The sequence below is a fragment of the Dipteris shenzhenensis genome, chromosome 29, assembly GCF_047967505.1.
Source record: "Dipteris shenzhenensis isolate YYH24624 ecotype China chromosome 29, Dip_SZ_1.0, whole genome shotgun sequence".
NCBI lineage: Eukaryota > Viridiplantae > Streptophyta > Polypodiopsida > Gleicheniales > Dipteridaceae > Dipteris > Dipteris shenzhenensis.
This window is the reverse complement of record NC_141624.1, coordinates 16,981,231-17,053,319: the sequence shown is the minus strand read 5'-3', so window position 1 is coordinate 17,053,319 and position 72,089 is coordinate 16,981,231. Positions and strand designations below refer to the sequence as shown.

Here is a 72,089-nt window from a genome sequence, read left to right as displayed (position 1 = left end):
GAAGAAAGTAGGCTAAGAGGACAGCCCCTTTTTTGCTGCTTTATTGATTTTACAAAAGCATTTGACACTGTTTCCGGGAACCATTTATGGGAAAGATTGGTGCATTTAGAAGTGCTGATCATCTAAGAATGGCAATCTTCAGAATGTATGAGAAAGTAGCATGCCAACTAAAAGGGAATAATGGGCTGTCAGCCACATTTTATAGTAACATGGGAGTCAAACAAGGCTGCCCATTATCCCCAACATTGTTTGGTCTATGCATAGACAAGCTGGAAGAGTTAATTCATATGATGCTACAAGGAGAGCAGCCAACGAGTCCCCAAATATGTGGATATACCATTCTACTATTGCTTTATGCAGATGATGTGGTCTTCTTCTCTTACACAGTAGAGAATATGCAACGGATGATGCACACCCTCCATAAATTTTGCATGGAGAGTGGTCTAACAGTTAATGTCAATAAGACCAAAATGATGGTAATAAAGACAATACAGCCAGCCAACATCCCAAGCACTATGTATGATAAGAAGGAAATCGAGAGGGTGCAAACTTTTAAATACTTGGGGATAGATGTACCATCTAACCATAGATCTAACCATAGATGGGGAGATTGTGTTCAGAGGAGGATTGATGTAGGATGGGGTAAGTACTACCGCTTTGAAAATGACTGCAAAAACAATGACACCATGAGATGGGATATTAAGCATGTGCTATTTGATGCGTATGTCATTCAAACAGTGCTTTACGGTGTGGAGGTATGGGGAGGCAGCATTTCAGCATCAAAATGGAATGACATTGAGAAATTGCAGAAGTCATTTCTCAAAAGGCATTTAGGAATTAAGACCACCACACCATACTCAATCATGCTTCTTGAAACTGGTTGCTGAAGTGCTCTCAACGGAAGCAAGAACGGAAGAGGGAGAGAGAGAAACAAAGAGCCACACAAGTTTTGGTGGGTGTTATTCCTCTCACTTCTCTCACCTTCTATCTATCTCTCCTCTCCTCCCCTTCTCCTACCCTCCCCTCACTTTCTCTCTCTCTCTCCTCCCCTCATTCCTGTCACTTCTCTCACCTATGGAGGCCGCGGCTGCCAAGGCTCCTCCTTCTCTCTCCTCTCTATCCTCTCTCTTCCCTCAATTCCTCTCTCTCCTCTCCCTCCCCTCACTCCTGTGTCTCTGTCTCCTCTCATATCTCTCTCTCCTCCCCTCCCCTTTCCCTCACTCCCCTCCCTCCACTCACTTTCTCTCTCTATCCTCTCCTCCCTCCACTCATTCCTCTCACCCCTGGGGGTCGCGACCGCCAGAGCTCCTCCTTCTCTCTCCTCTGTCTCCTCACTCCCCTCTCTTCCCTCATTTTCTCTCTCTACTCTCCCTCTCCTCACTCCTCTTTCTCTCTCCCTCCCCTCATTCTCTCTCTCTCCTCTCCCTTTCCTCACTCTCTCACCTTGGGGGCCGCGACTGCTAGGACCTCTCTTTCTCTCTCCTCTAGCTCCTCTCTCTCTCTCTCTCTCTCTCTCTCTCTCTCTCTCTCTCTCTCTCTCTCTCCCCCCCTCCCCTCCCTCCCCTCACTCCTCTCTCTCTCCTCTCTCTCCTCACTCCTCTCTCTTCCCTTACTTTCTCTCTCTACTCTCCCTCATCATTCTCTCTCTATTCTCACTCCTCTTTCTCTCTATCTCTCCTCTCCCTCCCCTCACTCCTCTCACCTTGGCGACCGCGGCCACCATTAATTCTCTCCTCCAGTCCACTCACTCCCCTACCCACCTCACTCCACTCACCTACCGTCTCCCCTCCCTCAATATGCCACCCTTCCTCTCTTAGCCCCGCTCAGCCCCTACTGCTCAGCCCCTCCTGCTAGCCCCTCTGCCTTAGCCACCCCTCACCTACTCCTCTCTGCCTCTCTCCTGCTAGCCCTGCTCAGCCCCTCCTGCTAGCCCCGCTCAACCCCTCCTGCTAGCCCCTACCACTCAGCCCCTCCTGCTAGCCCCTCCACCTCAGCCACCCCTCACCCGCTCCTCTCCGCCTCTCTCCGCCTTGCCTATCCTCCCCTCCCCTACTGTCTCCCCTCCCTCTCTACACCGACCTCCCTCTCTCAGCCCCTCCCGCTAGCCCCTCCACCTCAGCCACCCCTCACCCGCTCCTCTCCACCTCTCCTGCTAGCCCTGCTCATCCCCTCCCGCTAGCCCTCGATAGCCCCCTCTTAATCCCTCCTGCTAGCCCCTACCGTTCAACCCCTCCACCTCAGCCACCCCTCACCCACTCCTCTCCGCCTCTCTCTGCCTCACCTCAGCCACCCCTCACCCGCTCCTCTCCACCTCTCTCTGCCTCACCTCAGCCACCCCTCACCTCCTTCTCACTCTCCGCCTCTGCCACGCCTGAGCACGCCTGAGCCTCAGCCACCCCTCCACCTCACCTTGCCTCGCCTCAGCCTCACCTCACTCTCTACCTCATCTCAGCCACCCTTCACCTCCTTCTCTACTCCCCCCCTCTGCCGCCGCCTCCCCCTCCCGCCCCAGCAGCTTCCTTCCCTCCATCGCCCCACCTCGCGCTCGAACCTCTCTCTCTCTCATACCCCTCTCTCTCTCTCCTCCCTCCCTCCTTTCCTCTCTCTCTCTCTCCCCCCTCCACCTCTCCATCCCCCCACCTCGCTCTCGAACCTCTCTCTCTCATACCCCCCTCTCTCTCTCCTCCCTCCCTCCTTTCGTCCCTCTCTCTCCCCCCTCCACTTCCCTCTTCCTCCTGGAGGCTGTGGCCCCCAAGGCTCCTCTCCTTCTCTTTATCTCTCTCTCTAGTTCCTCTCTCTCTTTCTTTCTTTCTCTCTCTTTAAATTTAAAAAAAACAAATCTACAAAACTTAGATAAAGAATTAATCAACAAAATTTACAAGTACCTGGAAAAAGTTTGTAATTTTGCACTTCCTTGCTTTCTTGCTCTTCCTTCCTTGCTTTCTTGCTCGTCCTTGCTTTCTTGCTTCAATGAATGAAATGAGGGGAGAATGAATGAAGAAGGAAGACTATATATAAGAAAAACTAGGTTTTCCTCCTCCTCTCCTATTGGCTTTCTATTCCTACCCTCTCTCCTATTGGCTTTCCATTCCTCCCCTCTCCCATTGGCTCCCATTACTCCCCCTCTCCCATTGGACCCCCATCCCTCATCCCAATCTTCCATTGGCCCTCCCCCCATCCATTTCTTCTTCCTCCGCCATTGCCACCACTCCCATCCCACATTTCCACCATGTCCCATACTCCTCCCATTTCCCCATCCCACCCTTCCATTTCCCAAAATCCAATAATTCCCCATCCCACCCTCCTCTTTTTCATCCCCTATTAACTCCCCTCACTCATTTCACTCCCTTATTATTTTACTCCCCCTCTCCTATTCCATTCCTCCCTCCCCATTCTCACTTCCACTTCCCATTACTCACTTGCCATTTGCAAACTATTAATATATTATTATACTATTTTTTATACTTATTATCATACACCCCTATTACCTCCCCTCTCCCATTCCACTCCTCCCTCCTCACTCCCACTTCCACTTCCCATTACTCACTTGCTATACACATTTGCACACTATTAACATATTATTATACAATTTTTTATACTATTTGCAAACTTACATGTGGGCAAAATCACAGGTGTCAAAGCGATCCTATCGTGGTCATACAACAACTGTGCTTTTATTCAAGGGCGTATTTATCCTCATCAACAAGTTTATTTCAGCTTTTATTTTGACACAATACTCAAGGTATGAAGTGCATAATTTGTGCACGAGGTGTTTACTTTGTTGTATCAAAATTGTTTGCCACACACACACAAATATACACATACCGAGAATTTGCTAATATTATCGCATCTACATTTCTTCGATGGGCACAAAACTTTGTACACACCTCAACCTAGATTGTATTGACTTGCATACAAAGTGGTGTACCCATCCCATAAGTACTTGTTCGGATAACACACCTACAAATGTATTTTATGACGATTGTGCATAACACTAGGAACAAAATGGTGTATAATGTGTGATCGACTATGCAAAGCATATCCAATGGACACAAGACTTTGCACATTCCTCAACCTAGGTAGTATTTACTTGTGTGCAAAGTGGCATCATCCAATAAGTACTTGTTTGAAAAACACACCTAGGATCGTGTTTTTTGACGGTTCTGCATACACTGAGGCAAAAACGGTATTTAATACTCAGTCTACCATGCAAAGCATATTCGATGGGCACAATACTTTGCACATGCCTCAAAAATGGTGGTATGGTATTCCATGCAAAGTGGAATGCCCATTCAATAAGTTCTTGGTATGATAATACACCTAAGAGCGTGTTCTTTGACGAATGTGCATAACACTAGGGGGAAAACGGTGTATAATGTGTGATCCCCCAAGCAAAGCATAAGTGATAGACACAATACTTTGCACGCACATCAACCTAGTTAAAATTGACTTTCTTGCAAAGTGGTTCCCCCATCCAACAAGTAATTTTTTGAATATCATGCCTAGGACCATGTTTTTTAATGGTTGTCCATGACACTAAGGCAAAAACGGTGTTTTATGCTTGATCGACAATGCAATGCATATCCGATGGTCACAATACTTTACACACATCTCAACCTATGTGTTATTGACTTACATGCAAAGTGGCATGTTCATCCCATAAGTACTTAGTCGAATAACACATCTAGGACCGCATTTTTTGACGGTTGTGCATGACACTAAGGCCAAAACAGTGTTTAATGCTTGATCAACAATGCAAAGCATATCCGATGGGCACAATACTTTGCATGAGCCTCAACAATTGTGGTATTGCATTGCATGCAAAGTGGCACACCCATCCGATCAGCAGTTGGTCGGATAACACTCCTAAAACCATGTTTTTTAATGGTTGCGCATGACATTGAGGCGGCACAAACAAAGTTTAATACTTGATATACCATACAAGTACATCCGATGGGCACAATACTTTGCACCCACCTTAATCTAGGTGTTATTGAGTTGCATGAAAAGTGGCATGTTTGTCAGATAAGTACTTGATCCGAGAACACACCTAGGACCGTGTTTTTTTACAAATGTGCTTGACACTAAGGCAAAAACGGTATTTAATGCTCAATCGACCATGCAATGCATATCCGATTGGCACAATACTTTACTTGCACCTCAACCTAGGTGGTATTGACTGGTTTGAAAAAAGGCACACCCATCAGATAAGTACTTGGTTGGATAACACACCTAAGGGCATGTTTTTTTACGAATGTGCATATCACTAGGGGGAAAACGATGTATAATGCATGATCGACCATGCAAAGCACATCCAATGGTCACAATACTTTTCATGCACCTCAATGTAGTTTAACTTGACTTGGGTGCAAAGTGGAGCCCCCATCCGATAAGTACTTGTTTGAATAATACACCTAGGACCGTGTTTTTTTATGGTTGTGCATTACACTAAGGCAAAAACGGTGTATTATGCTTGATCGACAATGCAAAGCATATCCGATGCACATAATACTTTGCACAAACCATAAACTAGGTGAAATTGACTTACATGCAAAGTGAAGCACCCATCCCATAAGTACTTGATCAAATAACATACCTAGCAGCATGTTTTTTTACGGATGTGCATGACACTAGAGCAAAAATAATATTTAATGCTCGATCGACCATGCAAAGCATATCCGATGGGCACTTTTCCTATGCCTCAACCTAGGTGGTATTGACTTGTTTTTAACGAGGCACACCCATCCAATAAGTACTTGGTCAGATAACACACCTAAGGGCGTGTTTTTTTACAAATGTGCATATCACCAGGGGAAAAACGGTGTATAATGTGTGATCGACCATGCAAAGCATCTCCAATGGTCACAATACTTTGCATGCACCTCAACCTAGTTGAAATGGACTTGTGTGCAAAGTGGAGCCCCCATCTGAGAAGTACTAATTTGAATAACACACCTAGGACCGTGTTTTTTCATGGTTGTGCATGACACTAAGGGAAAAATAGTATTTTATGCTTGATTGACAATGCAAAGCATATCCGATTGGCAAAATAATTTGCACACACCTTAAACTAGGTGGAATTGACTTACATAGAAAGTAGCGCACCCATCCCATAAGTACTTGATCGGATAACATACCTAGCAGCGTGTTTTTTTACGGATGTGCATGACACTAGAGCAAAAATGGTATTTAATGCTCGATCGACCATGCAAAGGATATCCGATGGATACAATAATTTTCCTACACCTCACCTAGGTGGTATTGACATGTTCTCAAAGAGGCACACCCATCCGATAAGCACTTGGTCAGATAACATACCTAAGGGTGTGTTTTTTTACGGATGTGCATATCACTACGGGAAAAACGGTGGATAATGCATGATTGACCATGCAAAGCATATCCGATGGTCACAATACTTTGCACGCACCTCAACCTAGTTGGAACGGACTTGTGTACAAAGTGGAGCCCCCATCTAAGAAGTACTTGTTTGAATAACACACCTAGGACCGTGTTTTCTTATGGTTGTGCATGACACTAAAGCAAAAATAGTGTTTTATGCTTGATCGACAATGCAAAGCATATCTGATGGGCACAATACTTTGCACACACCTTAAAATAGGTGGAATTTACTTACATACAAAGTGGCGCGCCCATCCCATAAGAAGTTGATCGGATAACATACCTAGTAGCGTGTTTTTTTACGGATGTGCATGACACTAGAGCAAAAATGGTATTTAATGCTCGATCGACCATGCAAAGGATATTTGATGGGCACAATACTTTTCCTATGCCTAAATCTAGGTGGTATATTGACATGTTCTCAAAGAATCACACCTATCCAATAAGTACTTGGTCAGATAACACACCTAAGGGCGTGCCTTTTATGAATGTGCATATCACTAGGGGAAAAATGGTGTATAATGTGTGATCGACCATGCAAAGTATATCCGATGGTCACAATACTTTGCATGCACCTCAACCTAGTTGAAACATATTGCATGCAAAATGGAGCCCCCATCTGAGAAGTACTTAATTGAATACCATACCTAGGACCGTGTTTTTTTATGGTTGTGCATAACACTAAGGCAAAAACGGTGTTTTATGCTTGATCGACAATACAAAGCATATCTGATGGGAACAATACTTTGCACACACCTTAAACTAGAAGGAATTGACTGACATGCAAAGTGGTGCACCCATCCCATAAGTACTTGATCTGATAACATACCTAGCAATGTGTTTTTTTACGGATGTGCATGACACCAAGGAAAAAATGGTATTTAATGCTCGATCGACCATGCAAAGCATATCCAATGGGCACAATACTTTTCATACGCCTTAACCTAGGTTGAATTGACATGTTTTCAAAGAGGTACACCCACCCGATAAGTACTTGGTCAGATAACACACCTAAGGGCGTGTTCTTTTGCAGATGTGCATATCACTACAGAAAAACGGTATATAATGCGTGATCGACCATGCAAAGCATATCCGATGGTCACAATACTTTGCATGCACCTCAAACTAGTTGAAACAGACTTGCGTGCAAAGTGGATCCCCCATCCGATAAGTACTTGTTTGAATAACACACCTAGGACCGTGTTTTTTTATGGTTGTGCATTACACTAAGGCAAAAACCATGTTTTATGCTTGATCGACAATGCAAAGCATATTCGATGGGCATAATACTAGAGCACACACCTTAAACTAGGTGGAATTGACTTACATGAAAAGTGGCATGCCCATCCCATAAGTGCTTAATCAGATAACATAGCAGCGTGTTTTTTTATAGATGTACATGACGCTAAGGCAAAAGTGGTATTTAATGCTCGATCGGCCACGCAAAGGATATCTGATGGGCACAATACTTTTCCTACACCTCAACCTAGGTGGTATTGACATATTTTCAAAGAGGCACACCCATCCGATAAGTACTTGGTTAGATAACACATCTAAGGGCGTGCTTTTTTACGGATGTGCATATCACTAGGGAAAATCGGTGTATAATGCATTATCGACCATGCAAAGCATGTTCGATGGTCACAATACTTTGCATGCACCTCAACCTAGTTGAATTGGACTTGTGTGCAAAGTGGATCCCCCATCTGAGAAGTACTTGTTTGAATAACACACCTAGGACCGTGCTTTTTTATGGTTGTGCAGGACACTAAGGCAAAAATGGTGTTTTATGCTTGATCGACAATGCAAAGCATGTCCGATGGACACAATACTTTGCATATACCTGAAACTAGGTGGAATTGACTTACATGCAAAGTGGCACACCCATCCCATAACTACTTGATCGGATAACATACCTAGCAACATGTTTTTTTATGAATGTGCATGACACTAAGGCAAAAATGGTATTTAATGCTTGGTTGACCATGCAAAGGATATCTGATGGGAACAATACTTTTTCTATGCCTCAACCTAGGTGTTATTGACTTGTTTTCAAAGAGGCACACCCATCCAATAGTACTTGGTTGTATAACACACCTAAGGGCGTGTTTTTTTATGGATGTGCGTATCACTAGGGGGAAAACGGTGTATAATGTGTGATTGACCATGCAAAGCATATCCGATGGTCACAATACTTTGCACGCACCTCAACTAGTTGAAATGGACTTGAGTGAAAAGTGGAGCTTCCATCTGGGAAGTACTTGTTTGAATAACATACCTAGAACCGTGTTTTTTTATGGTTGTGCATGACACTAAGTTAAAAACGGTATCTTATGCTTGATCCACAATGCAAAGCATATCCGATGGGCACAATACTTTGCACACACCTTAAACTAGAAGGAATTGACTTACATGCAAAGTGGTGTGGCCATCCCATAAGTACTTGATCAGATAACATACCTAGCAGCGTGTTTTTTTACGGATGTGCATGACACTAAGGCAAAAATGGTATTTAATGCTCGATCAACCATGCAAAGAATATCCGATGGGCACAATACTTTTCCTATGCCTCAACCTAGGTGGTATTGACTTTTTTTCAAAGAGGCACACCCATCCGATAAGTACTTGGTTAGATAACACACCTAAGGGCATGGTTTTTTACGGATGTGCATATCATTAGGGAAAAAACGGTGTATAATGTGTGATCGACCATGCAAATCATATCTGATGGTCACAATACTTTGCATGCCCTCAACCTAGTTGAAACGGACTTGCGTGCAAAGTGGAGCCCCCATCTAAGAAGTACTTGTTTGAATAACACACCTAGGACTGTGTTTTTGGTTGTGCATGACACTAAGGCAAAACGGTGTTTTATGCTTGATCGATAATGCAAAGCATATCCGATGGGCATAATACTTTGCACACACCTTAAACTAGGTGGAATTGACTTACATGCAAAGTGGCGCACCCATCCCATAAGTACTTGTTTAAATAACACATATAGGACCTTGTTTTTTATAGTTGTGCATGACACTAAGGCAAAAATGGTGTATAATGTGTGATTGCCTATGCAAAGCATATGTGATGAAAAAAATAGTTTGCATATGCCTCAACCTATGTGGTGTTGATTTTCATGCAAAGTGATGCTCCTATACCATAAGTACTTTTTCCGATAACACACCTAGGAGCGTGTTTTTTGACGATAGTGCATATCACAAGGACGAAAATGTTGTATAATCGGTGATTGAAAATGCAAATCATATTCTACAGGCATAATACTTTGTGCACACCTCAACCTAGGTAGTATTGATTTGAGTGCAAAGAGATGCCCCAATCTGATAAGCACTTGTTCAAATAACTCTTCTAGGACTGTGTTTTTTTACGGTTGTGCATGACACTAAGGCAAAAATGGTATTTAATTCTCCCTCGACCATGCAAAGCATATCCGATGGGCACAATACTTTGCATGAGCCTCAAAAGAGGTGGTATTGAGTTACATGCAAAGTACTACACCATCCGATAAGCACTTGGTTGGATAACACACCTAAAAGCGTATTTTTTTATGGTTGTGCATGACATTGAGGCACAAACGGTGTTTAATGCGTGATATACAAAGCAAAGCATATCTGATGGGCACAATACTTTGCATGCACCTCAACCTCGGTGTTATTGAGTTTATGCAAAGTGGTGTGCCCATCCGTTTAGTACTTGATCGGATAACACACCTAGGAGTGTATTCTTTAACGAATGTGCTTGAACTAAGGCAAAAACGGTATTTAAAGCTCAATTGACCATGCAATGCATATCCGATGGGAAAAATACTTTACCTGCCTCAACCTAGCTGGTATTAACTTGTTTGCAAAGAGGCACACCCATATGATAAGTACGTGGTTTTATAACACACCTAAGGGCGTGTTTTTTTATAGATGTGCATATCACTAGGGGGAAAATGGTGTATAATGCGTGATCAACCATACAATGCATATTCGATGGTCACAATACTTCGCACACACCTCAACCTAGTTGAACTTGACTTGCGTGCAAAGTGGAGCCCCCATCCGATAAGTACTTGTTTGAATAACACGCCTAGGACCGTGTTTTTTATGGTTGTGCATTACACTAAGGTAAAAACGGTGTTTTATGCTTGATTAACAATGCGAAGCATATCCGATGGGCACAATACTTTGCACACACCTTAAACTATCTTGAATTGACTTACATGTGAAGTGGCATGCCCATCCCATAAGTACTTGATCAGATAACATACCTAGCAGCGTTTTTTTTGGATGTGCATGACACTAAGGCAAAAATGGCATTTAATGCTTGATCGAACATGCAAAGGATATCCAATGGGCACAATACTTTTTTTGTGCCTCAACCTAGGTGGTATTGACTTGTTTTCAAACAAGCACACCCATCCGATAAGTACTTGGTCAGATAACACACTTAGGACCGTGTTTTTTTATGGTTGTGCATTACACTAAGGCAAAAATGGTGTTTTATGCTTGATCAATAGTTCAAAGCATATCTGATGGGCACAATACTTTGCACACACCTTAAACTATCTAGAATTGACTTACATGCAAAGTGGTGCACCCATCCTATAAGTACTTGATCGACCATGCAAAGCATATCCGATAGTCACAATACTTTGCATGCACCTCAACCTAGGTGAAACATACTTGCGTGCAAAGTGGAGCCCCCATCTAAGAAGTACTTGCTTGAATAACACACCTAGGACTGTGTTTTTTTATGGTTGTGCATGACACACACAAAAATGGTATTTTATGCTTGATCGACAATGCAAAGCATATCCGATCGGCACAATACTTTGCACACACCTTAAACTAGGTGGAATTGACTTACATGCAAAGTGGCATGCCCATCCCATAAGTACTTCATTGGATAACATACCTAGCATCATGTTTTTTTACAGATGTGCATGACACTAGAGCAAAAATGGTATGTGCTTGACACTAAGGCAAAAACGGTATTTAATGCTCGATCGACCATGCAAAGCATATCCAATAGTCACAATACTTTGCATGCACCTTAACCTAGTTGAAATTGACTTGTGTACAAAGTGGAGCCCCCATCTGATAAGTACTTGTTTGAATAACACACCTAGGACCGTGTTTTTTTATGGTTGTGCATTACACAGGCAAAAATGGTGTTTTATGCTTGATCGATAATTCAAAGCATATCCGATGGGAACAATACTTTGCACACACCTTAAACTATCTGGAATTGACTTACATGCAAAGTGGCACACCTATCCCATAAGTACTTGATGGGATAACATACCTAGCAGCATGTTTTTTTACAAATGTGCATGACATTAAGGCAAAAATGCTATTTAATGCTTGATCGACCATGCAAAGCATATTTGATGCACACAATACTTCTCCTATGCCTCAACCTAGGTGGTATTGACTTGTTTTCAAAGAGGCACACCCATCCAATAAGTTCTTGTCAGATAACACACCTAAGGGCCTGTTTTTTTACAGATGTGCATATCACTAGGGAAAACACGGTGTATAATGCATGATTGCCCATGCAAAGCATATCCGATGGTCACAATACTTTGCATTCACCTCAACCTAGTTGAAACGGACTTGCATGCAAAGTGGAGCCCCCATCTGAGAAGTACTTGTTTGAATAAGACACCTAGGACCGTGTTTTTTTACGGTTGTGCTACACTAAGGCAAAAATGGTGTTTTATGCTTGATTGACAATGCAAAGCATATCTGATGGGCACAATACTTTGCACACACCTTCAAATCAATGGAATTGACTTACATGCAAAGTGGCGCTCTCATCCCATAACCACTTGTTTGAATAACACACCTAGGACCATGTTTTTTGACGGTTGTGCATGACACTAAGGCAAAAACGGTATTTAATGCTCCCTCGATCATGCAAAGCAAATTCGATGGGCACAATACTTTGCATGATCCTCAACCACGGTGGTATTGCATTGCATGCAAAGTGGTACATCCATCCGATAAGCACTTGGTCGGATAATTCACCTATAACTTAGTGTGTTTTTTTATGGTTGTGCATGACATTGAGGTATAAACGGTATTTAATGCATGATATACTATGCAAAGCATATTTGATGGGCACAATACATTGCACGCACCTCAACCTAGGTGTTATTGAGTTTCATGCAGAGTGGCGTGTCCGTCCAATAAGTACTTGATCGGATAATACACCTTGGAGCGTGTTTTTTTATGAATGTGCTTGACACTAAGGCAAGAACGGAATTTAAAGCTAAATTGGCTATGCAACGCATATCCGATGGGCACAATACTTTACCTACACCTCACCCTAGTGGTATTGACTTGTTTTAAAAGAGGCACACCCATCCGATAGGTACTTGGATGGATAACACACCTAAGGGTGTGTTTTTTTATGGATGTGCATATCACTAGGGGAAAGATGGTGTATAATGCATGATCGACCATGCAAAGCATATTCGATGGTCACAATACTTTGCACAGACCTCAATCTAGTTGAACTTGACTTGTGTGCAAAGTGGAGCCCCCATTCGATAAGTACTTGTTTGAATAACACAGTTAAGACCGTGTTTTTTTATGGTTGTGCATCACACTAAGGCAAAAACGGTGTTTTATGTTTGATCGACAATGCAAAGCATATCCGATGGGCACAATAATTTACATGCACCTTAAACTAGGTGTAATTGATGTACATGCAAAGTGGCTCTCCCATCCCATAAGTACTTTATTGGATAACATACCTAGCAGTGTGTTTTTTAATGGATGTACATGACACTAAGGCAAAAATGGTATTTAATGCTCGATCGACAATGCAAAGGATATTTGATGGACACAATACTTTTCCCATGCCTCAACCTAGGTGGTATTGACTTGTTTGCAAAGAGGCACACCCATCCGATAAGTACTTGGTCGGATAACACACCTAAGGGCGTGTTTTTTTACAGATGTGCATATCACTAGGGGAAAAATGTTGTATAATGAGTGATTGACCATACAAAGCATATCTGATGGTCACAATACTTTTCATGCACCTTAACCTAGTTGAAATTGACTTGCGTGAAAAGTGGAGCCCCCATCCGATAAGTACTTGTTGGAATAACACCCCTAGGATCGTGTTTTTTAATGGTTGTTCATGACACCAAGGCAAAAACGGTGTTTTATGCTTGATCGACAATGCAAAGCATATCGGATGGGCAAAATAATTTGCACGCACCTTTAAATCAGTGAAATTGACTTACATGCAAAGTGGCACTCACATCCCATAACCACTTGTTCGAATAACACACCTAGGACCGTGTTTTTTTACGGTTGTGCATGACACTAAGGCGAAAACAGTATTTAATGCTCCCTCAACCATGAGAAGCATATCCGATGGGCAGAATACTTTTCATGCTCCTCTAAAGTGGTGGTATTTAGTTGTATGCAAAGTGGTACACCCATACGATAAGCACTTGGTCAGATAACACACCTAAAAGTGTGTTTTTTAATGGTTGTGTATGACACTGAGGCACAAACGGTGTTTAATGCATGATATACCATGCAAAGCATAGCCGATGGGCACAATACTTTGCATGCACCTCAATGTAGGTGTTATTAAGTTGCATGCAAAGTGGCGTGTCCATCTGATGAGTACTTGATCAAATAACTTCTCCCACCAATAAATTAAGTACTATTTAAAAATTATAATAAATGAGTAGATTATTAAAAAGAGACTAATATTTATGTAATTTTTACTGTTGCAGCTTGCTTGCAAAGGACTCTCACAAAGGAGATGGCTATAGATTTTGTTCCAGGGATGATGTGATTTTATGTAGCAAAAGAGAAGTAGCTGCATTTGCTACAATCCATGATAGTGATCCCAATTCAGTTTGCCACTTTCGAAGACTTGGTGAAGATAAGGTGGCAATTACTATATCAAAGATTATTAGCGCACATGTTGATCTAAAGTATAAATGTGGAGATATGGAAACACTTGGAGATGTTATGCCCTACAATACATCCAACAAATCATTTATAGCATGGGACAAAGACGAGACTTATGCAACAGACATTATCAAGAATACAAAGTGCACCACCTTGGATTTTACTATAAGGGACATTTTACAAATGAGATCATTTGCAAATAAGGCTGTAGCAGAAGGTGAAGTATTGGGATTTGAACAAGTGGGGCAATGGTCATTTGCACATATGAGGATTCTAAAAGTCACTGATGATGGTATGGTTGATAACATAACATCCTTATGTGATCCCTACTATGAGGTAGGCAAGAATATGAGATGGAGCATGCAATTTTTAAACATGAGAAAGAGGCACGTGGTTTTCAATGATAAAGACAAGGATACTACAATATCAAAGGACCTAAAAAGCATGCCCATGTGCCAAGCTCTATCCCTTCAAATGTGGATGATTTCAATATACTCAATTATAGAAGTAACATCTTATCTGGAGTGGATGAGTTCATTGGTTCTGAGAAAAAAAATGATTTTAGAAGAAGCCTTATCTAGGGTGGATGAATTCTTGCACAATGAGAAGGGCAAAGGTTTCAAGAGCGATGTCTTGTCAAGTGTGGATGAGTTCATGCATATTAACAAACCTGGTGTCAATCAAGCTTGTGAATTTGTGAAAGCCATGCAAGATTTCACAATGAGCAATGTTCTCTCAGAAGTGGAAGAGTTTCAAGGTTCTCAATACTCTCGTAGAATATTGAATTCATTGAATAGTCCTACGAGTATGTTAAAAACGAGGATGAGATCAATAGAGGATTATTTAGTATTTGACTTTGATTGTCATATGGCCAAGGATGCAACGACCAATAATGGATGCTTGGTTACCAACAAATGTGAGGAGAAGAAGTACATAAATACAGATAACAACATGCATGAGGAACAAAAATGATCATACATATGCATGAAGAGAAAGCGAATCCAAGCAGATCCACAAAAGCAACCAAAGAGGAAGAGAGTAATGAAGAGGAGGAGAACATGTTCAATGCATTGGGATATCTATGTTGCAAGTGAAGATGTATGCACTTCATTGATCTTGTAGACATCAGGGAATGTAGAGGACACGTGTGGCAAAGAAGAGGAAGCGAAAGAAATGAATACCTTCTCACAAGTCTCTCTAGCTTTCTTCAGAATGGCAATAAAAGGCTAAGTTCAAGACAACAGGTAAAACCTCTCGTAAATGGAAAAAAGATTTGCAATAAGGCATATCACAATATTACTGGATTATCCCATGGTACATATTGGGATTTAGTCACCAAGGCAAAGGGCGGCAACAAATTTAGCATTCATGGTAATAGAGAAAGGTCCAAATCAAGAATCTCAACTGTCAGGGCAGTAGCAATTTTGCAAGACCTTATACATGAAAATGCTTTACCTCAACCCCATATATCTACCAAACTCCCTAAAGGTGACGCGATCACTGAAATGCATCTTCCAATGGGCTTGACAAAGCTCGAAATATTTGACTCTATTGCAGAAAAGCAAAGGCAAAGAGGGGATGCCGTGGCTTCTTCTCATACTTTGTATACTCTTTGGAAGAAGAACTTTGGATATGTTAAAGTCCCAAAGAGGCAGAGAATGTCAAAGTGCAATGTCTGTGATGATTTAAAGCGAGCGATTGAGAGTGCAACATGTCCAAATCAAATGGAATTATACAAAAAAAATAAAAAATCTCATCATGACCTTATTCGACATTCCAGAAAAAAATATGCATTTTGAAAGGAGCAAGCTATTTCGCATCGTGATGACTACATGTGCCTTATTGTAGATGGCATGGATCAGAATACAACAACATTGCCTCGTTTTGTTTCCACTCCACCTAAATTACAAGGAATGCACTTTCTAAAGACACATCTATGGTGGAGTGTTAGTGCATGGAATTAAGTTTTTTGCATATATATGGATTGATTCCTTGCATCTACATGATAGCAATCAAGTTGTAACATCTATTATGAAGGCAATTTGCAATGTACATTCAGAAAAAGGTCACCTACCACCGACTTTGAGAATACAAGCTGATAATTGCTGGTGAGAAAATAAGAATGTGCTCATGTTTGCATTCTGCTCCATGCTAGTTGCTCATCGAATCTTCAATGAGGTTGAATGTGGATTTTTGTATGTTGGGCATACACATGAGGATATCGATCAGGTTTTTAGCACAATCTCAGGAGAGCTTAAATGCAAGGATGTGGAGACAATAGATGACTTGGTAAGAAGATGTGGCAGGCAAGTTGGTGGTCATAAGGAAAGTACAGTATGTGAGAGGCTCAAAAGAGTGTATGATTGGAAGAGCTTCATTCTACCTTCCATACAAATGGGTGGTGATGCATTGATAGGTCATACCAATCCACACTACTTTCATTTTTTTTTTAAAGATGAAAAAAGCTCGTAATGCAATGGCAACAGTATTCTCATGATACAAAATGGGAACCTAAAGAACCTTACAGTCTCTTAACTTCAATTCCCAGCAAGGAAAGGTATCCAACATGGGCTCCTATACAAGAATTCAATGAGAGGTCTAACTATGAAATAGAAGGATTAAAAGCATTTATTACATACAAAGAGGAAATGCTTTGGAGATATCCTGATTCGAAGCCTACTTGGAGAGAACACACTACCACTACAATTAACAAGACACGAAAATTAATAAAGGACCTTGAGAGAATGCGAGGCTCAAAGATGTCAAGGAAGAATGCCAGGTGCATGTGGGGTGCCCTTGGCTAGGGACACCTAAGCTGAACTGAAGTTCTGGAATTTTCTATTAATTCCTTAGCTCCCCTAGAGGTATAGCACTGGTCGGCATGGTAACACTACAACACCAGTTGGTGGGGTACAAGTATAGCAAAACGGGTGGTGTAGTACGGTTTTGGCAACAAGTGGCGGCATAACCTTTTAGCGAGATGATCAGTGGGATAAGGAAATGGCATCGATCGGTGTGATGGATGTATTGTGACGATTAGTGGGGAAATAGTTGCCACATGGTCGGCACGATTGGAAGTATAGAATATCCCCATGGATATAGGGATATGGTATGACACCATTCGGTGGGAAAATGACTCGACGGGATAGTATAGCGATGATGGCGTAGTACACGGACAACACCGGATGACGAGATTTTACAGCAATGGGCAATGCGATGTAGTAACATGATAGTGAGGGGGAACGATTATGACTACAGTCGCAGGGGTAGTTTCATCGCGTTGACAGTGAGATAGTAAAATAGCAACGGTCGGCAGGGACCCACTACAGCACCGATCAACGACCTGTCAGATCGATGCGGAAGTAACTCTGACAAGCATTAACTCCAGGTGGCAAGGTGAACTGTGGTCAGGGGTTAGGTCGGGCAAGGAAGTGTTACAGTGCCAAGTCAATGACATTTGACTGGTGGGATCTGGCTAACGCATCGATCAGTGGTGGGAAACTGGTCGGTGCAGTACGCTACCCCACCAACTTGGAACTACTTCAAGACTTGGAAAAAATCCTTAGTTTTGTTATTTCTTGAGATGATTAGACTACACACACACCTTAGCAATCAAGCCTACTACATTCCTATCAACTTGAAACACCAAAGGCAACCAAAACAAGCTTCCCAAGCTCAAAAATGGCATTCCTACATGAAAAATAGATTTCCGTCCTCTCTCTCTCTCTCTCTCCACCTCTCTTCTCTCCTACAACTCCACTAACAAGCTCCAAGTTAAGCTTGAAAACTTGTGCAATGGGTACCTAGGCTCAGGTGATTTGGGCTCAAACTCCCTGAACGCCCTCACACCTTCACCTCTTTGGTGTTCGAACCTCATGAACGGGGCTCAAAACCTGGAGTAACAAGGCTAGGCTTCTGTGAGACACTTAAAGGTAATCCTAAATGTTGCTGAGAAGCCTTTTCTTTGGAATATTTGGGGAACAAACTCCCTGAGTTTGAGCTGTACTCCTTTCATGGCTATTTTTATTGGTGTCACTATTTCCTGTGGATGTGGAGTTGAACAGTGCAAGGCACATGCACTCTTTGTGGCTCAGAAGTGTGCATCCCCTGTGCATCTCCTTGTTCCAACACCTCCTTGTTTCGGGCAAGGGCAGCTGGAACATACAACCTGTGCACGTTGCCTGGAATCTTTGGACTTTTGGGTAGGCTTAGGGTATGTGGGGGTCAAACTCCCCGAGCTTTGAGCTATACTCCTTCCATGTGCACATTGCTTGTAATCATTGACCTTGGTGTATTTGGGTATCAAACTCCATTGAGCTTGTCTTGTTGAAGTAGATCATTCGGCTTGGTCACATTTACTCATTGATTACCCTGCATTTGGTGGTTGTACTCTGTGGATGTTAACAGCATTGCTTCAAATGATTGTAGTGCCTCTTTTCTTCTGCTCTCAGAGTGAAGTTTCCATGCAAATCCAATATATAGGAAGATTAGTTTCTCAATGATCCTACATAATGCATGCAACGTACGAATGTGAACATTACATAATGGGATGTCAAGAACTGCTTTGAAATTTTTATCTACTTTATCTATGTTGGGTACTCTTTTCCACCATTTAGAATCTAAGACATGCATTGGTTCATTACAATACAAGCAAGGAGATTTTGAGTTACCCCCTTTGCTTATATTTAACATACACTTCAATGTCTTCAAGTCACCTGCCATATGCCATTCAATTTGAAAATCCCCCTTCCCTGGAACATGAAGATGGCATCCTTGGACTTGACTCTTTATAATTGATGGTATATCTATTTGATGAAATACCCAATAAAGTACTACATGGTCCTCACTCTTCACCTATAATTTAAAACCATAGGCTTGCAAGACATATGATATAAAATTTATAACATTTCGAGCAAAGAATAACTTGGAAGGCGATAGTATACATGCCTCAAATGAGCCCAACCACCATACATGCTTTTCCGACTGGACACTGAAGTACTTTGAGCTGGACTTTGTGATCGATTGATCAAGTGCTCGATTCATCAAAGTGATAGAAACTCTCTCTATCTTTTTTTCCTTGACAATTTCACACTCATTAAGCTTCACAACAAACTTCAAAACTCCTTTACATTCTTTAAATGTGATACTATAGAACTCAACCATTAGTCTCTGCAATTGTTCAAGATCTACAAAAATATTATTCCAAGCATTATATGTAGTGCTTCCCTTTTCACTTTCATATACACTTTCGATATGAAAGTAATGTCTAATGAACTTATCAATTTCTTGGTTGAGATGACCTCATTTCTTCCACACTTGTGTTGGTGTCGGTAACAACACACATTTTATCTGTTGATCTTTTAATGTTGATGACGCAACTCTAAATATTGAAGCATATCCCTTTCTCCTCACTCCGCTCACATCAAGAGCCTCTTGAATTTTCGTGGCATCAGCATTACTTTCCGATACAGAGTCTTCAAGAACTTCATGTTTTACCTTTTTAAACTTCTTTTCCTCCATAATGTTCTTTGCAACAATAGTGGAGACTAAACCCTTCATTTGTTTGATGGGAATTAAATTAGGATCAATGTTTTCTTTTTGAGGTCTCAAAATTTCCCTGCAGCCAAGTACACTTTGCAATATCACAGATTTTCTTGCAAGACAGACACACATATACAAATACAATGGCTAAACAAGATGTACTCTTACCTTGCTTTCTGTACTCTGCGTTTACATCCTCTAGTGCCAGCTTCTAACTCCGCAATGTTTCGAATTCTCTTGCTTTGTTGTCTCTCCAAGAACCGGTCTCTTCATTCTTGCTCTTCATAGCTCATTCTTTGTGTTTGAGTGCTCTTTGATTTCCCTTTGCAGCTGCTCTTTCAAGTCTGAATTTATCGATATTTCTTGCACCTTCTCCATTCTTTCTCAGACATACAATGTCTTGTACATTTCCGTAGTTGAATGTTGAGTCGAAATGTATCCATACATTCCATTTTTCCCGTCACCCACAAACCTCAATAGCATTGTTGGATTAGAAAATGGAGGGCTCGAATTTCTCAATGGACCTTTTAAATAAATCTATCCATCACACCATAAGTCGATATGTTGCGAGCCTGCTCTTCTCATGTTTTCCTTTTGCTCAGCATTTACGAGCGGAACCTTTCCTCTTTTCTGTAGCGGTGCATATTGTTCTTCTAAATCAATCAAATGGTTGCATGCAACCATTTCATGAGGGTTGGTTCTTCATCTTGTCTGATTTATATAAAACTCATCTAATCATTCACGGTAACCATTCAAATAATTTTTTTAAAATAGATTAGTGATGGCGTGATGGGTTCTTTATGAGAGGCCGCCATCGAAAGAGATGCAGAATCTATATGGAGAGTTTAATACAACGTCTTCTCAATTATTTGAAAGGACTTTTTTATTTCTCCTTGGACTAACACACCTGTAGTCCTGAACTGACAGATATCGGTATTTTATTGCTTTCTCCACATTTTAGAAGAGAGAGAAAAGAGAAAATAGTGAATTTCTTACAGGGCCCCAAAATGAGCTCCCTTGTTTCCAAATGTTTCTTTCTTCTCTTTCTTGCACTATGCATCACAAGAGTAGATCCCATGTAAATTGACTTGGAGCATGTTTCAATATTCATGTCACGCGCTAAAGTTGAGATAATTTGAGGTGTGCATTTGAATGTGTACATGGCTACCTCTGTGTGTGTGTGTGTGTGTGTGTGTGTGTGTGTGTGTGTGTGTGTGTGTGTGTGTGTGTGTGTGTGAGTGAGAGAGAGAGAGAGAGAGAGAGCTAATGCACCATTTGAGCTTTAAAACCTAACACACCATTTGAGCTTTAAAAAATAACACACCGATTGAGTTTAAAAAACTAATGGATTTAGTCTTTAAACCTTAGATGGTGCATGAGTTTTTAAAACTCAAATGGTGCATTAGCTCTCTCTCTCTCTCTCTCTCTCTCTCTCTCTCTCTCTCTCTCCAATGCAGCCTTCTCCCCCCCCTCCCAATGCAACCTTGAATTTTCAAGATTCTGAAAGTGTGGGTGCTTGTCCTCATTCTCTCTCTCTCTCTCTCCAATGCAGCCTTCTCCCCCCCCCCCCCCCCCCCCCAAATGCAGCCTTGAATATTCAAGATTCTGAAAGTGTGGGTGCTTGTCCTCATTCTCCTGCTTGATAATGCTTTGAGAGAAGAGAATACCTACATTTCCCTCCCAAACTTGCATGCTTTTCAATTGTGTTCTTTGATTTTCTATTTTTTTAATTTGGGTGCTTTGATAACTTTTTGATTTGTCCTCTTTAGTAAAAGGGTTTTTGCAAAATCTTTGAGCTCTTGCGCTCTCGAGTTAGTGTCGCTAGGATTTCTTGACTGGCTATCTGAGTCTTTATAGTCTCTTGATACTTATTTTTAATTCTAGACTTGTGTCTTTGTATTATCAAGCAACAAGCCTGGTAGGTATGTGCCTCTCTCGCTTCCTAATATAAGATAGTTTTTTTATTATCAATACTTGTAGCAATCTTTTCAATATTTTTGTATTTTGAGAGAGACAGAGAGAGACAAAGAGATTTTATATCTTCTATAATATCCAACAACGGTATCAAAGCAGTTGTAGAGGCCTTAAGAGTCTATGACAATCGAGGTCTTGATAGACTATTGAGTTCAATGATTTATTTTGTTGAAGAGGATGGATACTTTGTTGAAAGTTGATAAGCCTTTGTAGTCAAGTCCTCTATCACTGAGTTCAACAGGAAGAATTTCCCCTCATGGTAGTTGCTTGGTTGGTTGTTTATCATGGAGAAAGGGCTTTGAGAAGATCCAAGAATCAGAGTTAAAGAACGAGGAATGCTTGAAAGAGCATTGGGTGTTGATTTATTTCACCATGTGGATGTATCCAAGACAGCGGCATAGAACTAGAGAATGATCAGAATGTTGTTTGAGGCAAAGGTAAAAAACCAAAAGGTTGTGTTGAAGCAATAGCTTCGTGGTTTGCATATGGGAGAAGTAGGTATCTGGGGCTCACATCTTAATGACATGCAAGAAATCATGAAGTAATTGCGTGCTTTGGGGTCCAGAATTGGTGACGACGATGCTAAATTCATTCTACTTTCAAGTCCGCCGCCTCCAAGGTGACAATAATAAGAGTGAGTTTGGAAATTTGAATCTTCAAGAGGTTCCAATGTTGTTGAGCAAATAGAAGCAACAATACCAAGAGATTTACAAATGCTGTAAAGAATAAAAATCAGCAAGAAGGAAAGAAGATGAAGACCAACTATAGCAATTGAAGCAAATAAAAACTAGTGTGCGAGTATTGTGGCAAAGAAGGGCATGTGGCAAAGTTTTTCTATAGAAAGGATTTTGATACTTAGTGTAAAGAGAGAAAGCATGCTTGGTGGAAGAATCAACTCTAACTAAAGAATTTGAAGGCTTGGCAATACCAGACAAAGGTTTAAGTGTTGAAGACGACTAGGCATTTTGAAATTGATTGCAATTTTTCTTTTTTGGTCTTTCCCTATGTGGGTGACCAAACTTTTCCGCCTTGCCCTATGTGGGTGATCAAGATTTTATTTTTGTCTAGCCCTATGTGGATGGGTTTCTTTAAGCATACCGTTCAGCCCCATGTGGGTAGGTGCTTCTTTGAGTTCAAGTGTCTTCTACAACATGTTTTGGTTTCCCTCATTAGATTAAGGGGGGTATGTTGGGGTAATCCTCATAGGGGTTCTTTGGGTTAAGGTTCAATGGGGGTGGCCATCATGTAGTGTCATGGCACCTTCCATGCATAGAAACAATGTGGCAAACCAATGGATCAGAAAAGGTTTCATGAATTTTGAGATCTATAAGAATAAGGTGGTGACGCTCATCTATTTCATTGATTGTGTCTGTGCGGTTGTCAGTAGTATCCAAGCTCAATGAAAGTCATCATGGACAATTGCTCTTCTCTAGGTCATTGTAGTGTTGCCATGCTTCCTCCCTTGGTTGTCTACTCTGTATAGTCCTTTGATGCTTAGTTTTAAGTTTGGTCTTGTGTCTTTGTATCAGGCAACAAGCCTAGTAGGGATGTGCCTCTCGTTTCTTAATATAAGATAGTTCTTTTGTAATGAATACTTGCTTGAATAATCTTTTCAATCCTGTTGTGTGGAGAGAGAGAGAGAGAGAGAGAGAGAGAGAGAGAGAGAGAGAGAGAGAGAGAGAGAGAGTTTATTAAAGTCTTCGGAAGAATGCTAGGTTTATGAGACGGTGAAAAACTTGATACAAAACCAATTGTGAGGGTGGAGCTACTAAACGAGCATCCACACCAATGCGGAATGCAAAAATGCAAAAGGATAGTAGTAAGTACAACATAGTCATGTCAGTGGGTGGTCAACTACATATCAATCTCATCATCACATCATCATCATCATCATCACCACCACCACCACCATCATCATCATCATCATCATCATCATCAAGACATCAGGGTGGATGGGCGACAATAGAGTGCTACCAGCTACTCACGAGTATGGCACTGTGATGTCTCCTAGTCATAGCTCTACGTCTAACAAGGGCCTTTCACCCGGCAAAGCACTCTCTTAAAATATAACTACATATGGGATCACATTTGAACAAGTTCATTAGTCCCATCTCTAAAATCCAAATGTTGTCTTGGGTCCTTTGCAAGTCCTAACTTTGTCTTGTGTAAACCTATTAGAAAAATTCTTTATGATAAAACACTCTTTATCATTTTTAGAGAACATCTTTTTTAAATCTCAAAAGCAAAACACCCATTTAGTTCCAACTTTATAATGCACCTCATACGATTGTCAAGACAATAAAAATAATATTTCCACAACCCCCACTCTAAGGATTAGTACCGATTATTCTCTTGTAGCTAGAGAATCATGAAGCATTAGATCCATAAGTTGTGTGTAATACATAAATCTTTGATATGATAGTTTCATCTTTCATCTTGTTCCAAAACTATGATCACAACTTGTACACTATAACCTCCAATGTGTAACACAAGAAAAAATAATCGAGAACAATATCTTTGTAGATGATGGCTTAAGTCAACTTGTCGCAAATCACACATTGATAGCTACCATTCCCCACTCAAAAAATGTGTAATCGCAAACTTGCAAAAGTGATCAATAGTGGATCTCCATGAAGGGATTGCTCATGTAACAAATGATTAGATGTGCCGCAAAGGTAATACAATCAAATTTATGGATCAAGCTTGCTTTAGATAGTCTAAAATTGAATGCAAAATGAAACACAATTGTTAGTACTCTCAACCACAAGGACACACGTTGACATTACAACCACATGCATATCATTTCTACTTGGTAAGAAGGCACACACTGCAATGACTTTAAGCTAAGTGAGCACTTTTAAAAATGTTAGATTTCATTTTCATGACTCTTTATTACTCCGTGAAGCTCGTGAGTATCCAAAAGTAATAATATATTCCATAACCTAGGGTACTGCGTCAAAATGGCACACTCTTTGGTTTTTATAATACACTGAAAGAAGGGGTAATATATCCCTAAGTGTTTAATAGACCTAAAGGTCCTTAGAAATACAAGGAACATTTTTTTATATACATGTAAGTATTTATATTGAATCAAAACATCTTATAGCAAAGAAACCAAACGAGATAATCTAACTTCTCATGTACAACATAGAATAGTAGGTTTAAATTTCATGTTAAAATAAAAGGAGAGTTTTACAATTACACTAAGGTGACTATTTTTATGACTCCTCTATACAATAAATTTTAGAGAATAAGAATCAGACTACCCACCGTATGAATCTTGGCCATACAATTACAAAATGAGAACTATGTATTCTTCATTCTATCCAAATTTTACTCTGACATCATTACCACACCTTTGCAATTTTTTGGATGATGTGCACTTTCTTAATGCTTTCTTCTTCTCCTTCTTCCTGCCAAACTCAAGATGTCGCATAAAAGCAGGATGGATCATGAGAACGAATGATATAATGCAATCAAAACACAACTAGTACCTTAATCAAAACAAACCTAGTACCTTTTTTTTTTTTAACTTAAGACTGTGGAACGATATAATGCAATCAAAAGGTGACTAGTACCTTCATCCTTATTTTGTTTAGGACTAACCAAGTTATGAAAATGTGGATTATTTTTTAAAAATATAAAATGCTATAACGGTAATTCATAAAAAAGCAAAAACCTTTTTAGTCACGATTTTGTAAAATAAAAATATTTGAAATAAACTTTAAAATTAAAAATTTTGCTTTATTTATTATTAAGCTATAGTGTTGCTTCATGCAGCATCATCATTACAAGCACATAATATATATGCATTCTACAGAATCTCTCAATATTTTAAAGCTCATGAGCATATTTTGATGGAACACATGTCAAGAGTAGCCAAAATTGACATGAATGGTGACATACGAGCTTATGTGATTGATGGGAAAAGAAATCTACAGGTAGCAATTATAAATGGGTAAAAGAGGGTGACAAAATCTCTACAAAAGGAGTCCTCTTCCTTATTCAAAGTCTCTTCCACCATTAAGCCTCATGTTGTTGTAGCTCTAGTCTCCTCAAGCCTCTTCCATGAGCCTTCTCTCTCCCTCTTGTAAATATCCTCTTATGTAGGCTCTTGAGTCCATATCTCTCTAGTTCATCCTCTTTCTATGAGTAGCCTTAAAGCTCCCACTCCCTCTTGTATGTATGAAACCTCTTCTTCTTTCTTCTGTCTGTAGTATTTTGAGCTTCTTTTGAGTAAAATCTCACTCTATTGGTAATGGTCACTTCATGTTCTCTCTTGAGCGTCTCCCTTTTTTCCATTGCTTTGTTCTTCCAAAGTCTTCACAGGTGCTTTCTATTTAGCCGCTCATTATGCATACAAGATTTACCCATTTCCTGAACCATAAAGGAAGCTCTTCCTCCCCTCCTAGGCAATCTTTATGGGACTTAGATCATTGATAAAGTTTGAGCACACCAAGTCGGCCACAGTAGAAGAAGTAGGTGTTTTTCATGACTATTTGACCTGCTGTCAATGTTTTGCTCATAACTTTTTACTCAATGATCCGATTTTAACAAAACGTATATCAACACGAAGATCTCTTCAAGACACATCATCACCTATATTTAGTTTTTCTTCCAAATGTCAAACCAAAAAGCTATAAGTCTCTTTGTATAACTATTTATTTTTAAGAGAATTTTTACTCCCTTCCAGTAAAATATCCATAACTTTTGAACCGCTTCTTTGTCTTTTACAAAACTTATATGAGCACAAAGCCCATTTCAAGGTGCATCACTCTATATACTTGAATTTTTTATATCATGTCTTTGGTAAAATTTATAGGCCTTTGTGTTTGATGGCAATGTGAACAATGTTTTTGAGCTATTTCCTAGTGGCTTGGTGAGATTATGGCCTCCGCTAATCCTTTCCTTCTCTCTATGCTAGACTACAACATCACTTGGGATGTAACTATCTTCATTCTAATGTAAGGGAAGAAAGGGGAGAATGTGTGGTGTGGTCACTTATCATTAAAGTTTCTATTTTATTTCTTCTTTCCCAGTGATAAAGATCACAAAAATCATTTTTAAAAAGCTTAAAAATAAGCAAACCTTGTATTTCTTTCAGTGGGAGATCTTCTTAGGTGATCTCTATGGGACTTGGATATTTAATAAAAAGTCCGAGCATGGAGGAAATATTCTCCCAAGTCAGCATCAATAGAAGAAGTATGTGTTTTTCATGACTGTTTGACCTCATGCCAATGTTTTGCTCATAACTTTCTACTCGATGGGCTAATTTTGACAAAACTCATATCAGTGCGAATCTCTTTTCAAGCTGCATCATCCTCTATATTTAGTTTTTGTATCAAATGTCAAAACAAAAAGCTATAAGTCTCTACGTGTAAGTGGTTATTTTTAAGACCATTTTTACCTCCTTCCAGTAACATGTCCATAACTTTTCAACTGCTTCTTTGTTTCTTACAAAACGTATATCAACGCAAAGCCCATTTCAAGATGCATCTCTATATATACTTTAATTTTTGATATCATGTCTTTAGTATGATTTATAGGCCTCTCTGTTTGATGACAGTTTGAAGAATGTTTTTAAGCTACTTTCTAGAGGCATCTATGAAGGAGACGTAATGTTTTCCCGAAGTCTATCCATCCGTCCTAATCAGCCCCTTGAAACCCAATCCTTCCATATATATCAATTTATGTCATGTTGAATCGCAAGACTTCTTTCAACAACCTATCGCTCTTCCCTTTAGCACAGATCAACTTGGTGAGATTACAACCTTCACTAATCCTTTCCTTCTCCATATGCTAGACTACAACATCACCATATATCCTTGAATTTTTTATAACATGTCTTTGGTAAGATTTATAGGCCTATGTGTTTGATGACAGTTTGAAGAATGTTTTTGAGCTACTTGTAAAGGCATCTATGAAAGAGATGTAATGTTTTTCCGGAGTCTATCCATCTGACCCAATCAGCCCCTTCAAACCCCTCCATATATATCAGCTCATGTCACGTTGATGCGCAAGATCTTCTTTTAACAACATGTCGCTCTTCTCTTTTGGCACTGATCGGCTTAGTGAGATTATGGCCTCCGCTAATCCTTTTCTTCTCCCTATGCTAGACTACAAAATCACTTGAGATGTAACTATCTTCACTCTTATATAAGGGAAGAAAGGGGAGAATACTTGGTGTATGAATGATAAATATCTTGGTATGGAATGAGAGTTATTTATGTATGGAATATTGTGGGGTTTTTAGAAAATAGAAAGAGTGAGTCATATAAAGAGGTGGGCTCATGTCCATGTGTTCCAATAATATAAGAGAGACAACATGCCAGGCTCATGTCCATGTGTTCCAATAATATAAGAGAGACCACATGCCAAGCGTGTGGAAGGCATGTGGAGAAGTGTGGAGTCAAGAGGAATTCTTCTAGAATTCCTATGTAGAATAAGGAGGATGTGGACATATGTAAAGAGACTCTTGACTTTCTCAATATTTTAAGAGTCTTGAGAATCTTTTGATGGGACACATGGCAAGAGTAGACAAAAAGGACATGGATGATGACATACGAGTTTATGTGATTGATGGAAAAAAGAATCTACATGCAACAATTGGAAATGGGTGGAGGGTGACAAAATCTCTATAAAAAGAGCCCTCCTCTCCCTTGTTCATCATCTCTTCCACCATTAGGCCTCATGTTACTGTAGCTCTAGTCTCCTCAAGCCTCTTCCATGAGCCTTCTCTCCCTCTTGTAGATATTCTCATATGTAAACTCTTGAGTCCATCTCTCTTTGGTTTATTCTCTCTCTATGAGTAGTCTTGGAGCTTCTGCTCCCTCTTGTATGTATGAAACCTCTTCTTCTCCCTTGTGTTTGTAGTATTTTGAGTTGCATTGAAGTAGAGTCTCACTCTATTAGTAATGAAGGTCACTTCAGGTTCTCTCTCGAGTGTCGTTTCCTTTTTTTCCATTGCTTTCTCTTCCAAAGTGCTCAGAAGTGTTGTCTATTTAGCCGCTCATTACGCATACATGATTTATCTATTTCCCAAGCCACAAAGAAGACTCTTCCTTCCCTTCTAGGCGACCTCTATGGGACTTGGATCGTTGATGAAGTCTAAGCATGGAGGTAGCATTCTCCTAAGTCGGCACCAATAGGAGGAGTTGTTTTTCATGACAGTTTAATCTTCCGTCAATATTTTGCTCATAACTTTTCGCTCGGTGGTCCGATTTGGACGAAACTTATATCAGCGCGAGCTCTCTTCAAGGAGCATCATCCTATGTCTTCATTTATTATATTAGATGTCAAATCAAAAATCTATGACTCTCTGTGTGTGACTATTTCTTTTTCAAATAGTTTTTACCCCCATCCAGTAAACTGTCCATATCTTTCCGACTGCTTCTCTGTTTCTTATGAAACTTAGATCAAAGCGAAGCCCATTTCAAGGCACATCTGGATATGTGTTCGATTATTTTATATCATGTCTCTACTAAAAGTTATGGATCTATGTGTCTTATGATAGTTTCTCGGGGAATTCACTCTTCATTAAAGGGGGACGTCCCCTGCGTGCATGAACTTCAAGAAAACCCCCTATTCAAGATCCACGTAGGATGATAAAACACCCCTATTTAAGCTTATAAGATACCACCAAAATTCCATTATGTCCCCCCCTTTCCTTAAATCTACATTCTTTCTCAAGCATTTAGATTACACAATAAGCAAATTTAGGTTACTTTCCCTATCACTATTTAAAACCATACACAAAATCAAACTTGTTTGGACTAGTTACCCAAGGTAACATATATTATGTCCCCCCTTCTTAAATATGACATGGTCCCCCTAGCTTAAATTCAATATTGGGGGAAAAAAAGGACCCCCACTCCTAATGTATAAGCTTATGCCTCATTTCAAAAAAAACCCCTATTGTACACTCACGTGATATCATAAGTTTTCCCCTGTGAATCCCCCGGGGATAGTTTGGAGAGTGTTTTGAGCTAAGTGTAAAGGTGTCTATGAAGGAGGTGTAATGTTTCCTCGGAACCTACCCATCTGACCCAATCAGCCCCTTCAAACTCCTCGATATATATCAGTTCATGTCATGTTGAGCCGCAAGATCTTCTTTCAACAATGTATCGCTCTTCTCTTTAGCATAGACCGGCTTGCTGAGATTATGACCTCCGTTGATCCTTTCCTTCTCCCTATGCTTGAGTACATCACTTGAGATGTTACCATCTTTATTCTCATCTAAGGGAGGAAAGTATGGTGTGGTCTCTTGGTATAAAAGCTTCTTTTTAATGTCCCTTTCCCAGTGATAACTATCTCTATCACTCAATTCGAAAGCAGTAGGAAGTGAAGACGTGCGTGAAGTTTATTACCCCCAACTTCATGTCACAATATCCACAACCTAGGCGCATAACCATCAAGCAAAATCCATAACGCAATCGACAAGAAGGTCCAGTACCATTGTAACCGATAGTACACCTACGATCTTAACTATCAATAATAAGCATAGCCTAAATTTGCTCTATTTTCTTGATAGTTCAATTGGAGAGGCTTGCATCAACCCAATCTGCGAGTCTATCAACAATAATAAGATGCCCACAATGGACATGAGACAAATGCGAGACACAAGCAATACTATCCATTACACACATCACGTTTGCAATTAAGGAATGCACAATAGAAGCTTTTATATGGCCTGAGCAATTAGCTTCATCTACGAACTTGCAACTTGCTAGACACTTCAATGTCTAGTACATGTTTTCATGTGCCTTGGGCACAAAGTGGAGATAAGGAAGAGGCGGTAAGTCATGTCCTTACTGTGCCACCGTACCAGTTTCAATTATTCCCCCTCCCAAATCCCACTTTTGATGATTTAGATGCTCATTCACAAGCACACAGCCTTCCTATTCATGGTATGTAACTCTCACCAAGAGCTAAATCAATGTAAGCTGAAATCTCATATTTTCCATGATTGAGTCTATCAGCAATAACAGAGGTTGACACTTTGTCATGAGTTCAAAGAGAGCTCTAATTGACAGTTCAGTGAATACTCGGATGCTTTTGAAGCACATAGAGAGGAGTATGCATATTTAGAGGATCCACTCAAAACCCAAAGATCTTCATTCAAGGAGAGAGGGGTGTGTGGCAAGCAATACGATAGGACTCAAGATTGGCGACCTTAGAATAAGTCTCTTGGATGTTTCAGCACCATCCTATTGCTAGGAAAGGGGCCCCTTTTGGATGCACTTTACATCTTACTACTTAAGGTGGACTCATGAATAGTTGGAGAAGGCTTTTAAGAATCGGGATTTTATAGAGGAAAAGAGTTCGCCATGACCCCCCTCCAGGTTGATGCCATCTTTCAGACAATGACGTTCCTCCATAAAGTCTGGACCTTAACCCACTAGAGATCACCGAGGTTAGCATTGGAGTCCTTCAGGCGACTAGCAAAGAGCAGTGTTGATACAGCATGGTATGCACGGGTATCCACATGGCTTGTTAGTCATCGCATTCAGATGGACAAACTTCCCCCCTTTCAGCATAACCTAGATGCACCACCCGAGACGATCCCACGAAATGAGATCAACCGTATCATACGGTTGGACCTCCTCCAGCTCCATACATCTAGGGGAGAGGAGTTCCCCACCAAGATCCAATTCAATCCAAAGAGCAAAGGACTTGCACACTATGCCAAATGGAGGAGATCGAGACAAAGGAGCACTTCCTATGTGTCTGCCTAGTTGTCATGTGCACGGATTGGTATCTGACGTGTACTGGGTACACAAGACTAGCCCAGGTAGCCTGGGGAGGCTTAGAGCTAGGCAGGCTTGATTCTCGGGTTGAGTGACAAGGGTACAAACTAGTTAGAGGTCTTCGCTATTTTTGACACTTGGGGCCCAATTCTATATAAGGGCCCAGAGGTTCAGTTCTCAAGAGAGCCGATGGGAGCAAGTTTCATTCCCAGGTGCTAGGTCTGATCCTGGATTGAGTCACGAACGCGTGCCTGCATCATAGCGTAGCCCAAGGCCCAGCAGCAGATCCCAGGCTTCACAGCGCCACCTGGTTGTATGGGACACCAGACTGGTTAGGATCTGGTTGGGAGTTCGTGCCAATAGCTCAGCTCGTGGCTCGAAGGGGACATCTCCTTATTCGGGATCACATCGCGTAGATGTCATGGTTGGGTGGTGAGCAGCCTGTTCAGTTTCCTCACGTTGGTGTGTTCTTGTGTTTGCTTACAGATCAGAGGTTTCAGAAGTACTGGGGACGTGTTAGTTGGTATCAGAGCCAACTCCTGAGGTAGGAACTTCTGTTGCAAGAATTTTGGTCGATTTTTTCTTTAGGTATGCCCTAATTTCAAAATTCATGTTCATTACCCTGCAATTGCTTGTTTGGTTCATCGGTTTTGGGAAGTGGTTAAGATTAGGGGAAGAAGGTAGGAGAAAGTAGAGGGTGAGTGAATTCGAAGTTGAACTGAGGCGTTAGGTAAGAGAGAGAATGAGGTGTAACTTGGAGCGCCAGAGAACGATTGCAAGAAGGGAGAGATATTGTAGGTGAGAAGCGCTCGTAGGAGTGAAGATATGGGCTAATCCTTGGTAAGCGATGGACTGAGGCAGAGCTTCAGTTGCACCTAGGTATGGTCGGACTGAGCAGAGACCCGGAGAGCGCCATAGGCTGGAGCAGTTCGTTAGAGCAGCTCGCAGCCAAGGGGTGAGTCGTGGGGTGCGCCATGGGTGGGAGCGGATCACAGGCAAGGCTGTGCTAATTCGAGGGGGGGGGGTCTGAATGCTAAAAAAAGCACCAGCCCTCCAACTTAGGAGGATGGGGCTTTTTGCTAAAAAAAGCACCACTCCTCCAACTTAAGAAGGTGGGTTTTTTTTTTACAGCTGAACTCTCTAAGAGTTGCGCCCACCTCTTTTAGAGCATAGCGCAGCAGCAGCTCCTCCCCTTATCATGACCCGTGCGCAAGTCTCTACCCCTCTACGCCCCTCTTGACGATTCCACTCTCAAGTACCGCCTGCTGCAGATTTTCGTGCGAGCCAGCAAGGAGCTTTGCCAGCCCCTTCTTCTTTCGACCAGCCAGCCTCTTTCCCTCATCCCCCTCTGTTTCGTCAAATCTTCTCTCTGTTCCAGTCTCCTAGTTTCGAGCCCACCTGTCCCTTCTCTTCTCTCAACCTATTTTCTTCATCAGATTCGATTCAGTTATGGCTGATTCTGTAGACCCTGAGCTTGCAAAGGGGGACCAGGATATCAACTACCATGCATAGGATGACCAGGGTCTCTACGATGATCTGATTACGAAAAAAGCCTTCAATGAATTCACCACTGCTCTTGATGGCAAGTTTGAGCAAGTTAACACGAATCAAACGGTGTTGACACAGCAACTCCAAGGGATTCAGACTACACTCACACTTTTGACTAGCATTGTTCAGGCACTCACGCATGTGGATGCCATGGCTTCAATGTTAGGTCCGAACATCACTCTAGATCCTTTTCCAAGAGACCAGAAGTCTCGTACCAAGGAGGTTGTTGACACTTGGTTGCACAAGTGACAAGTACACTTCCAGTTTCATCCTTATCCAGATGACAAGAAAATACACCTTGCAGCCGGGTTTATGTCAGGAAAGGCTTTATTGTGGTGGAAGGAACTCCAACCCAAGCCTGCAACATGGATAGAATTCGAAGGGGTCTTCAGGAAAGTTTCTGAAGGAGGAGGAAGATTACGATATTGTAGGCAAGCTCAAAGCCCTCAATATGTCTAAGCTGAATTTGACTTTTGAGATTTATCTTTAAAGGTTCGAGATTTACAAACCAGAGCTACAAAGATGGATCCACTAACCTTGTTAGGTTTCTTTATGGATGGTTTGCCTGACTCGTACAAGTTACAGATCAAGAACAACAAGTGTACCACGCTGCAAGAGACCAGGAATTACGCGCGCATTTATGATGATACCATGGCCAGTGCAAAGGAAACCACAGTTGCCGACACGGGTGGGAAGAACAAGCGGAAGTTCTTCCAGTCTACCACTGGTACCGGGGAGTCGAAGTCTATAGACAACGCCTCCAAGAAACATTTAACTCAGGCGAAGAATGGTCGTGCTCGTTTCCTTCGTACCTTGAAGCTAAAGAAAGAGGGACGTTGCTTCATCTGCGAGGAGCGGGGCCACACTAAGAATGATTATCCTAAGCACAAGAACCACAAGCAAGCGCCGGGATCGAAGCTCCAGGCGGGTTTGGATACCAAAGCTAAGGGAGCTAATCAAGTTTCAATGATAGGTATTTCTGTAAATGTCGTTACCAGCCCACTTTCTTGTCATTGCACTTTTAATACTTCATTATTTGGTTCCCATGATCTTTTCCAAGTTTATGGAGAAGTTAGGCACCAAAGAGTTCACATTCTCTTTGACCCGGACAGCTCTCACAACTTTGTTAATACAAACTTGTGTAAAAGATGGGGCTGTCCACGATACCTAGCGATCATACCTATGAGGTGCACCTTCCAGCTGGAAAGCAGTTTTGGGATCGCAAGATTGAAACGCTTTCTATCCGGATTCAAGAATACACAGCGGCTCTTACGTGCTATGTCATGCACTTGGAGCATAAGGACTTGTTAATCGGAATAGAGTGGTTTAAAACCCATGATATTCGGATTGGATGGAAGGAACATACTCTTTCTTTTGGATAAGAACACCCAATTTTGTATTCGGTGTGATAATATTCCCTCTTCTCATGGACCTATTGTATCTGCGATGCAGCTTTGGAATATATTAAGCACTTCTCATTATGATGTCTATCAGTGTGTTTTGATTCCGCTTTCTTCATTTGTTGTCTCTGTTAATAACAAGAATGATTTAAGTGTGTTTGTACACTGTGAATTGAAAACGTTGTTAGATGATTTCATGGATGTATTCCCTGCTCAACTACAGGAAGGTTTACCTCCAGAACGGGCAGTAGATCATCACATAGACTTAGTACCTGGGACTCAACCTATTAGTATTCCACCTTATAGGATGAGCCAGCTTGAGGAGGATGAGTTAGCTTGTTTGAATATGGGCTATATTCGCCCAAGTAAATCACCTTGGGGAGCACCTGTCCTCTTAAGAAAGAAGAAAGATTCTACATGGAGAATGTGTATAGATTATAAATGATTGAATAAAGTGACAATTAAGAATCGATACCCTCTACCTCGTTCTGATGATCTAATGGACCCTTTGGCCAGAGCGAAGTATTTCACTAAGATTGATTTGCGAACGGGTTATCACCAAATCCGTATCTATGCTAAACACATAGATAGAACCACATTCCGAACTAGGTCTGGCCACTACGAGTTTCTTGTATTACCTTTTGGTTTGACCAATGCTCCTGCCACCTTCTAGCAAATGATGAACGATTTGTTCCGAGATTTTCTGGGCAAATTCGTTGTAGTGTTCTTAGATGACATCTTGGTATATAGCCCAACGCTAGAGGATCACATAGGACACCTCCAGATTGTCTTAGTTATTCTAAAACAGCATAAGCTCTATGCCAAGATGAGTAAATGTGACTTCTTTATGAAGGAGATCATTTATTCAGGACACAAGATTTCTTCTGAAGGTATTAGCATTGATCTAGATCGTATCCAGAAGGTTTTAGAATGGCCTATCCCTTAGACTGTGAAACAACTTCGTTCTTTCCTAGGATTTACGGTATTTCTACAAAAGTCTGTGCGTGATTATTTACACATCACGGCACCCCTGACAAACATATTGAAAGGTCGTGGACGCAGGTCTACCCAGCCGATCTCTTGGAATGATGCATTGAACAAGGCTTTTGAAACCTTGAAGTTTGCTATCAAGGAAGCACCCGTTCTTGCATTACGCAATCCTACCCGGCCTTATGTTTTAGAGGCCGATGCGAGTGATTTTGCCATCGGGACAGCTTTATTCCAAGAGGGCAGACCTATAGCTTTTGAGAGTAAGAAGCTAGACGACACCCAATATCATTGGCCCACACTAGAAAAAGAACTCTATGCAGTCGTGTATGCACTGAAGGTTTGGAGACACTACTTATATGATTCGAAGTTTCTTGTATTGACCGATCATCAGTCAATCAAGTATGTGTAATGGGTCTGAATTGAGGGGACGAAAAGCTAGATGGGAAAAATTGATGCAAGATTTTGATTTTGAAATACGTTATCGCAAGGGTTCGTTCAATAGTGTGGCGGATGCCTTAAGTCGAGTCAAGTTTGTAAATGCTATGTCATTTACAGAAATATCCTCAGACCTATTTCAATCCTTGAGAGGGCTTTGCGCAACTAATAGTCATTTTAGTTCTTATTAGCAGAAAGTCCAGGATGGGAGCTCCATGGTTGACCAAGACTCAGGGATTGTGCCCCCTACAGTACAGGCGGCGAGAGGTCAGTGGATGATTAGGAACGGCTTGCTGTTCTAGAATGGAAAGATTTGTGTGCCAGATGTTTTGGAACTTCGATCCAAGATTCTCTGGGAGTGTCATGCTCCTAGTGTTGGACATCTGGGTATACATCGGACTCTGTCTCTTGTGAAGCATACCTTTTATTGGCCTAAAATGCGTGCATTTATTGAAAACTATGTGGTAGGTTGCCGGGTTTGTCAAGTTACTAAGGCAGAACACCTTAGAAGCACGGGTTTATTACAACCATTGCAAATTCCAGATAATAAATGGGAAATTATTTCCATGGATTTTATTACTGGTATGCCTCGAACGCGCAAAGGGTCATGACTCCATTTGGGTCATAGTCGACTGTCTAATAAAAATGGCTTAATTCTTACCTACTAGAACAACTATTTCAGCTGTTCAACTAGCTCACCAGTTTGTGGACCACTTGTTTAAGCTGTATGGTTTGCCCTCTGACATAGTCAGTGACAGGGACTCAAAGTTTACAAGTAACTTTTGGACACTTGTTTTTTAGAAGTTAGAAACTACTCTAAGTATGAGTTCCTCAGATCATGCACAATCCAATGGCAGTACAGAGAAGGTCAACCAATTGGTTGAAGATATGCTTCAGGCATATGTTTCTAAGAGACAGTCTTCATGGGAAGATTATCTACCTATGATAGAATTTGCTTATAACAGTGCAAAGCATTCGAGTACAAGTTACAGTCCTTTTATGCTTATGTATGGGTTTCAACCTAAGTCACCAGTTATGGTTGGGTTAAAAGGAATCCAAAATGATGTTGCAAAGACCTTCTTGCTACACATGCAGGAAATGTTGCAGTTTTCCAAGGAGTCTATTAGAAGTGCCCAAGATCGGGACAGATTTTATGCTAATAGACATCGTTCACCTAGAGAGTTCTCTGAAGGAACAATGGTATATTTGCGAATTCCCAAGGAATCCAAGAGCCTAAGTACTGGTTTGTGGTTCCGAAGTTATCCCCCAGATACTGTGGTCTGTTCAAGGTTATTAAAAGAATTGGACCAGTTGCATATAGACTAGAATTGCCTCCTGATGTTAAAGTACATCCAATATTTCATGTCAGTAGATTGAAAGAAGTATTGGGTGCGGATGATCAACTTGTTTCTCCCCAAGAGACAATAGAAGTTACAGATTTAACTTTTATTCCACACGAACCTGAGACTATTCTTGAATTTCATGAAAGACAAATTCGTAATAGAACTATCACGGAATACAAGATCAAGTGGAAGGATCGTGTTGAGGAGGATGCAACATGGGAGACATTACAGAACCTCCAGAGGACATTCCCGGGTTTTTTAACGAACTCAGGAGTGAGTTCTTAGACGAGGGGAAGTATGTCATGTGCACGGATTGGTATCCAACGTGTACTGGGTACACAAGACTAGCTCAGGTAGCCTGGGGAGGCTTAGAGCTAGGCAGGCTTGATTCTCGGGTTGAGGATACGAACCAGTTAGAGGTCTTCGCTATTTTTGGCGCTTGGGGCCCAAGTCTATATAAGGGCCCAGAGGTTCAGTTCTCAAGAGAACCGATGGGAGCAAGTTTTGTTCCCAGGTGCTAGGTCTAATCCAGGATTGAGTCGCGAACGCGCGCCTGCATCATAGTGTAGCCCAAGGCCCAACAGCAGATCCCAGGCTTCACAACACCACCTGGTGGTATGGGACACCACGCTGGTTAGGATCTGGTTGGGAGTTCGCGCTAGTAGCTCAGCTCGTGGCTCGGAGGGGACATCTCCTGATTCGGGATCACATCCCGTAGATGTCATGGTTGGGTGGTGAGCAGCCTGCTCAGTTTCCTCACGTTGGTGTGTTCTTGTGTTTGCTTGCAGATCAAAGGTTTCAGGAGTGCTGGGGACGTGTCACTAGTCTATTATGAGATCCGAGGACGATATCACTACCTCTTCTAGGAGGGGCATGGCTTTGGTCCACTTACATGGTTGATCCAATTTCCCAATCAGGTCTATGTTGGGCTCTATCTGATTGATATGCGACAATGAAGATATATACTGATGCAACAGATCAGAGAGCAGCAGGGATTGAGGGCACAGTCACAGAGATCGACAAAGCATAAACACTTGTTACAAATTTCAATGCATCTGCGTCTATTGCCGGCGAGCCTAAGGGAGAGGAGCTCGAGATGCGATGAGAGCATCATGGACTAGCAACAGGAGTCACCACCATGATACTGCCCGCCGACCACAGACACATGCTCCACATGCGACATAGAGAGGGCCACGCACGGTCCATCTCAGCCCTCCTCAGAAGTGACCACCAGAGACGAGGAGTCACCCTTGATGTAGCCCTTCGGATACAAAAATCGAGGAGACCATGCCCTCCACCGCATCGAGAGACAGCTCGACAGACACAGATACGAGAGCTTCTCACATCTCATCAAAGAGCCACTAGGTAACCTGGATATATGGAACCTAGGCATGTACTACACTCTCTTGATATTTTGCTACTCCACTTTGTTCACTAGTTTAGCACTTTAGCTTTCAGCAAGGGCCTTAGTGAGCCCTTTGCTTCAGCCCCTAGTGGCTTGTATGAGTTACCTTTTGGCTTTGCATTTGTCTCATAAGCCCGTCAGACCTCCCGTAGATGTTAATACATCTCTCTCTCTCTCTCATAATTGGGGTTGCCATGTGCCCTCCCTAAAGCAGATGTAATAGATGGTTTTTTGCTGTCCCATAAACTTGTTGGTCTCCCATGGACATTAATAGACTTTCTTTCTTTCTTTCACACACACACACACACACACACACACATAGACACACACACACACAAACAATCATACATATACGTCCAATGCACATACGTGTGTCCACATCCAAACACACAAGGTACTAGCATTGAAGACAATGTCATTTCCCTTTGTCATCCAAAGGCTTTAATAATCGCTTGCACACTCATGCTTTATTAGTTAGTATGTGGTCATGGGCCTTGTGAACAAGTATGTGGGTGAGTAAAAACAAATTAAGAAAGAACCACCCATATCACAAGCAGAAATCTTGAATGTACCTTTTTTTCGAGGGCGCAACACTCTGCAAGGGCCTGTAAGTAAGGTTAAGCCACACCAAAGAAGTGGTCTGAGGAAGGTAGCAGTCACACAGGTGGTGAGCTTCGGAAGGAGCTTGTCACAGCAAGCAGAGATGCGCCGAACGATATGCAGGCTTAAGGACAAGATTGCAGCAGCAAGGCGATGAAATAGCCGGCAAGCCCCCTCAAATAGGCCACGGATTTTCCACACTGTGCCCTTGGCTATGCGGAGCACCAGTATGCGCACGTGACATGCTGCTCGCCCTCCACATGCCAAACTGACTAGTGCTCTGCATCCCTGTATGAGCTTCCACCCTACTGCTCCCACTCCCTTCAACCATAGTGCCGGCACCACCTTCCTTACCCAATTATCCAGCCTCACCATACAAATCCCTGCACGTGCCATGGCCATTGTGAGAGGGTGACAATTTTTCATGGGCACCACCACCAGTCTGCTGCCACCTGTAAAATCCATCCAGCCACCCATGCACGCATTAGTCCCTTATGCACTGTGCTTCTTGCACAAGTAAACTTGCTTTTTCAAAATAATACGACGGAATTTCGAGGAAGAGTCATGAAACAAGGATGCACTTGAATGGACATTGGATGTGTTTGGAAATAAATTCGTAAGGGAGAACAAGGACACAGAGAGAGAGAGAGGTGGGGGGGGGGGGAGGGGGGAGAGATGATAATGATTTTATTAAATTCCACTCAAAGAGAGAGGATGGGCATTGTTTGGAGGGGGGTTTTGCAGATATGATATTATAATGTCCACCTGGAGACCCACGTGATAGAGAATTAGAATCGGCAGGCAAGTTTAGTAACCTCGGAGTGCACAACACTTGGTTGCCAGACCTCACAACCACAATGGACTGAGTAAAGTTGTCTAGCCTATTCTCCAGAGGCCCCTTGGGCTTTTACTGTGATACCTTGATTTTTTGGCATGACTTTATGTTGAAGGGCATGCTTTCTGAAGTGTAGAACAAGCAGAATCCACTGCTTTCAAGCTATATCAAGCAAACATTTTCGTTCTTATCCAGGTGAGAATATGCACTGTAATCAGTGCCTTTGGGATTGTGGGTGTTCACAAATGATCAGAAAGATAGGAATACAGAGGTGCTTGTGCCTTGGATCCAACATATGATTTCCATGTGTACGTCCATTCACAGTAAGCATTCTGTTATTATACCAAGTGAAACCTATGTGATTAGCACTTATGTTATGAGTGATAAGATACGCCCAGAACATGCTTGCACCTGAATTTCAGCACTCTTTGTTTTAATGTGATATAAAGTGTCCTTTTTCAGCCAAAATCTGTACAATTAGTGCTTCCGGGGTTGTAAGTATTTACATACAACAAGAATGACAAATACGGATATCCTTGTACCTGGGTTTTCAACTCCTGTATGTGATTTTTTATTAGACTTCTTCAGGCTTTCAGTTTTACGACCTCTTTCCTTTGCCTTTTCCTTAGCTAACGAGGATATATTCTTGCCTTTGTTTCCTTTTCTCTGCTTCTTTTCCTTCTTCAGATCTCCATCTGTCATCCCTCCAACTTGAGACTGAAAAGTCGGTGGTTCACCCTGATTGTAATGTTGCATCTTTATTGCACTCTCCAAGCATTGTTGATTCCCTTCTTCTGGGACATCTTTGCCTCTTTTCTCTGTTTTCCCTTTGCCTCCTGATTTCTTTTTTGTTCCCTTTTTTGGTGAGGAGGAAATTCTCGGCCCACCAACTTCCAAGTCTTCATCCTTATGAGCTTCAGGATAATAATATGTTGCAGGTGGCATGCCTGGATTATAAGGCAATCCTTGTAATCCAGTAGAGCCTCCATAGAATGGCACTGACATCATTGGGAATGTTCCTATATAAGAAGGCGGGGGGTGAACCAGGTAAGGTAGAGCACATAGTGGCATCTGGTCAGGCGGGTAATGTTGACCAGATTGCTGCATAGGTGCACTTTGGCTGTAATATTGATTACCCTGCTGCATGATCTGCCCATATGTGGGTGCATCATAGTAACAATCATCAGCTTGAGGCTGAGAAACTGCTTCATATTGCTCATGCTCTGGTGGCATTGTTTCACCCTGAGCTGTTTCACTGGAAACTAGTGAGCCCACCTCCAAATTCCTCAATATCTTATTGGTGGCCATAAAAGAAAATGGTTTCTCTCTTGTTTTCTTTCCCTTCCCCTCTTTCTTTCGAGCCTTGTTACCTGGATTAGTATTAGGCCTTTCTGCTTTCTTTCTAGGATTCTGTCCTTTTGTTTCATCTTCCTTTTCATTCTTTACCTCTGCCTTATTTTTCTTTAGGTCTTGGCCTTGACAGGTACCTGCGGTTGTTGCAGGAACTAGACCCGCTGTTGGAAGTGGTAATGACTGAGGTTCTTCAATGATAAATTCTGGGGATTTTTTATGTGATAGTGTAAAGGCCTGTATGACTGATCTTAGTTCATGTTGCTTTGCAGGCATGGAAGAGGGCATATTCCTTCTGCTTGCTGAAATCATCTTTTCAGTAGCCTGAGAGGAAGCTGGCCTGATTTTGAACGATGGAAATGGCTTCGCAAATGGATGTTGTTCCATTTGGTCCCAGATGAAAGCCTCCTGGGATTGACCTAGTGCTGTGGAGATGAGAGGTAGGATTGGAGGATGCTCTCCCCCTTGAAATGAGGATTTGATGGTATCCCAGCAAGGAGCTTGGGCATCAACAGAAGCTTCCCCCTCCCACGAACAGTTGAAAATTTGTGGGCATCCACCCAATGGTTGTGTGCTGAAATCCTGTGGATTCCAGTGTGAATCTGGTAGTTTTGGGGCAGCTTCACAAAAGGTTCCTGGCAGCCTTGCAGATGGAGGTTGGTCTTCTGGATCTTGTGGCTGTGTCATGAGAGAGGGTTGAATCAATTGAAATGGTCTTCTTGCTTTAACACCATAAGTATCTACTATTTGAGGCATTGATAATGGTTTTGCAACGGAATGACTTGTTTCATGGCTGATGCCAGAAACAACAGGTGACTGAGCATCCAAAATATGCAAACCAGCAGACTGCAATTGGGCTCCTACAGCCAACAAGCCATCTACCTGCTGCTGCTGGTAATTCATCAAAGGCCCCAGCTGTCCCACTGAATCATATGCTCGTGAGAGCTGTATCTGATCAGACAAAGGGAAAGTACCAATTTCGTGTCCAGGTTCTACGCTTGAGACAAAGCCAGGTTCACCATAGCTTTTTCCCAGAGCTGAGCATTCATTTCCCACATGTCCTGGTTGGGATTGATAAATTCTCATGAGATACTAATTTTTTCATCGACACACAAAAGTCAAATAAGTTCAGCATCTCTAGTTAGATATTACCAATTGTAAAGTAAATTATACAAAAGGACTTGGGCTGGTACCAATAATACCTGCAGATACATATTTTTTCCACTGCCTTGATCGAAAGTCTTCCTTAGCATAATCAGCATTTTGGTAACTGTAGGGGGAAAGTTCCCTAGATTTCCTGCAAAAGTTGGGTCTTTGCACAATGACTGCTGCAGTCCCATGAAGTTCTGAATGAAGTGCACCTTCTCGATTTTGCTTTAATCCAAAAACCCTTTGTTGTTGATTATATCGAGCCTAGAAAAGCAAAGCATACATAATAAGATATATTTTTTTTGTTTTTCATGGCAAGGACTTCTCGTAAGTATGAAAAAACCCCAAGAGCAAAGTGCTCATACATAGCTTGAGAAAAACTCGAGAGGTTCAAGCCCTACTCAACGAAAAATCCCGGTAACGATCTAGGTCTGAGGCTGAAAATCATCCCATCGATACCAAATTGGAAAACTCAGTCAAAAAGAAGGAATTTGATTGAACAAGGAGGCTCCTAGTACACAAGCTGCTGGTCCTGAGCTCTTGCCTCAGCCTCCACCCTCTCCTCTACCTCGCCTCCCCCCTCCTCCTTCCGCCTCCTCTCCACCCCTCCTCCTCCCACCTCCTTCCTCCTCTTCATCCCGCATCCTCCCGCCTTCATCTGCATCCACCCTGCCTCCTCCTACCACCCACCCCACCTCCTCACACCTACAGCCCCCGCCTCCTCCCTCCGCCCACCCTGCCGCCTCCCTCCTGCGGCCCGCCACCTCCATCCCGCCCCTCCTCACCTCCCTTCCGCCCCCCCCCCGGCTTATTCCGCCTCCCTGCCTCCTCCCAACTTCAGCCTCCTCCGCCCGCCTCTCTCCCCTCCACCTCCACCTCGCCTCCTCGCTACGTCCACCCCCGCCCCGCCTCAAACCCTCCCCCTCCACCTCGCCTCCCCACCACCCCCCTCTTCACCTTCCTCCTTTGTGAGGGCTCTCCCTCTCCATCGGCAGCAATCTGTAGGGGTGTAGCATTTTGCCCGCTCCCCCGCAGCAGCAACTGGCCCTTGGTTTTTTTCCTTCCTTCCCTCCGAGCAGTGGTGAGCGATTTGTTTGTCTTGGAGAAATATTTTCTTGGTGGTAACCCTTGGTCTAGCCAAAGGGGCTCTATGGCAGCACCCTCGAATCCCACAACCGTTAAGATTCTTCTTTCCCCAACCGACAAGCAACAGGTGAAGCATGCAGTTCGGTCAATTCAGGACAAGGCAGTAGTGGGCATAATAGTTGGTCTCACACCCACGAGGAGACAGGTGAGAGACTGGATTCAGGCGAGTCTAGCATTAGAAGGGGACCACATCCAGGAGGTCACCATCTACAGAAGAGGCGTTTTCCTCATCCAGCTAAGCTCTCCTGCTACCGCCTTGACACGTGTGGAGCAGAGCCCCATCCTCCTTGGCCCGCATCTGGTGTACCTCTTCCCTTGGTACCATGGCTCACAGTGGAGGACATGGACACGACACAGCATGTTCCCCGATTCCCGGTGACGCTCCCCTTCCCAGAGCCATCCTTCCCTCCATTGGCAGGGTGTTTGGCACGGTGCTAGAGTCCCCGCCAGATTCGGCACCTTCAGTGATAGCAGATGACGGGGTCCCCAGGATCAAATTGGTGGTTGAGAGTCCAGAGTCCCTCCCAGAGTTGATCCTCCTCAAGACCCTCGAGGGGATACACTATGTCAGAGAGTGGAGATCTCCGGTTTACCAGGCCAGTGTCTTTGTTGCAGGCAAATGGGCCATCTAGCCCACAACTGCCCTCATGGTCAGGGAACCCCCCACCCCCGCCGCAAGAAAGGCACAGTCGGTAGGCTAGAGCCCAGCACCCCCTCAGACAGGAGCAGCAGGAGTCCCAACCCTCCTTAGTGACACCTTCAGAGGGAGAGTGGACCCAGGTGGGGAAAAAGAAAAAGAAACGAAGTAAATTGGCTCAAAAGCGCTACAGGCAACGGGCTAGACACAAGGGGAGAGAGAGAGAGAGGCACCCGTGGAGGAGCAACGCCGCAGGAGCCCTTGGTTGGAGACCCTTCCCCCCCAACAGCAGGGACCATCGCTCAGCCAGTCAATCCCCCATCAGTGGAGGTACAGCGAACAGTCACCCTTGCGTCAGCAGTGTGCCTCAGGAGCTCCTGACATTGCGATGGCAGAAGCTATGAAGGGTAGCCCAGCAGCGATTGAGGAGAAGGGGATTTAGAGCTCAAGTGTGTCTGATCAGCAGAGCGGGCCTATGATTGCCCCTTTTCCCTCCCGCCCCCCTCCCCCTCCCGCCCCCCTCCCCCTCCAGACCCCTCTCCCACTCCACGCCCTCCCCCTCCTCCCGAGCCCCCCCTTCCCTCTCCCCCCCTCGCCACTCCTACTATAGTCATCCTCACCACCCGCCCCCCTTCCCCCGCCTCCCCCCCTCCCTCCGCCCCGCCGGCCTCGCCCTCCATAGCAGCTTCTTCAACCTCCCCCCCCTCCCACCCCCCTATCAGACCTGCCCCGGCTCCCCTGCCAATAGGCAAGGGCACGACTACATCCCGCTCCACTTCTTCATCTCAGCGGCCTATCCCCCTCCCTTCTCAGCCCTCCCATTCCAGGGGGATTCAAAGGAAAGAAGCTCGTCCTCTCCATCATAGCAGCAGCTCCCATTTTTCAGCCTGGGCGGCCTCTCCCGAGAGATTTTTGGAGATTGGGACCTTGGAATTACTTGGAGATCCCGAACTCTTACCCTCTACCACTGGAGGTGACGCTCACGATCTTGCAGCCCCGAAAAAGGGGTTCAATCAACGTATTGGGCTCTCAGACTCATCCAGTTTGGAGATTCTAGTTCGCCTCACTAGGACTAGATCTTTAGCACACCCATGGTGCTGAAGTGAACTTCCAGATGAGCTTCATGAGGGAGAAGCCGATTTATGGTTTGACAGTAGGGTTATCAGATTGCCACCTAAGGCAAGGATCGGTCAACCACACTACTGGCCACTCTAGAAGTGTGTTGAGATGTTCGGAGTGGAGGTTTCCTTCATGTTTCAGTGGGCACGGAAGATTGGCATAGAGCCAGTGTCCACCCTAGTAAGCCATCGCACGGGCACGGACTATTTGCCCTCCAAACCTCCCTCAAAGTCACAAAAGGCAGTTTTTCTGAAACAGGAACCCACCCACAAGCGACCCTTGTTTCCTGCTTCCCCCTCCTCACGAGTTGGACTATAGTGAGTTCGAACGTCCACGGGCTCCATGACCATGCACGTAGTTAGTCACAAAACCTGATCCTTCGGCAGGAGTTGCAGAGGGTAGTGGTAGGGCGAGCATTGGACTTCCTTTTGATAAAGGAGCACATGTTCTCAACATCAGACATCAGAGGGCGATACCACCTTCTTCCCGAGAGAGGCTCGGAGGTGTGGTCTCCTGCCGTAGGACGGAGCGGAGGGGTCTGCATCTCGGTCTCCTAGGCGGTGGCCCTCGAGCTCTACAATCAAGGTGAGCTTATCCCAAGGCAGGCAATTTGGATGGGAGCCAGGATGGGAGAGTCCAGGATTGGGATCCTGAATGCCCCAGCATGCAGACAGCACCGTCCGGCCTTTTGGAGAAGGCTAACAAAGTGTCTTCCATATATTGACTCTTGGATCGTTGGAGAAGACTTCAACAACCTGGAGTTTGGGGAGGACAAGCAGGGTGGTGCCGCTTTTTCCGAGATGCCGGTAGCAAAGCGGAGCACGTGGGAGCAGTTCATCTTCACAATCAGTGGGGCAAAGACCCGTGGCGAGAGCCAAAGTTCAGCAAGATACTTGGCAGCCTCCTATTCTCATTCGGTCAAAGGAGACATGATGCACTGCTTGAGAGGCTGGATCGCTTTTGCGTTGGGGACTAGGCACTCCACAAAGGCGGCTCTACAAGGATTCTAGTAGGCACCACGATGTCAGACCACTCTCCAGCAGTACTCTACCTAGAGCAGCTTTACCGGGTCTTCCCCAAAAGGGGGTCTGCATTCCGGACCTCCTATAGGATGAGGAGGTTCAGCAGGTTATGGCAGAGAATTGGCAGCAACCTGAGTCAGCATCCTACGAGGGCTAGGCTTCATGGGTGGCAGATGCGATTCAGAGGAGCAGTGAGGAGTTGCAGTCTCACGCCCTTAGACAGAGGAGGGCTCTTCAGGAACTCAAGCGTGCACTACGTCGAGACCTCGCCTCCATAGAGAGGCTCAAGGAGCAGTACCCAGGATCCCAGTGGCTTAGTGACAGATATGAGAGCGCAGGCCTTGAGCTCCAGGACACGGAGGTTAGACGGCGGGCTGAGTTCTACCACGCCACCCGGGCCCGTTGGGTACAGCAGGGGAGCAAGGATGAAGCAATTCTTTCAGACCACTGGGCCTCAATCGACAGGCACACGGTTACAGCGTTTACAGGATAGCGTTTACAGGATCCACAAGGCATTATGCACACCAATCCACATGAGATTCTAGAGCTGACCACGGATTTCTACCGCCAACTCTTTCAAGCAGAGAGGGTGACTCCGACTTGCCTTGTGGCCCATGAGCTAGTTTGGGACCACGTTCCAATGGTAGTCTTGCGGACGTTGTGCAGGAGTCTAGAGGAGCCTTTCACGGATGAGGAGCTCCAGAAGCCCTCAAGGCCCTCCCGACCCAGAAGTGTCATGGCGAAGACGGCTTGACTCTGGCCTTCTTCCAGAACTTTTGGGAGATCATTTCCACCCCTTTCCGCTTAGCCTGACAGTAGCCTCAGTCCCTGAGCAAGGTGTGGATTTGTTTGATCCCGAAAGGGGGAGATAGGTCAGACATTCAGTAGTGGAGATCAATCACCCTTCTTGACACCGTATACAAGATCAATCACCCTTCTTGACACTGTATACAAGATCCTCGCTAAGGTCTTGAGTTTGCGGTTGTGCCCTCATCTCACCGACATCATCCATGACACGCAGACCGGCTTTGTTCAGGAGCACAACATCCTAGATAACATTTTCACTTTCTGGGAGGCATTGGATTGGGTCAAGGAGTCACATCCTTTGGCCATCTCTCTCTTGGATTTTGAGAAGGCTTGCGACAGGGCGGAGTGGTCTTTCCTGGAGGGCACTATGCAGAGTTTGGGTTTCTCAGACAGATGGATTAGAGAAGTCTCTGCACTTTATGCGGGGAGCTCTAGTCAGATGCTTGTCGGTGTACACACGGGCGAGGCCTTTCCTCTCTCTCGCTCGGTCCGTCAGGGCTGTCCCCTAGCTCCCTTTCTTTTCCTTTTGTGGCGGAGGCATTGGGCTACTACTTGAGAGCATAGGTGGCGGGCCTCAAAGGATTGAGGCTCCCAATTAGACAGGAGGAGGAGCTACTAGACTCAAAGTTTGCAGATGGCACATTCTTGTATGTAGAGGGCACCACAGCAAGCTTGGAGAGAGTCAAAAAGGCCTCTCGCTATCTACTGTGAGGCCTCGGGTGCATGGATCAACTGGACAAAAACCATCAGTTTCTTCACACGCTCTGAGGAGACAGGAGATTTGAGAGTGAGGAGTGCCTTTGGCTTCCGCTGGATACCGCGGGGCCAAACAGCGAGATACCTCAGATGCCAGGTGGGTATTGAAATAACAGCAAAGCAGCATATTGCCCCGTCCGGCACAAGCTTCTCTACTAGAGCTCGGCCAAACTCTCCCTAGCGGGCCGTGCCCTAGTGGCAAACCAGCAAGCCCGTGATTGGAGCAGATGCGGGTGGAGGGGCAGTGTCACTACTGTTCTGCTGGATTTCTAGAGACGATCCCTCACTGCCTCTAGAGTTGTTGGGAGGAGAGAGAGAGAGAGAGAGAGAGAGAGAGAGAGAGAGAGTTGGGGGGGAGATTTATGATAATATTTGAACGACCAAAGGGTCTATGAGGCTGAAGAAAACTGGATACAATGAGAAACCTAAGGGGTGGAGTCAATAAGCTGGGCATCCACACCCAAGACTGATATCAGAGAGAGAGAGAGAGGATGGAAAAAGAAAGGAAGATCCTGCCAAGAAACAATAACTGCACGACTTTGGACCGAAAAAAGATGGAAAATGATTTGAAAAAAGAGAAAAAAGAGTGGGAATGGGGCAGCAAGCTAGGAGAAGCTACAGGAAGAGGGGACATGGTTGAATTTAAGAGGGCAGTCTTGGAGAGAGAAACAACAGAAGAGGAAGACAAGCAGAAACATGAGTGAAGATGAGCATAAAATGAGGGAAGACGGAGGAAACAGTCTGGGGGATGAGTGAAGACTTGGCTGGAGCAGGGAAGCTAGCAGAATAGAAAAGGCAAGGGGGAGGGGGAGGAGAGGAGCAGGCAGGGAAACTCATTTGTCTATCTATGGGTATGATTTTAGCAAAGCAATGATTATATTACTGTAATGTCAAATATATGCAAGGCTCATCTTTTCTCAAGAGAATCCATCTTAGCATGCTTCATATAACATATAAGATATGTTTGGTAAATTTTCACTTCAAATTACCTGCATTTTTTGCTCCTGGATGCGTTGCAAGGCACGCTTCAACCTTTTACTTAATTTGATTCTAGCCTTTTCATGTAACTGGAGTACCAAAATCCACTACATGCAAGTCAGGATCTACTCATGTACTGCATATTGAATGCACTCAATGGCTATTTTTCAACATTGCCAGTCTTGCTTTACAAGCTAATTTGATGTCAAAAGCAATCATAATCAGTGAAATATACATTTAAAAGATGGAATTTATTCACACTGCTATCAAACTCTTTACTATCATCCCTATTTGTCAGTAAAGTTGCTCTCTCATTGCAAAATTTTATAAACCAAAAAACCAGTACACAGAGGACATCGTTTTGATGAGCAATGATGCTGTTAGCATTTTCAAGTGAATACCTAAATGAGATGCCCTTATGCACAATGAACTTGAGAATGCTGGTGGTGTCCATTTAAAGCCAAAGGTGTTTCTGAAGTGTAAAGGTTAAGGTGAAAAACCCATGTCGGATGAACTATTTTGGATCAGGAATCATCAGTACCGCCGACAAATCTCATTTTTGTTAAGGAAAAATAGCTAAAAAGGATTCAATTGTAGGCATGAAATCTACTGTGTCTCTAAAGAGTGCAATACAGGGGGCAGACAGACTACATGTATTTTAGTAGTTTGAAGTGACTACATGTATAACCATTGAATCAAGACTAACAGCAAGTAGTCCATTTGCATTAAAGAAGTTTTGGCCATGATTAGAAATCCTGAAGCTTCACGATGAAGATCCTTGAATAGTTGAGAATCATATTGAAATCATGGCCTGTTCATGTAGTCCGAATTCGATTCATGCTAAACCTTGGAGTTTCTCTATTCCTAAAGTTGTCTATGCAACTTATTCTTGTAGATTATTTAAAAACTGCCTATTGTGCCCAACAGAGCCAAATTCAGGGGAAACATCGTGAGTATGGACTTGGGAGGTCCTTGCTCATAAACAACTTTGGCACTCACAACAAAGGTAGCATTTTAAAAATCTTTAGCCATCTCCATTACGGATTTGCATTTCTTTCGAGTTAAATATCTTTGAAACCCATGTGCTGCTAGAGCTTCATATAAGCTCGCAGCTTCAATGGGACCTGGAAGATTGAAAATGGACATCAGCAAAATTCCATAAGGAAACCCTCAAAAAAGTAGTACACTGCATTAATTAATTGCACGAGCCCTTAATTAATCATTGGCAGATAGTTGGAGAAACGAAGATCTCTTTGCCCTAGTTGGCATTGCGGCTCACAGTGGGTACATAGCTACCCAAAAGAGGCAGATCTCAAGTGTGTCAACTCTGCCATTCACAATCAGAGCCTATTACTATTACTTGAGAAAGTGCATTATGGGGTTTCGTCACTAGACAATCACCACTCATGAGGCCCAAAGGCTACTAGAAACCCACTATTGAGCTGTCTCCCTTCTTCAGAAACATATTTCATACTCTGATTCCATCTGGCTCATCCTCTGTTGTCACGGACATCCACAGCCCGTGGTCATGCTGGCTGACCCCCAGTACAGCAGCCACGTGGGCTGCTGTACAGCTCAGTGCAGACGCAGGTGCAGGCACAGCAAGAGCAGGCGCAGGAGCAAGTGGTGACATCAGTGCTGATGTCAGCAATCAGCGATGACTGCCATGTCAGCACATAGGGCCAGGGCAAGCAGACGAGCCGAGGCAGGGACACTCTGTATCTGACAAATCTGGCTCCCAGCATGGGCTGCCATACATTCCTGTTGGGCGTACCAAGGAGTCAAAAAGCAATCCTTTGGATCCTGAAAGTGAGAGCTGAAGCACTGTCTCTCTAGTCTAGCCAATGAAGCATATCCTCTGCTCAGGCGCGCCTGCATCACGGGTCTCATGGTAAAGATGGGTCCAGAAGAGACAACCCCCAAATAAGTGTAGGATGAAACTACCTCAACAGGGGACCCATCAAATGTGAAATGCTCATTGCGCATGACGACTCGAGATGTATTGAAAATCATAATGTATTGAAGATCATAACCTTGGTTTTACCCAAGTTGATCTTTAAATCATGAGACTCACAAAAGGACTATAGTGCGTCAAGGTGTCTTTGGAGCCCCTCTGCTGAGGAAGACAAGAGAGCTACATCATCATCTGGATCAGCGTGCCCACGAGAGAGCAGCCTACCCCACCCTATGCCTGCATCACTATCTCGAACTCATCGACGTAGAGGCCAAACAAGGTAGGTGATAGTGGGCACCCTTGTTTGACCCCGATAGTGCTCATGATCTCGTCTGTCCATCCAAATCCTGTCCAGACTCTACCTGAAACTCACTCATAAAGTGCCATGACAGCCCAAATGATCTCTTGGTCACCTGAAACTCACTCATAAAGTGCCATGACAGCCCAAATGATCTCCTGGTCGTAACCCAGATCCTGTAGACGTCGTATGAGGCGGGCTCTCGAAACGGTGTCAAATGCCTTGCGGAAGTCCTCAAAGCAACAGTAAACCCTCTGCTTCCGTGCCCTCGCCTCCTCGATGATACATCTGAGCACGAGAATGTGGTCCATGGTCTCATGATCCCGCCTGAAACTAGCCTGTCCCACTGCTTTGAGTCCTCGACACTCCGCAAATCTGCTGACCTCAGAATCAAGTACTGATGCATAAATCTTGGACATGACGTGTCCAATCATAATGGTCTTGTAGTTCTCCGGGTTCATGGGATCCCCTGCCTTGTGGATGGGTGAGATAGCGTTGATGGTCCAGGTGCGTGGAAACCCCAAGCAAACGACTTCATTAAATAGCTTGGCTAAGATCGGGGCTAGGAGGTTAATCCCATATGCAATGAACTCAGTATATAGTCTCTCATGATCCTTCGCTCGGTCATTATGAAGTTTCATTACGGCATCCTTTAACCCCCCTTAGTGAAGAGGTGCAGGATGTGCGGCGTGGCATATGTGATAGGTTAGGGGCTGGCTGATTTGGGATATCATAGAGCGTGCATGCATAATCAGACCACACCTGAGTGTCAATGAGTGGTGGGGGGGACCGTCCCTCTAGAAATCTCCACCAGAAGTCCTTAGAGTTGTTACTGAACAGAATGTTCAGTAGCTCCTCCTCGTTCCGATGCACAAAGTCAAGTTTCTTCCTGCATACCAGACGGCGGTACTCCCTCGCTTGGAAGGCTGTTTTTTGTTTCAAATTTGAGCTAACGGCGTAAAGCCTTACAATCATCATCGTACCAGCTATTACAGGGTACGGTCCCAGGAGGTGGTGGGCGGGCATAGTCACATGAAAACGTGTTTGGTCATGTCGAAACGCAACGAAACGTTTCGTCACAAAACATTTCGAAACAAGACAAAACACTCTGCCCGAAACACGGTTTCGCCCAAATCCTGAAATATTTTTTTAAACAATTTTTTCCTATTTTTTCAATGATTCAATGTTCATATATCCAGATTCTATAATACATATGCTTTTGAATCCTTAAAGATTGATTTATATGAGGTTGAAACTTGAGAATCAAGATTGAAAGCTTGAAATAAATTTGAAGAATGTGTTGGTGTTTTGAATATCCTTTTTGGATGTCTTGACTTATATTCCTCTTTGTTAACTATGAACTTAAATATAACATATCTTAGTAGCCACTATCCTTGAATATATATATTATCATTTCAAAACCTATCCGTTTCATCTGACAACACGAAACGAAACGAAACAAAACCTATCGAAACGACGAAACGGCGAAACATATGAAACGTTTCTTGTGACACTGTGGGCGGGTGGAGTGGGTGGTGTGGGGAAAGGCGTGAAGAGCAGCCTCGTGTAGTGAGCGAGTGACTAGGGCAGCACGGTCCTCTAGTAAGGGTATAAAGTCAATGTATGCAAGAAGTATGTACAAACGGCCAGGGTAAGTAGGTGAGTGATCGCGATCAAAGCGTACATCATGATAAGTGGAGTAAGAGCTCAACGGGGTAGAAAGTGCTGTGCGACGGAGATAGAAATGCTAAAGAAAAGATAGGTATGATCAGCCCCTGGAGGGAGAGGTGCTACGGTAAAGTCAGTGATGCGAGATGTGAAGGCAGGGGATCCCATGATGTAGTCCACAACACTAAAGCCTCCCCCATGTGGAAAGCAAGTGAAGCCACCTAATGCAGGCCATCTGTCAAGACCATTATAGATAATGAGATCATGCATCCTACCGAGGTCTAATAGGGCCTGCCCATAGGATGTAAGCGGTCCTCGTCTGGCAACCGAAACTTGTAGCATACTTGCCTCCTCAAGGTCAATGTCTAGCAGTAGAATGGAATCATCCCTGAAGTCGAGAAGTGGTGCCTGACGAGTGCATGTTCTCGCGTTGAAGTCCCCAACTAGGAGGACTTCCCCACGGCTAGAGAAGTCAACGATGGACTCATAAAGAGCAACAAATGGGGACGTCTCATCCTCCCCTCGAATATCTCTGGCAAAGCAGGAGGTCTCGAGGGGGAAATAGCAAACTGCAATAAACAAATCCCGGCTATCCATGTGTTGGATCCGAATCCAGAGAAACCTGGAGTGTGGATCCCTGTGCTTCACTGAGATGGTCCCCAAAAGTGTGGATCTGTAAAGGACTGCGACTCCTCCTAATCCTCAAACCCCTCCTGTATCCCTCATCTCATCTCTGTAGGCAAACTCCCATGTATACCGCTAACTGCTGGTAGTGGGCGCTCTGGACTCTGATGTGTCTCTGTGTAAAAGACTATGTCGTGACTTATATAGGATTCCGAGAAGTTCCCTGGTTCTAACTATAAGGCACCATTACAATTCCAGATGGTACAGGATAGGGTCTCGGATGTCTAGGTCTCATAGACCCTACCTCCCTATGCAGGAGGAGAGGTGGGTTCCCAACGAGGGCCTGTAAGGAGTCGTCCATCTCGTACTACTACCCACTTTCCCTCTTTGCGGGCCTAATCTCGCTGCTGCAACAGGAAACGCCTATCCTCAACTTGTAGTGGAGTGAGGTCCTCGTCCATGGAGATCACTAGCTGGTCTCATAAGGCTAACCTACGACGTAAAGCCGAATGTCATGCCTGGGCGTCATGGAACCAGATGATAAGGGGCTGCTTTCGGTTGGGGTCCCTACCAACCCACCATGCTCTCTCAATCTTGTGCTCAGTCGCCCCTATAGTAGTGGTCACAAAGGCCTATGCATCTACCATCGGGGTAGCCTCAGTGCGGGGAATCCCACGCACTTTGATGTTGAGAGCCTTGCTGGCTCTTTGTTGCTGCTCCAGGAGGGTAGCCGAAACGGTTACCCTTGCAGGTTCCCGTTTGGCTACGTCAACCCATCTGGACGTCTCCTCAATGGCAGATTGCATGCTCGCAATCTGTGCCTCCACAACTGGGGTGCTCCCTGGGATTGTACGTACAACAGTGACCTCCTGTCGGAGCTGTAAGATCTCCTGTCTGAGCCCCTGAATAAGATCAGCTTAGACTCGGATAGACTGAGACTACTCCTGTATGAGTCGTGCCTACTCCTGGGTGAAGCGTGTCTGCTCCTGTGCGAAGCGTGATAGCTCCCTCTCGCGCTCTCGGATGCTCTGGACCTCCATCAGCAAATACTCCCAAGCCTCTGATGGATTAGCTCGTCCGTGCTCTAACGGAAACTGATAGGACTGTGGCCTAAAAGTGTGAGGAAGAGACTGGAGGCTGGGTGATGACTGAGTAAGATGGGTACGGTATGGGGATGATGAGGCGATCTTAGTAGGGTGAGGGAGTGTGGGCTGACTAAGAGTCAGAGGGGGGAGAAATGTCGAGTAGTGCGGAACAGTGTATGACTCCTCCAAAGTAGGTGTCATAATCAGAGAGAGAACTGTAGCAGGAGAAGGAGGGAGAGATGGAAGAGATGGTGTCAGTGACAACCCCTCTATCCTAGGGGAGGATGGGGCAATCGATGTCATGGGTAGGGGTATATCAGATCCAGTAGCTATAACTGTAGAGGCTGTGGGCGGAAGTGGAACTGGAACTAGAGTTGACACTGAGGCTGAAGCTGAGGCTGGCGCTGAGGCTGAGTATGAGGATGTAGCTGATGTAGCTGAGACTGAAGCTGACATTGAAGCTGAGGCTGTGGCTGAAGCTAAGGCAGAAGTGGTCCCCGCCATTGCTTTGCTGTCCACTCCAAGTCCACTGCGGTTGTAGCGTGTGTTCACATCCTGAGTTTCAGCTATGTCTATTTTTTGGCTTTGTTGTCATCTTTCTTGGTGGCTTTATCGGTATCCTTGCCACCTTTTCCCATTTCGTTTGATTGACCCGTGTTTGGTGCAGGTCTTAGTGCAAGCGGGAGCGGGAGCATGAACATGAGCATGAGCTCCCTCCCCATGATGGGAGGTACCCCCAGGGGGGCTGAAAAGAGGCAGGGAGTGGGACAGATATCGAGGTGCAGTGGGGGGGGCTGTTGGCCAAGAGAGGCAGCCAATCAGCGCTGTTGATGTTGCCACAGCAGAGAGCAGCCAATAGGCTGCTGTGTGAGCGAGTCGGGGCTGTAGAGGGGCTGTAAGGGGCTGTAGGTAGGCCCGACAGTTTAGGGGGCTGTAGATAGGCTGAGAGCAGGCGGGGGGGCTAGGAGAGGTGTTGTGACAAGGGGGGAGTAGCTGAGAGGCTGGCGGGAGTAGTAGAGGTGTGGCGAGGGAGTGGCTGAGGGGTGGCGGGGGGGGCTGTAGGTAGGCTGAGAGCAGGCAGGGGGGCTAGTAGGGAAGGGGGGGCGGCTGGAGAGCAGGCGGGGGTGGCTGAGGGGTAGAGGGAGTAGCTGAGGGGTCGCGAGGGGGTGTATGAGGGATGGCGGGGAGCTGAGGGATGGCAGGTGGCTGGAGTGGAGGTGGCGGAGTAGAAGGGGAGGAGGCAGCGCAGCAGAGGCAGCTGCAGCAGGCGGGAGGGAGCTGCAGCAGGCGCGGAGGAAGCGAAGCAGGAGGGGAGGAGGCAGAGCAGCAGAGGCCGAGAAGGAGGGGCAGCAGAGGCGGAGCAGGAGGGGAGGAGGCGGCGCAGCAAAGGGAGCTGCAGCAGGCGGGGAGAGCAGCAACAGGCAGGGAGCAGGCGGGGCAGGAGGGACGGAGCAGGAGGGGAGGAGGCGGAGCAGCAGAGCTTGTCTTACCAAAGAAGTAGAAAGCAGAGCTCGTCTTACCAAAGCAGCGAGAGAGAGAGAGAGAGAGAGAGAGAGAGAGAGAGAGTCTATTAATATCCAGGGAAGACCACCTGGTCTATGGGACAGCAAGAAAACAGCTAGTAAATCTGCTTAGGGAGGGCACATGACAGCTCCTGAGGAGTGCAAACAGCAACTCCAAGTTATTTAGGGTACCCACAATATAGTCTGAAAATCAAAAGCATAATCGGCCATACATCTATTTAAGACTAATAGTCTTTTGATTTGGAATTAAATTCCTTGATGAGTGCTACGCCATCATGGAGTCTAGGGCTGAATGGATCGCCTTGGTGATGAAGAAGTGGCCCAGGGCAAAGTAGAAGTGCATGAACAAATACCTCGCTAAAAGCGCCTCTCGGCTGTTTCCCTCGAGAACCTTCTTGCACTCATGTTCTCTGCGATGAGGTTTACACGTAGACAAGAAGGACAGGAATGTGGGTGAGTCGGTGTGAGGTGGCAAAAAGGGAAGTGTGGGAAGACGGAGATATGTGGATACGAGACTAGGAGTGAACATATGACGGAAATTCAAGAATCCAAATGTGTCTGTTGCAAAGTCATAAGACTGAATAAACGCAGTACACATTTGGACGTCCACCTGGGGAAGTGTGACAGCATCAAACTCCATGAGAGACAAGCGGGCTATCTCATCAGGTGACAAGATGCTAGACAGCTTGAGTGTGGGATCAAGGAAAGGTTTGAAAACCACCCGAATGATCAAGGAAGATGAAGCAGGGGGTGGAAAATCACAAGCTGTACTTTGTGGGGCCAAATCACCGCCACCGGTACTGTGACCATTGTGCCCACTGGATCCTTGGATGGTGTTTTTATTGTACCTGTGGGGGGCAGATAGTCAGAGCCTCCATGATCTGAATTACAGGAACTCGAAAAAGGGGATAGCTCCTTATCTGATATGATAGTGATCCTATTGGAGGGAGGTGAATCTGCATCTGCTCGAGGTCATTTGGAAGTGCTCTGTGGTGTAGACCCGGCACCCAGGTCATCCGTGGTGCGTTTGCCAGGTGATGCCATGGAGGGTAGTCCAGAGCCTGTTCTGTGGCCTGCCCGAGCCCTATGGAAGTCAACGTATAGAGTATCTGAGGGTAATCTGGGTTTGTACTTGTGGCGAGGGGCACGAGCAGGCATGAACGACGGCTTGTATGGAGAGGAAAAGAGTGAGGAGGGGGTGTCGATGTCGAGGTCTAAAGTGGCAAAGATTCTTTAGCAGAGTTACCAATACAGGCCTAGTTGCGTCGTATGGAGAGGAAAAGAGTGAGAAGGGGGGGTCGATGTCAAGGTCTGGAGGGGCAAGGAGGGAGGAGGAGGTGTTGATAGCGAGGTTAACAAGATAGTAGCCTGGATTGGAGCCCAGAATCTGCTACGAGAAAAAATCTTGAACAGAGCCACCAATGTAGGCCCAATTGCAGGAAGGACATGATGAGACCCGAGAGGGGAGGTTGACAAGATGTCCGTAGAGCCGCGTAGAGGAAGACGGAGGGTGGAGTCAGTAACCGGGAGGGGGGTGGGTGGAGAGGTAGAGGGAGAGGGTGGATGTAGAGGTATAGGGAGGGAGGGGTGACGAGGGGGGGGGAGGGGGGCGGTTACAAGGAGGGGAGAGGGGGTGACGCAAAGGGTGTAGGGAGAGGGGGGACAGAGGTAGCCTGGAGGGAAGAGAGGGTGGATGACGAGGGGAAAGGGGGCGGGTACAAGGAGAGAGAGGGGGTGACGGAGAGGTTAGGGAGGAGAAGGGGGGAGAGGGGGTTGCGCTGGGGAGGTTGGCGGGTAGAGGGAGAGGGAGAAGGGGGGCTGCGGAGGAGAGGGGGGAGGGGGAGGGTGGCGGGTAGAGGGAGAGGGAGGAGGGGGGGGCTGTTGCTCAAGAGAGGGTGGAGGGGGAAGGTGGCGGGAAGAGGGAGAGGGAGGGGGGGGCTGTTGCACAGGAGAGGGGGGAGGGGGAGGGTGGCGGAGAGGGAGGGGGGGCTGTTGCGCAGGAGAGGGGGGAGGGGGAGGGTGGCGGGTAGAGGGGAGAGGAAGGAGTGGGGGCTGTTGCTCAGGAGAGGGTGGCGGGAGAGGGAGCGGGGGGCTGTTGCTCAAGAGAGGGTCGAGGGGGAGGGTGGCGGGTAGAGGGAGAGGAGGGGGGGGCTGTTGTGCAGGAGAGGGGGGAGGGGGAGGGTGGCAGGTAGAGGGAGAGGGAGAAGGGGGGCTGCGCAGGAGAGGGGGGAGGGTGGCGGGTAGAGGGGAGAGGGAGGAGGGGGGGCTGTGCTGAGGAGAGGGAGCTGGCCGCCAAGGAGGGGAGAGTTGATAAGGAAGGAAGGGAGCTTGGCCTCCAAGGAGGGGAGAGCTGGGAGGAGGATAGTTGCCGCCAAAATAGCGCTTTTGAGTGTGGTGTGTAAGGGGGTGGAGAGAACCGATGGAGGGGAGAGAGAGCCAAAAAGCAAATCCACCAAACTTAACCTTATCCACCAAAAATAGCATATCCGCCAAATTTAGCATATTTGCCAAATTTAGCATAATCGCCAAATTTAGCATATTCGCCAAATTCAGCTAATTGCCAAAAATAGGTTGGACGTGCATCCCCAGAATGATGGAAGATGCAAAGAGTAGGTTTTGGTGAGAGAAAGAGATGAGTGTGGCCAAGGGTGGAGAGAGACAGTATTCATAGGAGAGAGGTGGGGGAGTGACATATGGTGAAGAGAGAAGGTGTTTGTAAGAGGGAGGTAGAGGTGGTCAGCGGGTGGAGAGGGGATGAGTTTGTAAGAGAGAGGTGGGGGTTGGACAGAGGTGGAAAGAGAAGGGTTTTGTAAGAGAGAGGTACGGGGTTGGACAGAGGGTGAAAAGAGAAGGGTTTTGTAAGAGAGAGGTAGGGGGTTAGACAGAGGGTGAAAAGAGAAGGTGTTTGTAAGAGAGAGGTAGGGAGTTGAACAGAGGGTGGAAAGAGAAGGTGTTTGTAAGATAGAGGTAGGGAGTTTGATAGAGGGTGGAAAGAGAAGGTCTTTGTAAGAGGGAGGTGGGAGGTGGACAGAGGGTGGAAAGAGAAGGATTTTGTAAGAGAGAGGTAGGGGGTTGGTAGGGGGTTGGACAGAGGGTGGAAAGAGAAGGTGTTTGTAAGAGAGAGGTAGGGGGTTGGACATAGGGTGGAAAGAGAAGGGTTTTGTAAGAGAGAGGTAGGGGGTTGGATAGAGGGTGAAAAGAGAAGGTGTTTGTAAGAGAGAGGTAGGGGTTGGACAGAGGGTGAAAAGAGAAGGTGTTTGTAAGAGAGAGATAGGGGATGGACATAGGGTGGAAAGAGAAGGTGTTTGTAAGAGAGAGGTAGAGAGTTGAACATAAGGTGGAAAGAGAAGGGTTTTGTAGGAGGGAGGTAGGGCGTTAGACAAAGGGTGGAAAGAGAAGGTGTTTGTAAGAGAGAGGTAAGGGCTTGGACATAAGGTGAAAAGAGAAGGTGTCTGTAAGACAGAGGTAGGGGATGTACATAGGGTGGAAAGAGAACGTGTTTGTAAGAGAGAGGTAGGGAGTTGGACAGAGAGTGAAAAGAGAAGGTTTTTGTAAGAGGGAGGTGGGGAGTTGGACAGAGGGTGAAAAGAGAAGATGTTTGTAAGAGAGAGGTAAGGGGTTGGACACAGGGTGGAAAGAGAAGGTGTTTGTAAGAGAGAGATAGGGGATGGACATAAGGTGGAAAGAGAAGGTGTTTGTAAGAGAGAAGTAGGGAGTTGGACAGAGGGTGGAAAGAGAAGGTTTTTGTAAGAGGGAGGTGGGAGGTGGACAGAGGGTGGAAAGAGAAAGGGTTTGTAAGAGGAGGTAGGGGGTTGGACATAGGGTGGAAAGAGAAGGGTTTTGTAAGAGAGGTAGAAGTTGGACAGAGGATGGAAAGAGAAGAGGTTTGTAAGAGAGAGGTAGAAGTTGGACAGAGGGTGGAAAGAGAAGGGGTTTGTAAAACAGGATGAAAAGGAGAGGCCGTAGTTAGAGAGAAAAAGTGACGCGGGATGAAAAAGGAGGCCGCACTTAGAGAGAGAGTGACACGGAGTGAAAAAGGGAGGGTGCATTTAAAGGGTGGTCTCATTTAAGAGAGATAGTGGCACGGGATAAAAAGGGAAGGTCACACCTAGAGAGAGAGTGGCATGGGGTGAAAAAGAGAGGCCTCACTTAGAGAGAGAAAGTGACAGTCGGGTGAAAAAGGGAGGCCTCACTTAGAGAGAGAAAGTGACACGGAGTGAAAAAGGAAGGCCGCATTTAAAGGGTGGTCTAATTTAGAGAGAGACAATGGCACGGGATAAAAAGGAAAGGTCGCACTTAGAGAGAGAAAGTGATACGAAGTGAAAAAGGGAGGCCTCACTTAGAGAGAGAAAGTGACACTTGGGGGAGAGAAGAGGAGTCATGTAGAGAGAGAAAGTGGCACCATGTGCAGACAGGAGGACCCTTCGAGAGAGAGAAAGTGGCATCCAGAGGGAGAAGATGTCACCAGGGAAGGAGAAGGTAGAAGTGTATATAGAAGGACTTGGAGGGTTTTTCCTCATTGATCATGGTACCTCTTGATGCGTGACCCATTCACTGGTGCAAGTAGAAGTCTGCCTTCCAAAGTGGCCAAGTAGACTCTGCCACTTGGGATAAGCTTGGCAATGAAAAATGGGCCTGTCCAACCACTTACAAACTTAGGTTTGTGTTTGAGAAACTTACTAAAATACAAGAGTACTAAATCTCCAACTTTTAAATTTCTTTTTCTGAGGTTTCGATCATGCCAAGCTTTTTGTCGTTTCTACCACACTTCTTGAGCGAGAACTGCTCCACGTCGATGCTCTAATAGTGCCTCCAAATCCCACAAGCATTCCATTGTGCAAGCTTCAAAGTTGTCATTTTTGTCTAAAAGAACCCTGTGGGTGTTAAGATGAAATTCATAAGGCATGACGGCCTCCAGTCCATAAACCAGCTTGAAGGGTGAATACCCAGTACTTGCCTTGTAAGCAGTTTGATAGCCGAATAAAGCAACTGGAAGTATGTAATCCCAATCGGCTATAGAACTTAGGCAAAGACGATGCATGATCCCATACATTGTGCGATTTGAGCTCTCAGCTAGACCATTCGCACGTGGGTAATAGGGAGATGAAAATTTGTGAACTATTTGTAGCAGGTGAACTAGTGCAGCAATGGTGTCATTTAGGAAGTGAGACCCTCTATCACTCATCAACTCAACAGGACAGCCAAACCGAGAGATAATCTGGTCATATAGAAATGTGGCTACTACCTAGGCTGTACCGTTCTTGAATGCCTTGGCTTCGACCCATTTGGTTCCAAAGTCGGTGGCAAGCAGAGCATACTTGTTCCCTCGGCGTGTGGCATGAGAGATGGGTCCAATGAAATCCAATCCCCAGCGATAGAAGGGAGGCACCAGAGTGAATGGTTTGAGAGGGAGGTACTCCCGCCTTGTAGGCCTGGGACCTGCTCATTGACATGAATCACATCTGGTCACATGAGCAGGCAGTCGCGGAAGATCTTGGGCCACCAGAACCCCGCACGCATGATCTTCCGAGCAGTAGCATCTGAGGCCATATGCCCTCCACCTATGCCAACGTGTGCCTCTTCAAGAATGGATTGTGTATCGTGGGGAAGCACACACCGTCTCAAGATCTAGTCCTTCTCGAGCTTGTACAATTGACCTACAATCAACTTAAAAGGAGCAGCTTGAAGGATCCGCTTGTGTTTCTCTATTGGAGTCAAACCTGGAGGAAAGCCACCTATAGACAAGAGGTGTACTATGTTGGCATACCATGGTGGGAAGCAGTCCACCACAAACAGGCATTCATCAGGTAGTGCCGTCACCCTGAACAAGCCCGCATCAGGTAATTCATCGGTGATACCACTGGCTGGTTCCCCGGAATGTAACCTAGACAAGTGGTCTGCAAGTTGATGCAGTCTCCCAACCCTTACCACAATGTCGAATTCAAATTCTTGAAAAAGAAGAATCCATCTGCTTAACCGGCCACCAAGAGTAGGCTTATTCAATAAATACTTAAGAGCTTGATGATCAGTGATGATCACAAACTTGTTGCCCAAGAGGTAGTGACGATACTTGGTCATGGCATAAACCATGCTGAGGCCCTCCCTTTCTGTGGTATTGTAATTGCGTTCTGCTCCATTTAGTTGTCGACTGGCAAAGCAGATGGGCAAATCCATCTTGGTATCCTGGTTAGGTTGAGCCAGTATAGCACCTACTGCCCACCCACTAGCATCCACATGGACATGAAAAATTACATCCCAATCGGGCTGCCTGAGGATGGGGGCCTTCACGAGGCGATGCTTCAGATCATCAAAGGCTAGTTGTTGCGGGGTGGCCCAAACAAAAGATCAGTCTTGATGTAGGAGTTCTGTCAGTGCAACAGCAATCTCGGCATAGAAACGTATGAACCTTTGGTAATATCCTACATGCCCTAAGAAGGACTTCACCTCTTTGGGTGTACGAGGGATGGGCAATGAGATGATCACCTCTACCTTTGCGGGGTCCATAGTCAAGCCCTCAGCAGAAACAATATGACCAAGGAGAACACCTCGGAGTGCGAGAAAGAAACATTTGTCAGGGTTCAAACACAAGCACACTTCTCTGCACTTATCAAAGACCCATCTCAACTTATGTAGATGATCATTTTGTATGGCCGGATCAAGATGGGAGGCCGATTTACCATTAAAAACAGAGAAGTCATCTAGAAATACCTCAAGAAACTTGCCGATATTCTCCTGAAAGAGTTTGGTTACAAGTCGTTGAAATGTTGCCAGGGCATTACATAATCCAAAGGGCATCATTCGATAGGCGTACGTTTCCCATTGAGTGACAAAGGTAGTCTTGGGCTGATCCTATACTTTCACTCGGACTTGGTTGTACCCGCTATATCCATCCATGAATGAGTATAAAGCATGTCCTGCCACTGTCTCCAGCACTCTATCTGTGAAGGGAAGGGGGAACCTATCACGTCGTGTTGCAGCATTCAAACTCCGATAGTCAACACATATTCTAAGTTTGCCGGTCTCTCTTTTGGGTACGATGACAATTCCGCTGACCCAATCAAAGTAATCCACTGGGTAGATTAATCCTACTTGCTCCATTTTCTGTATATCTGTTTGGACTGCCTTGCCGTAGTTGCGATTCATGCGGTATGGACCTTTAATCACACAGTCTACATCCGGATAGAAGTCGATGCGATGCTCCATAAAATCAGCGGTCACCCCCTTTAGATCCTTGTAGGACCAGGCAAAGACATCCACAAATTCTTTAAAGAGGTCGGTGACTGCAGCTAGAAGATAGTCATGTTCCCAAACCCAAGTGGCTAACTTCAAATGCCGGGGTTGGTCCTCAGTCCCAATGTTGAGATACCGCCAGTTCCGTGCCTCATCAACAGGGGCAATGCATTGGGATGTTGAGGTACTTGGTTCACCCATTCTCAGTCCTGTATGTGCTGGAGTATCTTCAAGGGGAAAGTCCCCCTCCACTTCTCTCAACCAAGATGGGGGGTAAGGAACTGCGGGGTTCTCGGGCATTGACTGAGATGTAGAATCAGTAGATGTTGCAGATGTTGTATGCCTTCGATGCCTCGGTGGCTGTTTCGGCATGCCCTGGTAAGGTAAGCCTTCCACCTCATAAGTGGTTTCGGGAAGGTCTTGAATTGAGGGGTGGTTGGCTTCTGATAAGAAAAGGTCGAGCAAAGTGAGATCAACCATGTCCTCATCTCTGTATCGTGTATGCACCCTGGGTCCCCCCAAGACGTCAAGCTATTGGTAGTGATTCTCCTCAAGTTCAGCAATGTCTATGTCACTTTCTTCTAAATCACTATCACCATCAGTTTCTTCTTCATTAGTGTTATTGTCTTCCATATGACCATCATTGCACTCAGCAGTACCATGGTTGTACACCGTAGTACCATCATTGTACTCTCGAGTACCATTGGTGAGTTGGGTGATACCGGCCTCGTATAGAGTAGATCCATCATTGTATCCTGGAGTACTATCAACATCATTTTGACTAATGTCCTCCATGTCGGCCACTACCACTGGACAATCCTCAATGTTCACTGCAGTACCATCATTGTCCTTAGTACGATCAGTGGTGTCCACTGTAGTACCCCTAGTGACCATTCTCTTATACATGTGTGGACTATTGCAAAGTCCAAAGGGCATCCTTTCGTAAACTAGTTCAGCTAGACCTTGTGCATGTGGTTCTGGGTGAATTTCTGATACTGCAAGTAGGTGTTCTTCGGGATCTTCTTGTTGGCTTAGTCCCACCATGTTGACAGCTAGGGAGCCCAGGGCTCCCATCCAATCCAAAATGATAGCTTCCTCGTCTTCTTGATCCGCCCGATCCAACAAGTAGGTCAGACTTTCGAATCCTTCTAGGGTTGTCTCCTCATTGATATCTTGGTCACCACCCATGGGCCAGTCCCCACAAGCCCAATGCTCCTCTTCGGCTCCGACATGTTCTTCGAAATCCTCCTCTCCCAGTTCTATTGGTATGTGCCTTGCCTGTCCTGTGACCATATCTATTTCAAATGTGGATCCCAAGGGCTATCGAACTTCATCAGTTGACCAATCTTGATTGGCCTTTGTGGACCACAACCATGGCCTACCAAGAAGTAGAGGGTAAGTCTGTTCATTTTCGGTCATATGAAGGGCAACAAAATTGGAGAGAAAAGTTACTCCCCAAATCTTCATGTGAACACCTTTGACTGCACCCATTGGTTTTACTCTGCGTTGATCAGCCATGTGTACTTGAAAGTGAACATCACTTATCAACTTCAACCCCAGTTTTTGGAGTGTACCTTTCGGCATAATGTTCACAGCTGCCCCACCATCAAGGAAGACGTCCTTCAGCTCCACTCCATGGATCTCCACGGTGAGCTTGGGACTTTGTTCACAAGTGAGGGCATCGTAGGCAGAGAAGTGGTCCGGTATAGACCCATGCTAGGCTGGTAATGTCTCTGGTGTTGGCTCACTCAAAGTAGATCCCTTCTGTCGACCTCTTGGGAGGCGATTAAGAAATGTGATGGTCTGATGCTTGATTTGGGGGGACAATAGACAAAGTTGTCGTAGAGTGAGGTTAGGCTTGAAACTCATAAGATCTTCAAACAGGGAATAGTGGTGGACACTAGTATTAGCCTTCTGCAACCTCATCCTCCTAGCCTCTGGCCGAGAATCGAAGCTTACACGAGGATGCGGATGTACGTCTGAACTATGAGTCATTGTCTCCCATGGTTTCTTTTCCATCACTCCTGTCCCTTTTGCCTGGGCAGGACTAGGTCTTGTCCCCATAGCCCCTTCTCTGTTGAGTGATGTTGGGGACAAAGTGGAAGAACCTACTTGTGCCTCATTATCCCGCTGCTGTCCAAGGGTTGTCACTTCTGTTGCAAACCTCACAGTTCTGGACTTGCAGGATGGAAACTATGGTGTGCTACCTTCATCTTCAGAACTTGTTTGAAGATCTCTCATGACACTCCTTACCACCTCCTGATACCTCGAAGGCATAGAGTGATCACTCGAGGATGAGGCACTTCCAGAGTTAGTGGTTGACCTTAATGGCTGTGTGCCCTTCGAGTTTGTTTCTGAATCACTATGAGAAGCAAGCATGGGTGGTCTATTCCTAGGCGTACTGTGTACCTTGGAGGGAGAGAATGACCTTGGTGGGGGAACACTTGTGGAACTCATTGGTGATGAGGTCTCCGGTGCTGACTCTGAGTTGTCCTTACATTTGTCACCTTTTGTTTGTGACCGTGTCACAGTGCCAATCAAATGGGGGTTGTTGCCCTCCCCCGCCACTACTACATCAACCATATTCACTTGGGATGCCGGTTCCACTCTTCCATTGGGACAATCTCTGGTGTAGTGGTCATTTGTGTTGCACTGTGTATAAGAGGGTCCCCCGAACGGCTGTGTATAATCATCTTGGTAGTGGCCATACTCGCCACATCTGTAACACATGATGGGTCTTCTAAAGTTTGTACCTCTACCTACACCACCACATCCACCTCGGAAATCACCCCTTCGACCACGTTGATAAGGGGTTCCATAGCCACCTACTGACATAGGTGGTTGGTACGGTGCATAGTAAGGCTGAGGATAGAAATAAGGGGAACCAATTGAATTGGGCGCAGGAGCTTGGAGCAAAGGGGGAGTCAGAAGCAATGGAGGCGGCATGACAAGAGGAGAAGGTGGCTTAGATGCTCGTGCAAGAGGGGGAGCAGGAGGTACTCCTGCTGGGCCAAAAGTTATGGATACCGTTCTGTTGACTGCAGCAACTAGAGGTTCCCCCGAGGCATACTCTGGAAGAAGCTTCCTTAATCCTTTGAGGTACCTACACTCAGAGGCATTATGTCCATGGATCTCACAAAATGTATAGAATGAGGTAGAAGTAGGTACCTTACGCTTGGAGGGGCACTCCCAGTAACCATGGTTAGAACCCTTGCATTCTATGCACAAAAGACCACTTCGAATCTGGGCCGGGCCTCAAAGGACGACTGGCCATCCACCTTTATTCTATCTTTCAGGCATTCTATGATTTCTTCTTACTCCTTGAGTTGCCGCCATGCGGATGATCCCTCCTCTCTTGGGAGTTGGGTGGTCGTAGTCGTAGGTCTAGCTCTGTCTGCAGGACTGAGAATGGCCATCCCCACTCGAGAGGCTGGAGAAGATGCAAGAGTTGGAGGGAGTCCCAATGGGGCTGTAATGAGTGTCGGTGCTCCAGAGGAGGAGACCACACCAACAACACCTCATGTGGAGGACCACAATGGGGAAGTCACTACTGATGTAGCCATAGAGGAAGTGTACCCAGATGGTAGCGCATATGCGGAGGGTCTCAGTGTTGTAGAGGGAAAGGGTAAGAACATAGAAGATGTGGGGGCTAAAGAGGATGGGAGAGCATTTGGGAAGGAGAGGGACGGAGTTGAAGTCACGGATGAGTAGGCAATAGGGAAGGAAGGAGGTGGTGGAAAAGGCAGCACCGGTGTGGATGGAAAGGGAGATGAAACCATCATGGCAGGTAAAGGCATGGCCGGAGCAAAAGTACCCCCAAGTGGGATAGATGTAGAAGAAAGATTAGCTAGCAGCCCGGAGCTATGCCCAGCAGAGGTCGAGGCGGAATCAGATGGAGCACAAGAGGAGGTTGATGAAGACATCGTTTGCAAGAGGAGGAGAGGGGCTGCCTCGACCTTCATGAGTCCCTGAGGAGCCCTCGTCCTTAGTACCCTCTTCTTTCACCTGTTCTCCGCTTTGCACTTCTTCTTCTCCAGAGTCCCGATCTAACCACCAGGGTTCCTGTTGATCCAAGTCAATGAGAGTGTCGATGAAGTTACTTGCTCTGGCTACTGCTCCAATGGGCTCACTTTGTGCTCGAGTTGAGGACTTCGCAAACTTACGTCGCACGTAATGCTTCTTGTACCGAGTTTAGTCTGCCGGAAGTCTTTTCTCCACTCTCCTCAAGTACCTCCTAGTTCTCTCACTAGCTCCTTCAAATGTTTCAGAACTACTCGGCATAAGACCTCTCTCTAGGACCCTAGATCACCACTTCACTTGTGCTACTCAACACGCAGTGTCCCACCGTGATCGCCATAAATTGTCTGAGGGGAGGGGTTCCTATCCTTCCGGAGGTGTTATTGGAGGCCAAAGGCCGCTAGCGTGAGAAGCATGAGTGTTGCAATGCTCTAATGCAATGGATCACGCAGAGTGCACCATGCAGTGGTGTGCGTGTCGTATGCTATACTGTAGTGAACAACGACGTACGAGTGCACTATGCTAAATGACAATCACCTGAGAACTCCACAACATAAGCAGAATAAGAAAATCTCATCATACACTAGTGAACAATCCCCATATCGGAAAGAGAGAAGAAAAATCAGAAAGTGACCAAGATGGCCAAAGTACATATCACCGGACCAGTGTGTCCAGGTCACAAGTCGCAAGTCACAAGAACACACAGGTCTATCCCCATAGTAGACAGAGGGTACACACAAGTCTCTCCAAACTCTCTTTGGCGAGCTCGTAGCTCCAACCTCTATCTCTCCTCACACTCTCCTTTCTCCCGCTCCAGTCCGAACGCTCACACTGCTCCATCCTCAATGCTCAATCCCCCCCCCCCTTTCCACCTTCGCCTTCATCCTCATCCCCGCCTTAGAGGGTCCCTTCTTCACTGAGAATCTCCCCCTTTTTTCCCATTGGTCATCCTCTTATCTCCTTAGCTGTTGAGGATAGCCGTTGCGCCGATGGCTCTCTTGATGGCTACATCGACTTCCTGACTCCCTGACTCGCCAGCCTCTTGTAAGCAGGATGGTGTAAATTCTCCATGTGCAGGTGAGCTAGATCACCGCACCACTAAACCACTGAACCACTGTGTAACTGTAAATACTCATGACTGCTCCATGTGCTAAGCTCACTCTCCATGTGCGCAACTCTCCATGAGATCGCCTTGGGCATGATACTCATGGTTGACATGTGTCGACCTGTGATTGACATGTGTCGACACATGGTTGCCTCGGATAGTACTCCTGGATGAACCCGTGTGGTCAACTCCTCGTGTTGTGTGGCTGACTTGTGTTGACACATGGATTTGTTCTTGGGGGCCAACAATGGGATGATGGAGCCCTCCTCATTGGTATGTCTTTGTGTATGGAGAGGGACTCAATGCTGCAACTGTAGAGTAGAGAGTTCGGGTGAGGTTGCCTGGGAGGGGGTAGAGAGGGGGATTTCAAGGAGGAGACGAGACTCTCCATATTGACCATATCTGTGGATACTCCCTAGCTGACCTAACCCCTTGGGCTCGGCTGGGGTTGAGAAAGAAAGAAAGAAAGTTATATTAATGTCTTCGGGAGGCCTCATGGGCCTATGAGACAAAGTACAATCAATAGAATAGCTCATACAAGCCGCCATGGGCTGAAGCAAAGGGCTTGCTAAGGCCCTTGCTGATTGCTAAGCTAATTTAATAATTCAAAACAACTCAGAAACACGCTCTCATAGCTCTCAGGAGACTCCAGTAGGCTGTGCAAAAGCTCTGAGGACATATCGTGGTCTCTATTCGATAAGAAGCAAAGATGTCACGTACTTGCAGCAGCTGTCGAGCTGTCTCCTGTCATGGTGGGGGTCATGGTCTCCGAAACCTCTGTATCCAATGGGAAGCATCAAGGGTGACACCTCGGGTCAGTCAGTCGGTCTCCTCTGAGTAAAGCAGCGATGAGCTAAACCTCTATCGTGCGTGCTCCTCCTCTATGGCTCCCTATCCTCTACTATGTGTCATCGCTACCCACTGAACCAAGCTGCCCTCGTGTCGGTTACCTCCTCATCCGTGTCTTGGAGCTGACTCAAAGGCATAAAAATCAGTGACATATCTCTGTGCTCAATCAGTGTCCCGTGGTGTTGTTTCCTCCTACTGTCCGATCTAGTGTAGCAGAGTCTCCCTGAGTTGCCACATCTCCATCAGAAAGAGGCCAACACACACCTGATCATGGAAGTGGATCAATCAGGAGAGCGATCCGAATCCACGATGCTCCTAGTAGAAGCAATGGTAGCATCCTTGGATCTCATAATAAGCTGGGCAGATGCATAGAAAGTGCTCCTCTGTCTCCACTACTGCCAGCACTACTGCCAGCATGCATAACTTGCAAATCAGATGCTCTCTAGGTGTGCTTGCAGCCCTCCCTACCTTGATCCTCAACTGGTGTGATGAGAGTCGCATCTGCTCTATGGCAATCCTTAGTGCATGGGTAACTCGCCTGTTCTCCAGATACTGGGGCCTAATGATCAGTCTGTCATCTGATACCCTCAGGATGTGATCCCGGTAAAACTAGATCTTTGTAGGGAACTTGCTGGTCCCCCCCCCCCCAAGTCTGTGATGTATATAGTTGAAGTAAATCCAGCCATATGATGCGGTTGATCTCATCTCGTGGGATCTAGAGGGATGGGGAGTCCAGACTATACTGCAAGGGGGGAGACAGTCCATCTGAATGCCCTGAGATCGAAACCATTTGGAGATCCGTGCATACCAGGCTGTGCTGATCCCGCTCTCAGCTAATCATTTCTAGTGCCAACCTCAATAATCTCCCTCAGGGTAAGGCCCACACCCTATGTGGATATGTCACTCTCTGGAAGATGGCATCAATCTGCAATGGTGTCATAGCGAACTCAGCCTATATGATCTAGTGAGGAACCAACGGCTTACTAACATCCTGGAGCCCATGACGACCTGTAGTCTCTTGAATCTCCGCCACTCAGCTGCCGGTAGGTCACAGCCCCAAAAGGGTGCTGCGTAAGTGGCTGTCGGTCTCACTAGTGTATCAAAAAGCCACCCCTTCGTCGGGGGATCCTGGAAGTGTGTATGGAAGCACTGTCTCTCCAATCAAGCTAAGGCCCCCTTCCCTATGTCAGTCGAGCACTAGCTGTATGTGTCAGCGTGAAGATAGGCCCTGCAAAAACTGCACCGAGATATGTATATGTCTGTACTATCTCCACAGGCTCCCCTCAATAATTGAAGCTGTGTTGCCAGAGTACTGCTCGTGAAGTGTTGAAGATCATAACCATGGTCTTGCCAAGGTTAACCGTCAAGTCTCTCTCTGTGCAAAATACCTCTGGAGCCTCAAGATGCCGCTGTACACCTGCTACAGAGGAGGAGAAGAGAACTATGTCAGCTATATACAGCAGGATCTGTGTCATCAAATCTGCAAGTAGGGATCCCTCTCCTCCTAGGCGGTCAATGAATGTCGTGACCTCATCAATATAGAGCCCAAAGAGGGTCGGAGAGAGAGAAAGAAAGAAAGAAAGAAAGAAAGTGTATTATTGTCCACTAAAGGCCAAAATGGGCCCATGGGACATCAAGAACTCTGCGTACAAGATAGCACAAAATCAACGTGCCACAAAGAAGAGGCATCGTCGAATATCATCTAAGTGCTACGCAATACAATGCAAGTGAAAGTACATAATGTCAAATCCGAGCCTAAATACAAAGTAAGCTAGATGCAAGGAAACCGCCCCTGGAAAATGGGGGGATGAGTACAATATGTCAATGCAAAGATACAAGTCCATGTATCACGGAGTCTGAGAACCAAAATAATATTGGAAATCCTGTCCATCGACTCTGCCTCCTGCTATGAGAGTACAAATCTGAGCAAAAGTGAGGTGAGCGGCTGGTAGGGCGAGATCTCCATGAGTAAGTCTCCTCCGAAAAGCTGCCATCATCCTGGATCGTCTGGAGATGAAGCGACGAGTACGTCCCCTATGTAACAAGATCCTGCGGCGTCTACAAACCACTCCTAGAGAGTACTTAAGGACTTGCCAGCTAGGTTAACTAGCCCAAATCTTATCTACATGAGGAAAGGAGACTTGGAAAGGACTTGCATCTGATGAAGTGACTAAGAAGGAAAAATAGCTTCCCGTTTGCAAGGAGAAAAGTGCAGAAATATGCTTGCATCACTCCACGTACCTGCCTCATGTTTAATACCACAATATTGCACCTTATTTGCTCTATCTAGCGTTCCTTCATTTTCTTAGAACTCTTGACCTTGCATCAAAGCAAAGTTCATCTCTCAACAACTTATAATGGCATATGTCTGTGATATCATGTAGCTTTATTTAATGGACTTCAGAATGTGCATGCAAGATTGTGCCCTCCATATCCTAGGTGTAAAGTTGTCATCCAAATGTGTATAATGATGACTACAATAGCATATATTAATGCAGATTTGTTGTATGTATCGCTACAGCAGGAATAAAGGATGGAGCATGCGCAAGAGATGAAGCGGCTACACAGCAATGGCCATTAGCCCAAGTTGGGACACATATAGAATGGCATGTA

At 45.0% G+C, this 72,089-nt stretch overlaps 1 protein-coding gene across 1 annotated transcript; it reads right to left on the bottom strand.

Moving 5' to 3' along the window:
- Positions 1–39,198: 39,198 nt before the first annotated feature.
- On the bottom strand, positions 39,199–50,756 carry LOC147882505 (uncharacterized). Its single transcript, XM_087400428.1, has 4 exons — positions 50,598–50,756; positions 42,712–42,922; positions 40,702–42,570; positions 39,199–39,776 (listed from the first exon to the last, which is right to left on the bottom strand). The coding sequence occupies exons 1-4, from the start codon at positions 50,754–50,756 to the stop codon at positions 39,199–39,201; spliced, it is 2,817 nt and encodes a 938-aa protein (XP_087256554.1).
- Positions 50,757–72,089: the final 21,333 nt, after the last annotated feature.

Excerpts from the sequence above, each read along its gene's own strand:
- LOC147882505 (XM_087400428.1), bottom strand. The coding sequence starts at position 50,756 with ATGTCACCACTTGCTCCTGCGCCTGCTCTTGCTGTGCCTGCACCTGCG. Across the intron at positions 42,923-50,597 it reads ATGAGCCAGATGGAATCAGA|GCTCGATATAATCAACAACA; the intron begins GTATGAAATATG and ends TTGCTTTTCTAG. Across the intron at positions 42,571-42,711 it reads GAAAAAATATGTATCTGCAG|GACATGTGGGAAATGAATGC; the intron begins GTATTATTGGTA and ends AATCCCAACCAG.